Source organism: Cygnus atratus, chromosome 6, assembly GCF_013377495.2.
Source record: "Cygnus atratus isolate AKBS03 ecotype Queensland, Australia chromosome 6, CAtr_DNAZoo_HiC_assembly, whole genome shotgun sequence".
In the NCBI taxonomy this organism is placed as follows: Eukaryota; Metazoa; Chordata; class Aves; order Anseriformes; family Anatidae; genus Cygnus; species Cygnus atratus.
In genome coordinates, this window is record NC_066367.1 from 38,712,370 (window position 1) to 38,776,402 (window position 64,033).

The 64,033-nt window shown below is 48.0% G+C and overlaps 1 protein-coding gene across 2 annotated transcripts; it reads right to left on the reverse strand.

Moving 5' to 3' along the window:
- Positions 1-291: 291 nt before the first annotated feature.
- CACNB4 (calcium voltage-gated channel auxiliary subunit beta 4) lies at positions 292-29,883 on the reverse strand. 2 transcript variants are annotated; one of them, XM_035566109.2, is made up of 11 exons: positions 29,874-29,883; positions 27,820-27,950; positions 25,810-25,886; positions 25,228-25,308; positions 23,343-23,401; positions 19,396-19,505; positions 17,986-18,137; positions 14,067-14,162; positions 7,621-7,806; positions 6,202-6,254; positions 3,465-3,602 (listed from the first exon to the last, which is right to left on the reverse strand). In XM_035566109.2, the coding sequence occupies exons 2-10, from the start codon at positions 27,824-27,826 to the stop codon at positions 6,204-6,206; spliced, it is 819 nt and encodes a 272-aa protein (XP_035422002.1). In that variant the 5' UTR covers positions 27,827-27,950; positions 29,874-29,883; the 3' UTR covers positions 3,465-3,602; positions 6,202-6,203. The 2 variants fall into 2 exon arrangements, with proteins under 2 accessions (XP_035422001.1, XP_035422002.1); XM_035566108.2 differs by lacking the exon at positions 6,202-6,254 and having other exon boundaries at positions 292-3,602.
- Between the last annotated feature and the right edge of the window lie 34,150 nt (positions 29,884-64,033).

Consider the following 64,033-nt stretch of genomic DNA (forward strand, 5'->3'; position numbering starts at 1 on the left):
TTCAAGATTTTTAAAATACTTTGCTAATTCATTCACAAGCACATGAATGCACTGACATATATTGTCTTTAGATCTTAATACTGCCGTATCACTTTTATTGGGTAAACTATCATTAATCCAAAAGTGTCCTAATGAAAAAAACAGGTAACCAAAAAAAAAAAAGTATAAACATTTCTAAAACTCTCTGTATAAGCCAGAGCTTAGGACCAGAACTCTGATCTTTACTGTAATAATATTTTAATAGCAAGAGAAATGGTATGAGGACTGGAAAATTAGTCGTACTCGTATTCATTGAGGAATACATGAACTTCACAATTTTATATAGCGCCATTGCATAATAAATCACAATACAGCTGGCTAGCATTGCTGAAGTTCTAATACAAATACTATGAGTTAACATGTCCTGATCAACATTGCAGCTGTTACTGATTACTGTGTTTCCTAAAAATAATTTATTTTTAAAAATGAAAGAGTTCCAGTAGCTCGTATCTAGAATAAATTAATAATCTATTAGCATGTTCAGTATATTTGTACTTAGAGATATATCTATCTTCAAAGAATAAAAAAACCACCAAGCAATGAGATCTGCTGGATCTTTTATAATTGAATTCTTATATTAAAATGGAATGGACAGTGGGAGAGAAGAGGGTAAACTAATTACATACAATAGTAAAGTAAACTTAAACCCATATAATAAAGGAACTCGATAGGTTCCTTCAAGACAACACATGAGTTCCCTCACAAGATTGATTTATTAGAACAAAGAAAGTAGTTTTGGCACTTCAGATGCTGCAGGTGATGGAATTTATGCATATGTGTTGTGTAGATCTTTCCCTTTACTAGCGTGACATGGAAGACTTAAAAACAAGGCTCCAAAAGGCTCTAGAAATAAATGCCATTTTTGTCTAGGAAATGATAAAGCAGTAACCTTGTTTACTAAAAAATATATGTAGGTACTCCGCAGCTACCTGCCATTAAAATGCAAATATCTTCAAGCAATTAAATGATCTGATCCCTAATGCTACTACAGAATAAAGATAAACAGCTGTCTAATCTAGCTTTATACATCTCAGTGCATCCTTTGCAATTAATACTTCAATGCACACAAACAAGAAACTTATTAAAGCTTATAGAAAAAATGTTTTGCCTAATGCCTTCTTTCTCATGCAGGTATGTGTGCTGTACATGTAATAAAGATTTGTAAAAATTACTGGAGAATGCTCCACTGTGCTATAGCAGAAAATATTAGAGAAGGCAGCTGAAGCTACCATTCCCAGACCAGATCTCATGGTACTTTCTCAACCTAAATGCGCTTTTGGAATCTGCAGGCATTCAGCTGGAGAAAATCAAACGGGATCAGGTCTGTCGTGTCCATTCTTAACTCTATTACTCCAATGGATGCAGGTATTCTAATTTTCTTCTTGGTAACTGGCCCATTTGAATCATCTAGTAATGTTTAAGGATGCCTTTTAGGCAGAAGAATTGTTTAAAAAACTAATCATGCATCCACGATTTTTTAATGCTGCTAGAGATGTACATCATTTTTGGCTATACCAGATATGAGATGAATTACTTTTCTTGTTGTTAACAACAAGAAGATAACCAGACTCAATGGTGGTGGAAAATACCAGTGATCTTTGTTAACTGGTCCAGAAAGTAGAGTAAACTGTAGTATCCAGGAAGTTCAGTTAGTGCTACATGCTTTTAAAGCCCGCTTTTGGGAAGAAAATAAGCGGATACAAAAGTCAATGACCCTCATTTTTTGCAAAAATAGTTTTGACATGAACCTGCATAAAAAATGCATGTTCAGCATAGTTCTGTCAATTTTAGAAAATGCATGCAGTGTGGAGCTTTAGGAGTCTCTGCTTAAAGACATTAGTGTGTTGTACAAAATTGTCAGTTACGGTAACTTTTTCCATCATATTGGATCTAAGGCTTCACTGATAATGTAAGACATAAGGTCTAATCACATAAGTTTATCTATTTAAAAAGAAATGAAGACTCAGTAGGTGAGAAGAAGTGATCATTAAGAAGTAAGGCAGCAGTATCTCGAAAGATTTATCACGGTTCTTTGAATTAAAAACATCAGCTCTACAACTTTATGTGAGCAGATTTTTTTTCTGATACTCCATTTTTATTGCAAGCTAATTCTGACCAATATCCTATTTTAACTTTTGATAATTTATAAGTGTTTAACCCCGCCCCCTTCCCTCAGATTTCACTACTGAAATTTAAACTGATGTTCTTCTGGAGAATTCTTGTGCAATGCTGGAATTTTCAGACATTCAAAGATGGATTTTGAAAGATGTAATAAACAGGTACTCAAATGTACTGGAATGTGGGTAGTCTACATACTGGGGTAAGAAAAGTGTATTGTTTTCCATTTAAAAAGGCAGAATACTAAAAATGGGAGAAAAAATATTACTTATCTATCCACTGATGTTCCATTTTGGGACTACTAGCTGTATTCAGGTAAGCTAGAGAAAAAAAACAAACTATTCTCAACCTCTAACCATACAAACCATTCCTAAGTTTGCTCTTTTTCCTATTTCCCTTTATCCTGTCATAGTTCATCTTTGCTGACCGCAACACAAATGCCAGTACTGGCTAAACTAAAGAAATCATTTTGCTGCAACACTCATGCCAGGTCAAAAAATAATTTAAAACTGGAAAGTATTTTGTAACTGCTGCAATAATTTGTGATATTTGGCACTCTCAATAGTTTACGTTTGGTTTGTCTGAAAAAGCCATTCTGGAAGTAAGTAGTTAGAATAAAATACTTTTATTCTAGAATAAAATACTTTTATTCTAACTCTATATGTAAATTGAGCTTCCAGCAAACAAATACTGTAGCTGACTTTCCAGCTCCTAGTGGTTTGTAATTTTCAGATTTTTCATGTTTATTTTTTTCAATTGATTGCAACATGCTCAAGTCGACTTTCCAGTCAATTCACCCGAATTCCAACAGGAATTGGCTTATAAATTGGTTCCAACTGGAACTGGTCATTTGGAATTTCCAGCACAGGAAATTATTTTATAAGTGCCTTGATAAGTATCCTAAATTACAAACTGATGTGCCTAATATCTAATGACAAGAAAAGGTATGGCTATAAATGTAAATGCTGTACTAAAAAAACAAAACCCAAATACAACCTATATGATCGGGCATAAACGTAAGGGCATGGTAACTTTTTTTGTCCCCTACTTAACATCAAATGTCAGCAGATTGTAACCTCAGTATGACCGCATTACATCTGCCAAATTAAGATGAATTGTTTTTCCTAGCTACGTTATGGCAAGTTATCAACTGATGAATACTATTTTTCCCCGGGTTCTTGAACTCAAAGCCTATGTCGTGAATCATGGCTATATCCTCCAGGGGATCCTCGGTTCCTATGGGGTTTGTAAGTGTCCTGGTATGAGTCAGAGTACTCTTCTTCCACTAGAGGATAGTGATCTCGGCTGTGTTGGGAACTGGAAGACAAGCGGTTCCTGCTCTTCCGAGCCCTTTCATTGTGATAATTTTCATCTGAGGTCATTAGACTTCGTCGCTCAATGGGAGAGTTCTCTGCAGAATGGCTGCTGTGCCTCATACGCTGGCTCTACAAGTGTCAAAGAATCCAAGGATTAGTACAAATAAAGAGTATTTTGTATTTTTAAGCTAGTTTTGAAACTTATTCTGAGGTCTTTCAGAATCCATCCACTTTTGAGTAATTCATTTTATATTAAAACCTGTATGCTTACAGGAATGGGTCACAACAACAGTCTGGTTCCTAGAGCTGAAAGCAGACTGATTATTATATGTATACATATGCATATATATATATATAATGTAGCTATATATATATAGTATTATAATGCTTTTTTTTTCTTATGGTATTCACCTTGTTAAATATTACAGGCCATTTAGCATGAAAAGTGAGCTGATGTATTCAGCATTTATCACTTTTCTCTGATCACGAACATAGTTACATTCATGCTTCTATTCTGCTTAGAAATAGTTCATCATTGACCTATGTATTTCTAGAAAACATCTGGAGAGGGTTTTTTTTTTCCTGTTGCTTTTAAAGGTGCAGCTCTCTGAGCCCTACTTAAAAACCTTCCCATGACCAAACAAAGGATGGGCAGCTATCTAAGTAGCTGAGGGATGGTTAAAATATTAACAAGTTCTTCCAACTAAAACATAATAAATATTTTAAATAAGGAGACAGAAAATCTTTTACTGAGATAATTAAAAGATTTAGCCTCTGCTATCCTCACATTCCCATAATGATAACGCATTACATTTGCCACACAGACAAAATTAGTTGATTAGTTTGCATTTTTTTTGCCAGTAAACTGGCACAACGAAAAGTAGCCTATGCAGAAAAAAACATTTTGTTTACTGTCACCACATTAAACCTCTCAGCAGTATAGCCGTCCATACTCTCAGAACAAACTCAGTCACTGCTTCTCCTTCTCTAGATTATAGTCCCAAAGTCACTCTGCTGATCCCGTACTTTAGCAGGATGTGCCGCAACGGCCGCCCCCTTGGTGCCTCCTGCTCACAGGCACAGACAGCATCGTCTGCTCCTCTTGCTTCTGAAATTTCGGACGATGCTCTCTGTGCTACAAAATCTTCCTCCTATTGCTACATCCTCTCTATGGCAATTGTTTAACTGCATAATTTATAATAAAGGCTTGTCTGCATGGGGAAGTAACCGTGCGGAAGGGTGTACATTTACAGCAGAGCAGATAGGATGTCCCATCCCTTTATGTGGATCGATGTTACCAAGGTTACTCCGAGACACCAACCCCTTGGTGAGCTGACACAGAGGAGGTGCCGTTCTGCAAATTCACACGCTCCATTACTGGGCAGCAACTTCTACCATGCTATCCCCAAGTTTCCCTTCTAGCACCACGTTTTAGTAGTGATTGTATGCCAAAGTTCACATATTTTCTTCAATGGCAACTTTAACTTCCTACGCCCATGCCCTCTATCTTCCGTGTAGTAATTTCCTCTCTGGATGCAGCCTGCTCTTTCGTTGAACCCTTTCTGTTTCCCTGCTGTGACTGTGTAGTTATTCTGATCCCTCCCAAGACTGTGCAACTGTGGCACAAACGTGTTGTGGCTGCATGCTGGTGTCATGCCCCACGTAACTTTTGATCGTGCAGCACCATCTGCACCATAAGCTGTATTACATTTACTTCAGTTGTGGACTTAAAATGCAAGTCCTGGGGGGCCTAAGAAACACATTTCCCCAAGAAGTGAACTACAGGTTTAAGGCTATTCACTGGAATTAGCCCAAACTATGTAGATTTAGGCCTAACCAGAGATTAGCCACAAGGGCTAACCACTGGCCCCTCACAACTGGCGATGACAAAACCTACTCTTCCTACCACAACACACCTACCTTCCTACCTGCAAACACACGCAGCTGGACATCAACATCTTTCCCTGTTAGGCAAGGTCACAACCAAGGGCCAAGTGGCCACTGGCTCTGGCAGATGCACCACACACAGCACCTGTGGTGGGGCACAGCTGGAGCATGCTGTTGTGCAAACTCTCCTCCCTTTTGCTCTTTGCTGTACATATGCCAGTTAACTTCACCCTCGTGTCCTTCGTGAAAGATTTAAGTTAAATCAGAAGTTTCAGTTCTCAGTAAACTGAACTCCAGATCGCAATCAAGTTAAAAGAGAAACACTCCCAAGCCCTGATTAGGTAAAATACCATCAGATTGTCCCAGTGGATCTGCACCATTCTCAGGTGTGGCTGTTATAAAAAGCTCTGGGCTTCTGATATTCAGTTTCCCAAGATATCAGGCAAGAAGGAGTCACAAGGTCATAAGTAAAAATTCTTAATTTATCATAACCACCTAAGCTAGTTTAATTCCTAGGATTCCTGTGATGCTTTAATCACCGCCATCACATCGCTACATTTAAAACTGATACAAATCCTTCCAAAGGTTTGAATTAGTACAAATCTTTTAGGAGGATAAGCACTTCAGATGGTGGAAGTCTCTAAGATAACCATGTACAAACACCAGAACTCCTTAAATGGGCTGGAACACTTGAGTGGCACTGGAAGCCAAAAGCTGCTGTCTTTAGATGGGCACAGCATTCACTCAGGGAGAAATTTACCCCTCTGCAGAGTACTAGCACCAGTCAAGTCCCATCTAAGCCTTCACAATTAGGGTGAAGTGGGGATTAAGTGATGCATACCTTCAGCCAGCCCACTGCACAGGGGTGATTTTCATCTTCAGTGTGAGTTTTCCCTAAGTAAATGGAGCAACATTTCACAGTCACTGCTGGTGTCCATTGATCAGAGAGAAATAAATGCCTGAAAAAAATTCTGTGGATACACCCAGTTTTCAAAATGAAACTGAAGAGGTGAAAATTCTACAGATGGGATTTTATTGTCATGAAGGGATGGAAAACTGAAATTTTAAGGCAAGTGAAAATGGAAACAACATTTTACATGTGCACTTTATTAGTAACAGAACAGTGTTTGTGCATTCAGCCAGTCAGGAAACAGTGACTTACTGATCCTAATAAAATCAAGCACATCATTAGAAATCTGAGTATCAAATACCATGCACCTTCTGTGAAGTGCAGTTCACCCACAGAAAAAAAAAAAAAAAAAAAAGCTTTATATTAATTGAAGACACTGAACAATGAATTGTTTCCTTCAAAATTGTTACCTGCTTCCAGATATTCTACAAGCAGAACAGAGGTTAAATTTGTCAGGTGAATTATTCATTATAGGTAGCTTGTTCAGCTCTGCTTTTGACATACATTAGGAAGTGCACATTCCTAAAAGCCACACGCACACAAAACACCCTCTGAAATTTTCAGACTTAAAGGTTCACTGCAATCCTGATCTTCTCAAGCATTCAGAACTATTACTTCAAAAACAGTTTCTGTTTTCAAACTTAGTAAAGCACGTACTTCTCATTAAGGACTATTTACATGCCACGTTTGAAGTTTCAAAGTTCAGCCGTTTTTGAGCTATGCCTGTGAAAAAAAATGGTCAGAATTTTTTTCAATGGGTAAAAGATGTATATTATTCACACTCAAAGAACTCAAAAAGGTGAAGGCATTTTGCTGATACAAGAGACAAACATGGAAGTTTTTCACCCAACAGTGAATGTTTTGTGAAGTTATGAGGGTAACAAAACGGGACCATTACAGCAACTGGTCTACATTCTTAACTGTAATAGCTGTTAGCTCAACTGCTGTGACAAATCATAGCTGCTTATTCTCAATCTGAGAGGATCTCATTTTCACTGGCATTTTTTCCAGGTTCAAAACGCCATTTTTTAATATGGCTAGAATACTACTCGACAGAGTGTCATTTATCCCCTCCTCAGGAACTAGCTCCTCGCCAGAAAATTTATGGCCATTTTAGTTCCCATTAAGGCAAGAACAGTCCCAGCACTTCAGCACACAGCTGTGTCTCCACTGCTTATGGGCCTCTGTTTTGAGGGCCTCTACTCTTACTGCTGGCTGCGGCCAACCAATGAACAATAATCAATGAAACAAATAAAAATGATGCTATACGTTACACCATTTTCCCAAAGATAACAAAAAAAAAGAATACCTGATCTGCACTGCTGTTGGGGCTGAAATGTGTTTTCATACCTGTAGTCCAGAGATTGCAGCAGGATATGGTGAAAGTGCAGTGGATCCTAAATTTCGCCCAAGAAGAGGAGTCATGGGTGTGCTACTGGTGGTGTGAGTAGCACGCCAGTATGCCTCAAGATATTCTGCCAAGTGTTCGCAAGCGTCTTCGAGCTGATTTTCATCCAAAATTACATCAAACATCTCCTGATCACAACAACAAAGTTTGGTTCATTACAATGTTATGGAAGAAATGAGAGATGTTAAACAATTCTCATCATGCTAATCCTTTAGAATTAAATAAATAGCAATGAGAGCATGGCAATTGCAAAGGAAAACAATGCGAGTGGGCTTATACGGTGATCAAAAGCCAAAGCTCTCAGAAGTGACCGAATCCTTTCAGTGTGAGTCGCCAGATGTCGAAGGGGGCCTACCACGCTCAAAGGCACGGGACTGTGTGAATGAAATTCGTTTTGTACAAAACCCACTACAGTGGAAGACAGGACCTAAAGCTACTTGCCAGAGTAACACAGGGATGCTTTACGTTGGTTTTGAACCCAAGACTCACGCACACTTCTCGTATCCCAGCTGTGAATGCACTTCCAGAGCGAATCATGCCCCTAGCAGAGGTTTTCAGATCAGTGATGCAGCACGCCGCTCTGTCAGCAGTCCTGCTGCTCAAAGCCGTGACAGCACAGCCAGCTGTTGGCGACAGGACAGCCAGCTGTTTGGGGGTGTACAGCCAGGAATCTGTCTCCACGCACTGTGTGTGCAACTACCTGCTTATGCCTAGCTAGACAGACAGCCTTGTACCTGCTCTCGGATCTGCCAGGCCAGGTAAGATCTTTTCCGCTACTAATCCCTTCACCTGGGGACGGCACTCAAGCATTAGTGCAAATCCTGGCATTCTGCCTTGGACCTCTTCACTGTGAGACCCCCAGAGAGGCTATTTAGCAGTGAGCATGGAAGGAATTCAAAGCCACACATCTTCTGTGCTGTCCAAAGGACACTCTGCAGATTGCAAGTGCTGGCGATTAACTGCTGATAGCAAGCCATCAGAAACAGAGTTCCTCAAGACAACTATAAATGTATTTTCAGCAGTGAATTGCTGTACCTCGTCTTTAATCTTGACTCTCACCCTAGTGGAAAAAACCTATTATGAAATTCTCACAGGAAATGACAAGTGCAGGTGGTGCAGGTGCTAAGAGTAACTGATACAAACCACAGTCTGCTTTTCCTCCCTGCATATTCACAGGTCTACCCAATGGACACAGAGCTGACGTCTCGAGCATAACATATAAGCCGCATGAGGAGGTTATTAGAAATCTCGCTCTTGCACCTACCTTCTCCCCAAAAGCCTGCTCCAGAACTTACTTCAATACTAAAACCATTTTATTGATTCATCCTTTCTTATCAGCATGGTAGAGAAATGTCTCCTCCCCTGCTGGCAAGTATGGGATACTCGTTCACTTGCAGTGCTATGAATACTCCTAACACTACATCCTTTCATTGAATTCAGTGTTTATTGCTCCTTCTTCTGCTCCTCTATTTATGTACACACCTGACACACTCCTTTGCTATTTTGACATTTGAAACTGCATAATTCATTATATAGCCACCCCACTCACACCATCACTTGTTGAAGAAATTAGTAATTCAAGCATAGTGGAGCTTGGAAACGTTAGAATGGGAACTGTTTAAATATACTCTGGAAAATATTGAAAATAAACGCTACACTTGAAACATAACGTGGGTTTTCTTGTAATACAGAGCCAATATTGTTATTTCCTGTGCTGCTCACTCTTTGCATAGCTGGCTGCTGATTTGAGGGCACTCTAGCTGTGCATACACCACCCCTTTTTGCAGGTCATCAGGTAACTGTACCTCTAGGCGTATTTTCAGCTGCAGGGGGCTTAGCAGCAAGCAGGTCACTCAGTACTCTTCCATCACCCTCCAACTTCCTCCCGCTAAACAAGGGAACTGTTTCTCACGTTTCTCTTCACCCTGGTTCGGGTGATCCCAGGGGCTCACAACGTGCTGTCCTGGCACAGCTAAGCCTGCTGCACGGTGCGGGTAAGACAAAGTGAGCAGCGATGGGAACTCCACTGCTGCTACCTACGGCCTCCTTTGCAATGGGGTAGCAGCTTCACACACTTCCAAAACAGCACCAGCCAATACTCTAGCTAAAGTGCTTAAACCACACGGTTCTGTGGCGGTACACAGCTTCATCTGGTATTTTGACAGTGATCTCAATTAAACTGAAATTAGGGAACGAGAACTTCTAACAGCAGCAAAGTGTCACCTTTTCAACAATTAACTCTGAAATAACGTAGGAACGGTAATGGCAAGCCTCTCAGGCTGTCACTTCAAGGTCACCTGGAAAAGCTGCAAAACTTGCAGGATCTTGATTCCAGGGCTCTACAGTGTTTTACAGAGAAAAACTGTAGAGAAAGCACTTTTTCTCTACAAAGAGAAAAGTTTTTTTCCTGAATTTAACAGTTCTGCTCATAGCTAAACTGCATTTGTTCTATGTGTATGTATCTGGGAGGAGTTAAAAGAGAGTTAGAAGAATCATTTTAAAAGATCCTTGTTTGTAAGGCTCATGGAGCAAAGCAATTTCTTCCCAGCTCTCCTTGAAATGCAATTTATTGACTGCAGTGTTTTTTACTACATGCATAAAACATTTATCATATAAGCTTTTCAATATATTAGTATTTCTTAAGTGATATGGATTAATACAGTGATATTTCCTGTATTTTTTCAGTAGCCACTGTCCTCTGCTATTTCTTTTGGTTTACTCTAGTGCCATTGTAAAATATTCTAAGTGCGTTACCCCGTCAGCAACACAAACTAAAACTGCAGTGACTACAGAGGTGTCCTCCTCACCCACCGGTGAGACAGGGAGCGGAACAGGGGCTGAGCCTCGGGCCCGGCCCGCAGGTGGTACTGCTAAGGGCTAACAGTAAGATCCAAGTGTGTATGACCAGAATATTTAAAGCTGCACGATCAGCACAGTTCCTGTTTCTTTGAGCCATATAATGTCCCTGCTGAACAGAGCCATGCAGCGAGAGGCATGCTTAGCCCTGGCTTGAGCAGCATCAGTGAAAGACTAGCAAGGAATTAATAATGAAAGCAGTTCCTGAGCTTAAATATGCCAAAAAAGAGAGCTATTTTTGTAATGTCTAGACGTACAGCACCATCTGATTACTTAAGACTGACTTGCAGCGAATGAAAAAAAGTTTGGCTTTTATGGTTTTCAAGTATCTTCACTTTAAACAAATAATCCTCTTGCAGGAATTTGAGCTGCAACACAGATGAAGCAGGTCACAGTGCAGAAGACAGTGATGTCTTTGGTCTTAGCAGTGTACCTATAGTTAATTAAATCATGAATCAACTCAGTCCTTTAATTTAAACGCAAACAAATCTAAACACTCATCAGCAAAAATGAACACTTACTGACAGTAGTGAAATTTGGTTAGGAAAGTCCTGTTGGCTTCACCATGGACTCTGACTAATACATTAATACAGTGCAAGCCTTCGGTTTGATTTCATAGCAATTTCATTGCCAGAAGATTTTACCAGATGATTTGAACACTGGTTTAAAAAGCTCAATTAAGGAAAACACAAATTCTGAATGATACAAAAGATTTTGTGTCCTACTTGTTCACAAGTGCCAGCCCTCAGGGCTCTTGCTAGGGGCTGTCTGTAAGGCTACAAGGTGTAACAGGCCAGGCAGAGACAGCAGGTCTGGCTCTGAAATGTGACCTGGTATAGCGAGGGCACTTCACCTGGATTTATATCTGTATCATGTGGGTATTGTCTTGACAATCTTGTATTTTGCTCGTGACAGACTAGGTTCTACCCTCACAAACCCAAACATCCCAGTAACCGGGGCTGGAGGTGTGAAGCCATCTCCCCTCGAGTGCTCTAAGCCAGGAATAACTTCCTTGAAACAAACCCGTGCAAGGCTGATCTGATGATGTCCGCAGCAGGCTGTTGTGCAAGTCCAAGTGGAAAGCAGCCTCGGCGGCAGCACAGCCACAGGTCTGAAATCAGGACGCTCTGAAATTCGGGAACACTTCTTATCCGGGTGGGGTCCCTTTGTTGTCTTGGGCAAAAAACTAGAACCGCAGGACTGGGTACTGAGGCAGACTTTACTACATCCTGGGTTGAACAATGTTAAGCGCTGTGGTGCAAGAAACAAGCTACAACACGCACCCCGTGCTGCACGCTGCTCGTTTCAAGCAACGCAGCTCTTGCATCACTTCAACTGCTGTGAGCAAATCCCAGGGGAATAAGAGGAAATGACTGTACAGAAGAGCAACTGAGGCTGTGAAACACACGCAGGTTCCTCTGTGCAGGTGGAAAAATAAATAAACCCTTCAAAATGCGAAGAATGAAAAATGTGTGGCAGCTTGTTGTGCATGCAAGCTCCCGGTGACGGCGCAGTGCAAACAGCACCAGCCGGATTCAAACAGGTGCAGGTGCAGTTCCCTTGGCTCACAGCCCTTAGGAGCTGGGAAGGTAGACACACACACACTTCTACAGGAATTGTTTTGTACGACAGAAAAGTGTACAGCATTGGTTTAGCTAACTGGACCTGAGTGGCTCACAGGAATTCTCTGCCATCATTTTAAGACATAACAATTCAGTAGAAAATTACACATGAAGAGCACAACAAAGCTAACTGCTCCAGAAGAAACAGGGTGGTTTGAGCAGCTTTCAGTGCTGCTCGAAGAGGGAAACGAGGATGAGACAGGAAACAATCTCCAGTTACTGTAACCAGAAGCTCCCAGTGGCGCCGCCCTTGGCAGAGAGGGCAGAAACGAGGCTTTTCAAAACCACGGCGTCTCCTGCCTGCGCCGCCTTGCCCACGCTGGGATGTGCCGGGCTGCGGTATGAACACAGCAAGGGAACATGAGCCTGTGCAATGCACAGCCCGACTCTCATCCGCCGTGTGACATCCCCTTCAGAAAGCCCTGGGGGCTAGGGGGAATATGCACAACACCCATAAGCTGTCCGATGCCTCCAGGCTGCATTCAGCTGCTGGTGACAAGTTCGGGCTGGCTCTGCAATGCAAGCAGCTGTGTGTAATTGCTGTCACCATCCAGCGTTTCTGACAGGGGCCATCTGCAAGTGGTGCTGCTAGGGCAAGAGAGCCAGCAGGAGGATGGCTGCTAAAACCACACCTGTTGGCAAATGGCAAGCTGCCTGGGGCAGAGAGCACTGCAAAAAGTGCATTCAGCTGGAGGATCGAGCTACACCCCTCAGACACACCACCACCACTTCTCTTCGTGATGGAAGTTTTTGTTCTGCATCGGGGAAAGGAGTTCTCTCATTCTGGACACGTTCTTAAAGCATTCAGCTTTCAGATAAAGACAAAAATTTCATTCAAGCCTCTTTCTTTCTCTGTTTTCTAACACCTCAGCATAGATCTAGCCTGAACATACACCCAAACATTGTGCAAAACTCCCAAGATTAAGTGTTTTGATAGATCTACATCAACTATTCCTCAGTTGGTATCTGGGACGTGTTGGACATGAGAGCACTGGAGTAAAGGAGATGTGCCTCGGCCTGAATCCCTACTAAGGGGAACAGTTAGAAAGCAACATCTTTGCTCATCTTTGCTATACACAGGAGGAGTGTCCAGAAATACCTGAATTATCTTTTTATGGCCAGTGGGGACAAGAGAGGAGGAGGCTGTGAAGTTTGGTATCACAAGAAGCATACAAAACCAAAGTTTAATGGAAATAAATCCTTGTGGATCATTACTCCAGAACAAAAGCTGTTTGAACTTGTTTTATCTGAAATTTTAAGTCGGAGGGTATGATCACAGAGTCCTTCCTGGTGTCTAATCTGAATTTCTCTGACTCTCCTCACAGTGCTTTGGTGTGAGAAAGACGGTCAGCCACAGGCTGGATTTTCTGATCATTTCTGTGCTATGAACAGCAGCCTCTGCACTACTACAATGTTGCTCACAGCTATTACACTGTAAAAGCAAGCCCTCAGCCAAGCCTGTTTCCACTGCATGGCTTTCTCTGTCATAGAAAACAAGCCCGGCTTTCAAAAATAAACTACGCAGCTGAGGCAACCTCCTCTGCGGCTTCCCCTCAAACCAGGCCTCGGAGACTTTGGCCCTTCAGCACCTTAAGCCAGCGCTGCTCCTCAACTGATGTAACTCGCTAACGCGCTGCTGGAAGTTCAGTTTTACCATACACGTCATTTTTGACCTGTCATCTTGCCAAAGATAAAAGTAAACCCGGCTTTGGAGATAATCGAGAAGAAAGTAGCAAACATTTTTCTTTCTTAGCAATAAAAGCTGCTCTAGGGTTGCAATTGCAGAGCTGTCTGAATCACTACGAAGCGAAGTGATAACACGTGAACTCAGCTACAACAAAGGACCAACACAGCAGAAATCTTTAAAACTCCACGTATGACAAGTTCTTTAGCCTTTCTTCTGTACTTACTGGTGGGCATTGTGCAAGTTTATCAGCTGCCACCAACTGAACATTCAAGTGTTTACTTTGTGACTTTCCTCTAGATTTAATCAGTCGCTGCAAAACCTGATAGGGGAAAAGAGGAAAATGTGAGTTTAAGAACCACGTATCTCCATAAAGCTCAGATTGACATCCCACTGGAGGACTAACAAGTTCAGAAGCTCTCCATTACGTTTAACAAAATTGATAAAATATTGTCCTAGAATATAAGCATAAACCTTGCTGATAACCTCTCTGAGAGCTGTGCGCGTTTCCTTCTGCATCATATTTGATCCCTTGCAAGTATTTCAAAAGCAGTGGAAATGGTGATTTTGATTTATTCTACTCTAAGTAATAGGTCATTTACGACAAATGTAATCTGGAAGACCACAAAAAATATAAATGAAAACAAGCATGTTGTGCTGTGTAGCAATAATGCTGCGACTTTGTCTGTTCCAAGGTACGTTCTGGGTCCAAAAGGTATTTTACACAGTTTGTATTCCTCTTTCTTTTCTTTTCTTTTTATTTTTTTTTACTTCCACTATGTTCATTGCTAGATTTTCAGGGGCAAAGTAGTTAGAAAAATCTAAATTATTTCTCTGTAAAGTCTCAAGGAAAATGACAGGAACATAGAGGAGAGTATTTTTTAAGTTGGAAGGACCTCTAGAGGTCTCTGTGCCAACCCCTTACTGAAAGGAAGCCCAGATGATCAGATTGCTTCAGTCTGCCAGCTGAGTTTTGAACCCACCCTAGGCAATCCCCAGCCTCCCAGGGCCAGGACTGAGCTGTTTGCTCACGCAGAGCAGCACGTGGCTGCTGGCCGTGTTGCAAGGCTCGCTGCTCGCTGCCGACAGGTTGCCACCAGGACCCCCGGCTGCAGAGCTGCTCCCCAGCCAGTCGGCCCCGGGCTGGCCAAGGGCAGAGATTTAACTCCAGCCCCGCGGCAGGACTCAGCTTTTGTCTCTGATGAACTTTGGGAGGTGGCTGACAGCTCATTCCGCCAGCCTGCAAGGTGCCCCCAAATGACAGCCCTGCCAGCAGCACGTCGACCTGCCCCAGCCTTTGGTATTTCCCACGAACCTGTACTCTATCTCATCACCAGGCTGTTAACGAAGATGCTGAACTGTGCTGGCCCCAGACGCCGGCTGGACTTTGCACCCTGACCAGCGCCCTGGATGCAGCAGCCCCTTCAGTCTTAAACACCTTCCATAGTCCGCGTTCACCCAGTGCACGTCTCGGCAATTTGCCTGTCGGGGTGCTACAGGAGAACACGTCACAGCCTCGCTGACTAAAAGCTAGCAACGGCCTACAGCTCATCCTTTGTCCACTGGGGTCATAATCTCTGACGAAAGGCAGCGAGGTGGGTCAGGCATAATTTGCCCCTGGTAAATCGCTGCAGGCTGCTCCCTGTCACCTCCGTGTCCTCCGTGTGGCTGGAAATGGCTTCCCGGAGATTTTCTCCGTAACCTTCCCAGGGACTGAGGTGAGGCTGGCTGGCCTGTGGTCCCCCAGCTCCTCCTTCCTGAGGACGGACGCGAGATCTGCCTTCTCACGGTTCTCAGCAAACTCCCTGGATCACTCTGAGTTTTAAACTACAATAGGGAGCAGCCCTGCAATAGCACGAGACATCTCCTTCAGCACCTCCAGATGGATCCCATCTGGTCCCTCGGCCTCGCAGATGTCCGGTTAGTCCGGTGGGCACCAGATCAAGCTTCTGCTGTGGGTGCCTGCCACAAGCAGCAGTGGGCCCACATTTTTCTTAGCCCTTCTTCTGCTTGCCATGTCCTTACAGAAGCCCTTTTTGTTACCCTTAGCGTCTCTTGCTACTTCTAGCTCCACCTGAACTCTGGCTTTCTCAATTCCCCACCCAAACTGTGCTCCTCATGGGACGCCTCTGCCTGCGTCCTCCTTCTGCGTGCCTCCTTTTTGTGTCTGAGCTCAGGCAGCCATTCCCTCTTCATCTACACTGCTCAAAGGGCTGGGTGCCTTGTCTGAAGCTCAGCTGAGGGTTAGGGCTCGCAGAGAGACAACCCAGAGCTACGGCTGTGGTGGGGTCGGATGGCTGCAAAGGGGAACTGGGAGCTACACAGAGAATTTGCTCCTGAGGAATACTTTAATACGATGCACAACAGATCTCTAGCAACAGGTAATAGCATGGATGCAATTCTGTAATATTCACTGTTGTAATTTGTTGTTAGGCAACAGGGACCTCCCTCTGCTTCCTACTTACCTGGAAATACAGTGAAGGATCTGAGACAGATTATTTGGTGTAAAAATAACCGTTATTACAAAAAGAAAGTTTACACCAATGTTCAAAAAAAGGCATGTCCTAAAGGAACACATGAAATATAAGATGAAGACAGCTGTTTTCTTTCTATCCACTTACACTTATAAGAAAAATTGTTTAGTCTCCCCTCCTCCCCAGCCTTAACTGCAAGTGGTTGCTCTTTTGGTCCCAGCTGGAAGCTGTGCCTCCTTCAGATGTGCCAGCTGAGCTGCTCATCTGTAACGTGTTAAACAAGCCAGGTTAGGAATGACTCGATTTAAAGTTACCCCGGCTCAGTGTGGGCTAGGACAGATGTTGCAAGGAGCTCAACATGGAGATCTGAGAAATCGTGCAGCACGTCGGTGGCAAGGGCTGGATTTAGAGAGAACGTGTTCTACGTGTTAGCAATTAAAAAGGATTTGCTAAGCCAGCAAAGTCTTTGTTGGATATGAACTCTGTGGGATTTTCATTGAAATCGCTTTTTCAAACAAGTGCTGTTACACCTGGTAGATATTTCTGAAACTTCTTAGACCTAATGGATTTCCTTTGGACAGTAACCCAAGCGAATTCAGTCAATACAAACTAAGCTTCAAAAACAATTTTAAATGCATCTTCCCTAGCAGCACGGGCATGCAGACAGGGCTGGGGTCTACCTACTCATCACAGTGCAAAGCCCTGTCTATATACCCAAGCCCAAATACAAGCAAGGTATCTGCTCTCGTGTCTTCATTTTTTTTGGCTTCTGTTGCCCAGCCAGCAGGTCAAGCGGACTGTTACACCGGGGCTACAGGGGACAAATGAAGCCAGGAGGAGCTAGCCTGCAGGACAGCTGAAAAAGTCAAAGCCAGTAGGGAACAGGGCTGTGACCCAGAGCGTCACCACAGAGGGTACCCGCTCACCCAGTCCTCACTACAGCCCTAGCAAGCTAAATATTATTGCTGCTGCCTTAGGCAGCTTGGCTTCGGGAGGGTAAGTCAGGTCAAGTAACGTGCTGTGCTAACCTAACTAGTTTGTGCTCAATTCCATCCTGTGTAGACCAGGATGACTGTCTTAAGGAAATACAAATTACTTAATTCGTTTCCACGTCTTCTGTGAAATAACTGTATTTTCTCCCTTAAAGAATTACAAGACATCCTGAAAGCTTTCACCACTGCGGGCAGCCACGTGAATTGCTCTGTGATGCCAGGAACTGAACCCATCTTTCTTTTTCAGTGGCATCTCCAAATGAGCAAGAGAGTTCAGGAGAGGATAAAATAGGGAGAATCAACACCTGCTTCAGGGGAAAATGACGACTGTAAAGTGTTGATTAGCATCTTCATGAACAATATGCCAAACGCAGTATTAGCTAAAAAGTAAATGGCAACTTTAAAGAAAAATAGTTACATGACCAACTCCTTCCTCTCCAGGGAGAGAATAGGAGAAAAGAAGTGAATACATGACAGATGTTAGTCATCTTTTGACGCACTTCTGGAGGCAAGAAGTGGCAGCGATAGAGCTCTAGAAGGATCTTTGAGCCTCAAGCGGTTTGTCTGTAACGCTGTTACTGCTGGAAGGGTAAAGAAAAAAATCCTCTCCTGCCTCCAGGAATGCCATACAGCTGTTTCAAAACGCAAATGCAGATAATGTAAGAGTCAGATGCATTACCTTTGGAGAAGACACTTTAACATGGACAATAATTGGTGCTAAAGATGTCTTGATAAGTTGTGCAGGGTGATTGATAGTGTCTGCATCTAGGACAACCAGCTGTAAAGACCTTGCCAGCTCAAAGATTCTTTCAATTTCACTCTGTACTTCAGCTAGAAAAGGAAAACAAAATGGGAAAAGGCCATTCAACCACGACATTGCTTAGGCAAACACCATCACCCATTTAGCTTCATGGACTGTAAACACTCAATACATGAACTCTGTATGTGAATTAATGTAATTTCCAGAAAATAACCTTTAATTAATGTTACCTTGGAGACAATTCGGTTGCCTGAAAATACATACCTACTACAATTAAATGCATGTTTCAATTAACACAAAATAAACTCAGGCTTATTTTCCAAACTGCTAAATATCTTAGGAGTCTTAAGATTTTTATTTTTTTTTTGACAGCAAGTGATACAGTGATATTCTTACAAGAAATCTCTTCTTGCTTGAGAACTGCTCCACAGAGCAACGTACGTTCACAGGCCCAAGAAGATGTAGTACTCTCCCTTGCAGTTCATTTTGGGGGTGCTTACTCCTGGACTAGAATGCAAACTAGAGGTGAAGAGCCCTGCCTCCGATACCTCAAGTTCAAACAGTCACTCAAAATATCAGAGAACTAGGTTTAGATGTCTTTTCTTCCTAAAAAGATTAAAAAATAACTCATCCTACTTCATGGGATGGCGTCCCAGAGAACAGGTTATTGGTTTGTGTATACTACGCGCAAATTTCCATGCCTGGTTAAAGAAATAAAGATTTATCAGGACAGCGTAACCCAGAAGTCATGGTACTGTAAGGGGAGAGTGGGAGGACCTATACCCTCATCTCTGCTCTCAAATCTCGGGAAATTTAAGCTGTAGCTGTTCAACATTAAAAATAATAATAATAATAATTAAAAAAAACAGCCTGAGGGTCAGAAACAAGAACCTGCTTCCTTCCTGACTGGACAAGGTGAAAGCTCTCTGGCACCTTGTGATGTGGAATTAAAAGCCCAGGCCTGAGAGGAGGGAGCTGTGAGGCCAACTCCACCCTGGGAGGAAACAGCCCTAAACCCACCTTCTGGCTGCAGGCCTCTAACTCACCTTTGGCTAATGTCAGTATAATCGTTATAACAGCTGTAATAGTGCTTGCTCCAGCCCAGGCATTGCCCAACGTGAGGCTAACAGAGTACACTCTGCTCTGTTGTCACTCCTCAGCTGGGCAAATCTTGTCTCCCATCAGAGTACGTGAAATTCAGAATTCTACCTTGAAATGCTGTAGGCACATTCAGAATTGCAGAACTGGTGACATCTTCAAGGCTGAAATCCTGTCACTTTCCTGCAGTAAGCAACCGTGTTCAGAATCAGATCTGTGTCAATGTCTCACCTAAACTGGATCTCGTGTTTGACCGCTCAATTATTGCCCTCTTGCTCGGATTGTTTAGAACAGACCTCTTAGCAAGAGAAATGTCGGCCGTCACTCTCGTTATTGATATCCTACGGGTAAGAACACAGGACAGAACAAAACCACACAGCAGTTACATTCTCATTGTGCCGCGCGTGGTTTACAGCTGCATTTCATTCCAAAGTGCAAATACAATAAAACATCAGGCAGACACTGATATCATTAAAAAACAACTAAAGAGAAACACTGGCTAACTGAACAATGTTTTCTGTTGCCTACACTACTGTACACCCTTGCATACAGCTTCTGCTCTTCTACTTAATACATGAGCTCACCTCTCCCCATCCCAACCCTCACCCATCTCCTAGATGATTTTACACAATACCAGAAATAACACAAGTTAAAGCAAGTCTTAGGGCATACAGAACAGCCGAGTCATAGCAGCAACAGTACTTCTCCTCCCAGATGGTTAAACTAAAGCTGACGTTGCTAGCAGGTGAGGCAGGGCCATATTTAGACATCTGAGGAGCAGACTTTGTCACGTCTGAGTCACTGAGCAGCACTGCCTGCTCCGGGAGCTTGGCCCTCCAGCACACACCCTCCTTTTCCAGACAGAGCTGTGCCGACGGGCTAAATGAATCAGCCCAGAGTCAAACAGGAGAAAAGTTGAGCCTGTGAAGCCTTCTCTTTAACTCAAGGAAGGCGATCCTTTCCACTTTTCACTGATCTGTCAGTGAGCTGGCGAGAGACAAAGAGCGAGTACCCTCCTATATCCTACGCACGGGGATTCGGGATGCGGAACAAGCCAGTTTTATACCTGTATCTGAGAATTTGCCTTTAAATTAGATTATAAAACAAAGAACACGCAGTCATTTCACGTGAAATCCAGTTAGGAGGACTGTGATGAGTCAAAGAGCCGTGAATAATGAAAAGAAAACAAGCTGGAAGCGACTCGCAGCCATTCCACTCAACTTAAGATGGATTCTTAAAAACAAGTCCCAAGTATTTTTCCACATAATACATAAATAAAATTACTGCCAGAAAATGCAGTAGAAACAAAACGTATAAATGAGTTTAAAATGAATGCAATAAATTAATGGATCATGGAGCTAAAGGTGCTAAAACACAGCGGGGTCTGGGCCCCGCCTCTGGCTCAGGAGGCTCCCACATCTCTGCTGGTATCTGAGCAGTGTAACGGACGGACCGTAAATGCTCACCTACTGCACCTGGTCGAGTGCAGCCAGCCACAGGAAGCGTTTGATTCTCCTGAGGGAGAAGTAATCCTAGGTGTCACTGCTGCTGAAAGATGTTAAGAAAAAAATGTGCCTTTGCTGCCTTTTGTTTATGCTGTGTGTAGTCAGGCTTGGTCTTTGCAACAGCAACTAAATACAAGGCGGTTAGAAAAGGATGCTGCTAAAGCCTCTGCAGCAGCCAGTCCCTGAACGCCTCGTAGCAGCCAAGCTCCAGCAGGCTCCTTTCAGCAGGGCTGCACAAGGCAGCCCTCGCGCCATTCGTTTCCTTCCCTGGCCAGAAGAGGCTGTCACAGGTACAAAAGAAGGGGCTGACAGAAGCCGAGCATACGAAGGGGCAGGGAAGGAGCGCTGCTAGTTCAGGTCGTACTGAAGCCTTTTTCCCTTGTTGGTATCATGGACCTGCCGCAAAACTGCAGCACAGACGGAAAAAATAAAAAGCAAACCAGAAGGCTGGAGGGGGAAGACCTCAAAGCCAGAAAAGCTGGCAGAAGGACCAACAAGCAGCTGAGGTTCCGGAAAAGGAACTCAATTGTTTTACCTGAAGGTTTATATTTCACACTTCTGCCTGATCTGGTTGCCAACATAGCTAACAGCAGTAAGCTTTACAAAAAATAGCCCACTCCAGGCAGGATGTCTCCCTTCGCCTCTCGGTGCAGACCAAGGGCACAGTGGGGCCAAACAGAGCAGAGCAAGGCAAGGCGCGACCCCACCTGCCATCAGCTCGGGCAGCCTGAACGGGCGTTCAGAGGGCGTTACACGTGTCCTTCTGCTGATCTTTGGGGCTCAGGCCTCTGCTGAGTACATTCTCTTATCGGGTACACAAATACACCTCATAAAGGGTATATTCCCAGCAATCCCGTCCTGGCAACTCGAGATGACTTACCGCCTCAGCTGCCATGGCTTCCTACCACAAACAATGACTTCCAGTTCCCGTGGGACATGCAGAGCTGGCAGACACGTGCCAACAGCTGGAAGGCAGCATACGCCACGGTTCCCTACCCGCCCCTAACACAAACGTGCACCACGGCTCCCGCAGTGAACTGCAGTGAAGCCAGCTCGGCCGTCCCGCTCCGGAGCGGGGAGAGGATGTGCCGACAGGGTGCAGGAACAGCTCAGAACCACAAGTTTATCTGCAGGCTGCCACGCCCAGTGCTTCATCTGTCACATTTCCAATCAGTCACTACGTTTGTAGGATCTGCTAAAATCACTTGAGTCAAGCGATTAATAAAGCGGGGGAGATGCGTTATTTTGCACAGAGGTTGATCACCAAATGTTTTGTTGAAGCTGGTCACGGGTTAGTTCAGCATCGCCACCTCCCTGCACCCCAAATCTACCTTGACCACAAATCCTACTCCCCCTTTTCTGAACAACAGACACTTACTCTCATCATCTTAGTGCCAATGTTTTAGTTATTTACAAACCTGACTTGCTGTCATACACCAGCTAGCACAGAAGCTCCTCATTACGTGGTTAGCATATGGTGAACAAACTGGGAGGAAGGAAGGGTAGAACACCCCGAAGATGCAGCGGGTATCTACGACTACTGATGGTTTCCTTCCAGGGGCAAGAAGAGATGCCAATGACCAAGCCTCCCTTCCTAACAAGGAAATCCAAATTTTTACATTCCTCATCACAGCTCTTCAGGAAATTCTTGCTCCAGCTGAACAAGATGAACCCTCCTCGCAATTTCTAAGTTCTAACACTTTTTTTCCTGTATTTTAACTCTTAGCATTTCCTTCCTCAAACTTCTTAGTAATTTCTGACTACTAAGGGTATTCAAGAGTTGATTTTTCTTAGGTGCTGGTCTGCGGCACCATTACTGCACCCTGTTGAAACGGGCTGTTTCTGATACTTATTACAGGGCTTGGGTGCGAGGAGTTTTATTTAGAGATCATCCTGCTGTACGGGAACCTGGAACTTTACAGAAGGTGCTGGAATGAACTTAGCCCATATGGAGCAACTTCAAAATAAACCAAGAGGAACTTGTATTTGGTGTTTGCACATTCCAGCACCTGGCTGGGCTGATCCAGTAGCTGTATCCAGTGGTTAAGAAATTTTCACATGTCCAAAGAACTGTGAATAAAACTGTACTTTTATGTGCAGTCGGGTGGGCTTTCTCAACTGCTCCACGACATCCATGAAACGTACTGGACAGCTCTCTGAAACAGAACCAATCCACGGGGCTCAGCACAGCAATGACCTGAGAGCTGTGGGGGGAAGATGGCCAGGAGCTGGGCTCTGCTGAAAGGGTTTTTAACTGGGTAGCACCTTTCTCTCCCACTCCTGGCTGTACAAGGGGCACAGCCTGCTTCCCAGGGCAGCTCTGAAAACCCAAGCCTGGTAATGCCATCTTTAAAGTGATTTTGGCACTCTTTCCACGTCCCCCAGTCACCTTTCATCTAGGTTTCTCCTGTGACTTCCGTCTGACAAGATACAGAGGCAAAACTATTCACTTAAACCCGAGAAATCCTACTACAGACAGCAGATTTGCAGACACATGCACTTCTGGTAATACACTAGCTGCTCTCCACCCCAAAGCTGGCTGCATTTCAGTGTTGATACAAAGGTGGTAAATCAGTTCTGGACATGCATCAGGCTTCTTACATTAAAAAAAATAATCACTAAAACATTAGCAACACACGGGGAACAAAGCAAGGGAAGGACAGTGTTTCTCACCTCCCATCAAACCTGTGCTTCAGGAAGTCAAAGAGAGCTTTCTGCATCATGTCAGTCACCTTTGCAGAGGTGAGGAAAATTGAACAGGGAGGATTGACAGGGAGAAAAAGAAGTCAAAAGCAAGAAGAGAAGTAAGTAAAAGGTAAGGATACTGCCAACAATCAATACCTTTTATAGGTAGCAATCATTTAATCATCATGCCCTTGGCAGCAAGCGTTGTAATAAATACCTGCAGGTTTCCTGACTCCCTCTCCAAAACGCAGCCTGGAGGATGTGAGAACTGTCACCCTGCTCCTGCCTTTGTTTGCAGGGAGGCATTAGGAGACACCTCACCACCTTGCAGAGCAGTACCCTTCCCAACAGGCTTCAGCGTACGTCAGAAGCTTATGGGACTTTTCGGGTCCAACAGAACATTTTTTTCCCTCCAGTAATGTTATTAGAACTGGCTTAAGACTCCAGATACAAGATCTATCGTGTTGGATGACTGTTCTAAGAGAAGAGCACAACTGTTCTCAGAGAGGCCTACAAGCAGGAAAAACAGATGTTTCCATTCCTGTACGTGGGAAGCATCTGAGATGCTCAGCCCCGACAGCAGATGTCACCTCCTTTCCTGCCTGGGCTCCCTGTCCCTTCCAGTACAACTGTGACTGATGATTAGCTGCCAGCCTAGGTAAAGCCCCCAGACCTCTGGCAGTTCAATTCTCCTCCCAGGTTATCTTTCAAAGAGGTTCTTACAGAATTTAGTCAGAAGGAAAAAATAGTGAAGAGGACTTCCCCATATAGGTTGCAAAGGAAACTCAATGTGTTTCTGCTATGTGGCACAAAATTTGAAACAAATTAATACCCTAACTGCGTTACCCCTTATACACCTTTAGATGTTCAAGATGTCACGTTTAGTATTGTTTAGGACTATTTTCTTACACAAAGACGGGAAACACATTTGTAGAGAGGTATGTTTTTAACAAATGGCCTCTCTCCCCTCCAAACACGAGAGTGCCTAAGCAAATTAGCCTGTGGTGCAGCACCATAAAAATCAATGCATGACAGTTATTCCTGTCAAGAAACATCGCTGCATAATTAAAAGGCAGATAGTAGAAAATGAAGTACCTAATTCCCGCTTTGCTAATCTACACTCTAAATCATTCTTACAAAAAAAAATGTAAGAACACTGCATTATGCTAACAATAGTGCCATGCTGCAATCTTCATAAAAGAACCATTCCAATGGTTAATAATATCCTATAAAGTACTAACAACATTAATTAAACTAAATGAAGTGTAGCTTTGATTTTATGTTCATGTTCATTTAGATCCTAATTCAGCAAAACGCTTAACAGATGGATAAGTTCACCAAAATGCCCTGCTAAAAGCCTATGTTCATTTAGCAAGTGTTAAATGCTCCTTTGAATCTGCAGCTACCTTGAAAAATGGGTCTCCTGCTTATCTGTACCTGTTAGCTATCGTGCCTCTCTTCCACTTGGGAGTAGGCAGGTAATTTAGAAGGGCTAAAGGTTTCCTTATGTATATATTTCAATATACTAATAATCTTGAAAAAATAAACGTCAAGAAAACATGCTGAAATGACAGTCAGTTTCAGGTGCTGGAGAGCAAGTATGGGTATGCTACAGCAGTCCACCTGTTTCATTTGCCAACGCCGTGTTTCATGGGAAGACAAAGTTTTCATAAATGAAAAAAGGAGAACAATAACCTTACAGGGGAACTTTCTTTAAAATTTTGGCTAACTAAATTCAGAGCATCTGCTAGTTTGACTAACATTTTATATGTATATGGAAGTCTAGTTAGTTAATTGGACAATACAGCAAATGTATTAAGGCAAACGATGGACAAGAAAATATAAACTAATTGCAAACACGTGGAATACATACCTCGTAACCTTTCAGTGACGGACCTACTAAGACGACAGGCCTCATTGATGGGACTACGTCATACGGGGGAACATGTTCTGTCTAGAAGAAGAAAACGTCCCTTTAGATCATTAACCAAACCAGATGAAAATTCTGGGAATTATGTATTAGGAATAAATAAAACAAAATGAAAACAGAAGTATTACTTACCACTTTTTGTTTCTGTTTTGCTAAAAGACCAAATAAAGAACTTGGTTAAACAAACGCTGTGCATAACAACTTGCAGACAAAAATCCCTTTCTCAATGCACTTCTCATTTCCCTCAATGTACCTTGCTGCTCTTCATCAGCTCTATTTAAGTTGGTCACTCATTGCATTCTGGGGGGAGCTGCCCCTTTTCCTGAGATTTCTTTTTTTCCAGTCCCTTAGCAACTACTGCATGTCTAGAAATAGATGTCCTTCTCCACCTCCGCATGCAAGCACTTTTCGGTAGAACATCTTAATAAGTCAGCAAAGAGGGAAAACATGCACTTTTCATATATGATTTTTAAAATAGAAGTATTAGAAATAGCAAGAGTTTCCTTAAATAAAATTCTGCCTTACCCGTGGAAGTGGGCGTGGCTCGAAATGTGCCAGAAACCATTTCTCCAAGACTTGAGGAAGAATTTCCACTCGATTTCCTATGGTAGCAGATAGAGCCCCATTAGCACTAAGTATCCAGAGACGTGAACTCGTGAGGTTTGAGGCAGCAGCTAAGAAAACTGTCCCATGAGAAACTACACAGTAAATGAGAGCGTCTTCACCCCTATTCACACAGTGAGAAATCTTCCTCTGCAGGGAGAGGTGAAGGCAGGGGCATGGGGAAAGTGAAGAACCTGGAATTAAGCAGACCTCTGTGTCCAGGAGAGCTGCATGCAGGCTGCGAGGGGACAGCAGGTCCCACTGCTGACCGAGCAAAGCTCTCAGGAAAGCTCAAGGCAGCCACAGGAGGGCTGCTGAAGCAACCTGATGACTGCACATGGCACCACGGCTCAGTACAACCAGCAAGTCCTCAGTGCAGTAGTTAGTATTTTGTGTTACGTGCACCCTGAGCAGCAAGGGGACGCTGTCCAAACCAGGGTTTTGCCCTTGCTTTCCTGCGATGTGCTCTCCGAAGTAGGGATTGTTTACCCCTGTAAGCTTGGCAAATCTTCTGCACACTTATCCTAGACGCTGCTGCAAAAGTCATGATATTGCAAATAATCACTAGCGATAGTTACTGTGCTTCAAGACTCTAGAAACCCTCTTTAACAGGTAACTTTTTACTGCCTTGTTCAGGCAAAACCAGAATTCTTCATCACAGAGAGCCTTAATTAGCACAGGTACTCACAGCTTTTAAAGAGATCTGAAGGTACAGAAACTGTATGGCCATATCTAAGGAAGGCGCTCGAAAATAAATGATCTCACCATCTTTCATTACAATCCTCTTTTATAATGTTTCGCATTCTTATATTTGATTTTATTCCCAATATTCTCCATAGATGAGATTAGCCAAAATATTTGCAGGAATTGGTGATTTGGTGGAGTCATGCCCGTTCACACAAGCAGAGCATCCTTCTGCTAATACATCATATAAAAACAGGATGCTAAACACTCTCGATTTGATAGCCCTCTTTCCCTGAGACACACTGCCTTTCTCTGAAGCTATTCCAGAAATTGTAAAAGCGACTTGAAAAAAAGCACAGTTAATGCTGCTCGATCATTCTAAAAATATTTCCCCAGATGGTTTATACTTGAAATGATTTCTGACCTTGATTAAGTGTATTAACTCTCAGACAGTACTATACAGGCTAAATTGTGCTCCTCTTAGTGCTCTCTACTAGGTCTAGATTCAAATGGCTCACCTTTCTTTACTCTGCAGTACTAAAGTTTCTGTCCTCCTTGTTATCTGCGTGAACGTTTAAATTCCGTTTTCAATTAGTGGGAATAATATGCTGGTAGTAAATTAGTAATTTTTAAAAAAGCATTTTGTGTATTCAGCCAATAGAAGAGAGAGACTTCAATGACCAAACTGAGACTAAGAGAAATCATTTTACTTCCTAGATCTGTGAACAAGTTTGTATTTTTCCAGGGGTTTGCTATCTCCAGCTTTAGCAGTGTGGAGACACAGAAGGGTCAGGCTGGAAGATGAAGAGAAGGGAAGCTGAAGGCCAGAATCATCTCTATGATGTTTGAAAAGTCTGGGTCTGGCCAAAATGGAGGGGAAAAAAGAAAAAAGAAAAAACCCACAACCTTGAGAATATGAGAGCTGGGATAAAAAGCCGGCAGCCTTTGAGCACCAAAGGCTTGACTTAAACTCTCGGGAACATCAAACTCTAGCCCTTCAGAAATTTCTGTTGTTACCACTCCTACAGTATAATTTATCTTTTCTAAAGCCAAAACGATTTTTTCCTTGTTTTTCATAGTCAACTTCTAACATGCCTGTTCTCTGCAAATAGGTATTTTCATTTGGAATCCCAAATCAAACACTCATTCAGATACACTGCAATAAAAAAGAATCAAGTGACCTTTGAAAAATATTGTCCCGTGTCAGAAACGATTTTAAATTATTTTAAAAGGTTACAGCATTCTTACCCTCCATGGAAACGTCCTCTTTTCTGCTCCTGCTGAATGCGGATATTCTCCAGTCTAAGCGGGCTTGGAATAAAGCCAATCTCACAGCCCTCCTTAACCAGCCTTCCTATCCACCAGTCATTATTATATTTCTGGAACACAGAAAGGTTACTGGCTTCAGTTCAAATGCTTCATGTCCAAAACTCCCTCGTTTTGTTATCCACAATTCTTAACTCCACATTGAAATCAGAATACTGGACAATCTGCACAGTTTAAATGAAGTTAAAAGGTGCTGGGCAGTGCCCGGAAGGCTGATATCTACAGCTAGAGAGTGGAAAGCCGCGTTATCGGTGACAGCACTTGCTTATCTTTTAACTGCCCTAACACATTCTGCTCTGACTTTTCCTCTGTTGCCACCAACTGAGGTGCTGAGTGTGATGGAGGTTTAATGAGCGTGTGACATTTCTGGTGAACAGATTCAAACCAGGCTGGATGGGGTTTTGGGCAACTTTTTGGGCAACCCTTCTTCTATTAGCAGGCCATGGACTTCAGAGCGATTCCTCTAGAGATGAGATTGGAATCGGGGTTATGCTGAGAGCACCTGCACAACAGAAACGATACGGATGCAGTAAGGAAAGCAGGGCTGTGTGCAGCAGGTCATTACCTCCCATACGCTATTCTCTGCCTCCAGCGTGTGGGAGGACTACAGTTCCCTCCTATCGGTTGCCATGCCCATGATTTCTTCTGCATTGTCAGTAATTGTTGCACTTCGTCTTTTCAGTAAGCACATAACGTATAGTCTTGTAGGAGACAGATGAGACATACAGGACATATTCTCAACATAGCAACTCATCAGTTACCGCTGATGTTTCATCTTGGCAGCACGGCGACCTTACTTCTACCTAGTTTAGTGTTGTTCTAAAATCTGGAACCGTGTTTATTCTAGTCCAAGTGATCTCTGCTGAAACGAGAACAGCTGTTTGCTTGCAGCTCTGAGTGCTAGCAAAGGACATTTCCCTGATGGGAAGCAGCTTTAGAAGGTGGGCAGCTCAGGTGTGGTGCTAGATGGGACAGAGCACGTCCCTGGGGAACACGGAGGAGGGGGAAAACCAATTCTACACACAGAGAGAGAGAGATTCAGATTTCACAGTGCCCCGCTTCCTCAACAGGGGGTTAAGCATCACTCCACACAAATATATACATAAAAAAACCCAGCCCACAACTAAACTAAACAAAAAATAAAATAAAAAATCTAAAAAAAAAATCAAACTTCCATCTGTTTCCAGCAAATTGAGAAAGTGGAACATGCAAATCAACTGCCTCTCCTGTGTCCTTCTCAGGGAGAAAGAATTTAAAGCAAACCCCTCTGTTCTAGCACCAATCTCTGTCTCTAGAGATGAAGAAGCAGGTGCTTTCCTCTTAAATAGGCTCAGTCTCGGGGAGATCAGTGCTTTGAAGTAATGATGGACTAACGTTCAAAGAAAGAGACAAATTAGTACTGAACACCCCCAAATAAACCCAGAACGCAGAGATAAAGAAATGTTTCTGCAAGCTGCAAGCCTATGTGCAGATCTACAAAACAACAGGGGGTTATGCAAATTTCGAGGGCTCACTTCAGATTAATAATTGCAGAAAATATGCCCGACATGCAATAAAATGTATTCTTCTCTACTAAAGGGCCTGTTTATTCCTGTTCCTTTTTCCTTATTTTAGTATATTTTTGTCCTACAGCCTCTTCGATATTTTCCTTTCTTCTTCTATTATTCTAAGCCTCATCTCTCTTGCAAGCCTCTCTGGTGCTTTATGAAGACCGGATGCAAACTGCTGCTACTGCCCTTCTTGATGGGCAGACTCCCTTTTTATTACTTAATCTCAGATCCATCACAAACTGGATTTGATTGACAAGAGTCTGAATCTACCACGTTGAAGGGGATTTCAAATACAGCAAGATTCTGTTGCCTTCCTGTGGCACGAAAATGCAACTAGCAGTCAGCGACATCAAGCTTCAAAAAGTGCAAGATAAGCACCCCAGGGTGCTGGGACTCTGAAAAGGATGAACTACTCCTTGTTTTTACCTCTTTAATGTGTAGGAAGTCCTTGGCATCAAAAGAGATGGCAGTGCTTGGGACAGGAACATCTTCGTCCAGAGCACCGCAGTAACTCACATTAGTCTTAACAGCAAATGCTACTGGTTTGGACTACAAACAGAAACAGACATCACAAACAGCGGAAACTTTTCTGAATCAAGCATTCATTTGTTGTATCCAATTACCAGAAGTCTAGTAGAGGGTATTTGCCAAACACATCAAAATTCAGGCCTCATAATTTCACACGAGCCAACGGAGTTCAGCTCACTAAAGAAGATCCCCTTTACACAAGAGCATTTACAGAATATTCCCCCCAAACCTTGCTTGCAGGTAACGTCACTTGGTTGACAAACTACTGCCAAAGATACCATCGTCACTATAAAACAGCAGTGTGAATTTTAACACCAGGCAAAGGATAAGCGCCACATAACTCAGCTATTATGAAAGTTTACAAGATTGCACCTTCGCCCTTTCAAGTTGTATAGCTGCTTGCTGTTCTCTTTCCTGGCGGATTGCTTCCCTATCTTCTTCCAAAGACACATCAGAGTCTGAGGGTCTGCTTGTGTACGAGTCAGCTGAGCCCTGAAAAGAAAAACACACCACTAAGAAAACATACGTAAGAAATCGGAACACCTTCCCCAGCCAGGCACATGAAATACTTTTAAAATAATTGTTTCCTAATTCTGCTGCGTGGGTTTTACTTACTGTTTCTGCAGAATTTAGCAGAGAAGTAACACGGCTTCATCTTAGCCAAAGACAAACCCCCAAGAAAAGCCTCTCCCCACTTTCAGAGAATCCCTTCACTCCCTCACTGGGTCACATCCAGCTCAGCTGCAGGCACGGTACAAAAATCGTTGCAACACTTAAATCCTGTTAGCCAACCTGAGACTCCAGACTGTCAGGGGCTAGGTCACATCGAACGCAATTCAGGTGTTACAAAGCTTGCTCGGAGCCACCCCTCCCTGTACACACAGCACCGCTGTGCCAGCACCTCCCTCCTGCTGCGTGCGGCACTCACACGAAGCTCTGCTCTCTGCTTCAGGAGCAAAAAAAGGCAAAATTAGGTTATTAAAAGCTACTCGACGGGGCAACACAAAGCTAAGCGATGATGTGAACAAACCCGGCACATACGAGCAGCAGCAGCGTGTAACCGCTCGCAGGGGGGAACAAGGCATGGCCACGGCTACACCTCTTCCCTGGACAGCCCTCGGCGTGCGTGGCAGCAGGGCAAGTTTGCAGAGCAAACTCTCTTCCTATTACAAAGCAACCCGACCCGTGTCCTACGCGTCTGGCCAGGCTTGCACGGAGCCAACTGAAAGACAGGGCTTTCCTCCTGCAAAACAGATCCCTCTGAAATCCCAGTCCCCTCGCTCCAAAACCTCACACACACGCTCGACCCAGAAGCTTGCCAAGACGAGGGCTTGGACCCAGACTTCACAGAGCACCGCCGATGGAGGGGCGTGGGATGGCTTTTGTACGAAAGGTGAGCTTTTGCTATAGGAGCACACTCCTACAAATACCTCGAAATCCTAAAGCCCAGGTCTCACTCACAAGAGCCACTGTACAGCATCGCGTCCTTCGAATGTGCTTTTTTCTTCTTAAATCGCTTTATATCCTGCAGCACAGGGACACATACCCTCTGTAACCTACCACAGAAGTCAATACCCCTCCTCTCCCTGTACACCAACACTTTTCCCCCTTATTGGAGAGAGTGCGAAGCGAGCCAGGCCCCACGGCCGGGCAGCAGGACACCCCGACTCGCCTCCCTGCTGAGCTACCAAAGGGGATCCCAATATACCAGGGGGAGGCTAAATCCGCCTGGTCAAATACTCCAGACCTAAAATTACAGCTGCCCTCCGTGCGGGGGCCTGCATTGTTCAAAGCAATTAGAGCAAAAGGAACACCAGACCAGGAGTGGCGACGGGAGAGCATCGCTGCACGACACGCGAGCAGCCCACCATTTTCTGCCAAGTGAACGCTGCGAGGATGCACAGTGCTGCGTGGCTGCTGTCACCGCTTCTCTTACTTCAGACAAGGCTTCAGCAGCAGCAGAAAGAAGGAAAAGCAACGGCGGTGTCCAAATAATAAATGAAAAGGCGCACCAGGAGCTCAGCGCACACAGACGTGTCCGTGGCCCGAGGCCAAGCCACCAGCGCTGCCGTCGCGAGCGGCAGGCACTGCTCCTCTGCCACGTGTCCCTGCCCGAGTCCCTCCCCTGTTACCCCGCCATGTGCCGAAAGGAGCAGGGCCCAGGCAGGAGAGATACCAGTGCCAGGAGCGCAGGCGGGCCGCAGGAGGTGCCTGCGAGCGGGGACACGGCGACCAGACGTGCACGGGCACACGCCTGTGGACCTGCTCGGTCCTCTGGCCGGGCTAAGTGCAGGGCCGCAGAGGCAGTCAGCGGAAACAACACCGCTGCATGATGCACAGCTTCCCACGCTGCTTTTCAGAGGTTTCTGTCTGAGCGCTGACCTACTTCACGCTGTCAGAAGCAAGGAGCCTTATCCCAAGCGGCTGACGCCGCGAGGCTTCCCCGGGCTGCTCCCCAGCGCCGCTGGCTGCCGGCACGGCAGCTGAGCCGGGGCGGCAGGACCGCTGCTCCTGCGGGTCACGCCGAGCGCCAAGGGGCTTGTCTGCAAGGCACGGCCCCGGGACCGCGCCTCCCGGGACGGGGAGCCGCAGGACGCTGCGGAAACAAGGCGCGGATTTGCAAACGGTGGCGAGGTGGACGAAAAAGCAGCCCGAGGCGAGCACCGAAGCACAGGCCCAGGAACGCGAGTGCCACGGGCGGTTAGAGCAGGGGACCGAGAGCACGGTTCTCTCCACGGCTCCTTCGCCCTTGCAAGTGCCCCCTGACTCTGCGGGCACCCCGTGCCCCTGCAGCCGGCACCCCCGAGCGCCGTGCTCTGCTCCAGCCCCACGGGGCTCCTGCCAGGAGCGACCTTGACTCGCAAGATGGGGCTCGGAATCGGTCTAAGGGGAACGGTCCAGCTTCTGGCTGCTTTTAAGACGCTGCATAGAAAAAAAGCAGTGCTTCTGATATTTAACTTCTGGTTCTTACATCTTTTGATTGAGGATTGCAATATCGCCAGATTCTCTTGTGCAAGAAGCCGACATGAAGACTCACGGCTGTAGAGCACCGAGAGCGGTGAAGCTCTGGGCCGACAGCTCGGACGCGCAGCCACAGGCACTTTGAAGGACACAGCCTGTGCTAGGTAGCGGTATTATCCAAGGCAATGCGAGGCTTGTTTCGTATCTCGCAGCCATTTTACTCTGGGCTGCTGTGAGTTCATTTCTCCTGCGATTTATTATTTATTTGCTCCCTCATTCATTTCCCTCTCTCACCAATTAGCATAATTCAGCTTTGATACAAACACCGAGGCTTGAAGCAATCCCCAAAATGGGAGGGAAAACGCGTACTTCGGCCAAAGCAGGAAGAACAGCGGGTCTACTTATTCGGCAACTACAAAATACCGGCAGATGAGCGGTCCTCCTGCCCGCTGCCGGGTCTGCTGCAGGACACGGGCCGAGCTGGCTGCGGGGCTGGGAAGGGCAAACCCACGGTGGTTTCAGGCCCCAGGCTGCCTGGGAGGAAAACGCACCCTGCTCCTGGACAACAGCTGCCAGCCAGGTCCTCTCCCTGAAGGAAAGGATGGAAGAAAATGCCAACTTTTAGCTGGTACGGTCTCAGAAGGTAAAAGAGAAGACTTCAGCGGGGCTGCAAATAATTTTTTCCAACTGCCAGAAATCTACAGACCCGGATTGCTCTCTAAGCAGCCATAACGTGCGATGCGCTGTCATATAGCTCGTGCAATTAAAGCGGCAATCCATTAGAGGCTCCACTAAGCCAGATGACAGGCAGTCTCTTTTGAAAAGATTTAGGGTGCTCCAGGAACCCCGATCAGAGAGAGAGCTTCTGCCTTCCCCGTGAACACGAGGGCAGCGTTCGCCGCCTGCAGGCACCGGGCACGTCTCTGCCCGGGAGCACTCGTGGCAGTCCCCGTGCTCGAGGCCCTGCGCTCCCCGACCGGGAGGTCGGAACTGCTCAGGAACAAAAAGGGATTTCTCCCGAAGCCTGTCGGACTGCAGAGCACAGCTCTGCCCTGCCCTGGGACGGGGCTCTGCACACACTGATGCTGCCAGACGGCAGCGACCGGACACCTACAGTCACCCGGGGACCGAAGACATTTTTTTTCTAAACACATTTATGGCTGCAAGTTTTTGGAAGCCACGCATTGTTAGCTCTTGATTCTGTTCATGCAATAGATAAAACAAACCAAAAAATCTGCTCTCTGCTGCACTTCCTATCCGCAGAGTGCAGACGAATGCGACGCACAGGGCAGCTTCTCCCACCTGCCAGGAACTCCTCGGCTGGGAACGTTACTCCTTTTTCATTCCAACAGGCTAAGCAGAAGCTGGGTAACCGAGAAAACAAAATAGTCCAAGGCAAGAAATGGTACAAACCGAAACTGCGACCTTTTAAATAACGTCGGGTACTACCGCTGCCTGCAGTTGGTGCTCACCTGGTCCTGGCGCTCAGAGCAGGCGGCCGAATGTAATTACCGGCAGGTGATGTAATTAAGAGGCGAAAGCAAAGCCGTGGGTATCTGTTCCTTTGGCAGAACGCCGTGCACGGCAGCAAGCCTGGGGCCAGGCAATCTGCGGGCTGCAGGACTCTCCCGGCACGGCACAGCACGGCCGAGGCCCCATCCTCAGCACCGGGGCGTGGGATGGGCACCGGGAAGCACCGACGGCTGCTGCACCCTGCAGATGCTTTGGAGCCCTGTGACAGGTCCCGGGGAGCCACCGCAACCCCAGGGACTGCACCTGGATGGGGAGAGGGGTGGCTGATTGCACACGCCTTGGGCTTTTGGGCTTTTGCTCCCTTGGCACAAAAGCTCCTGTGCGACTTGGGACCCTGCAAGCCGTCACAGCAACAAAACCCAAGGGGCTATTCCCAGGAGCGAGGCTCTGCAGAGCTGACACGGGCAGGGCAGCCCTTAGCTTGATTTTACTCTCCTCCAGAATTATTTAATCTCTTACAGCTGCCGTAACGTTAAAAGCAGGGTCGAGCGGAGCTGTAGGCAGGGATTTCAGCAGCGCTTTGTCACAGCTCCATGCCCTGCAGACAATGTGGATGTGCCGCGGAAGGTCCAGACAGGACAAGGTTCAGCTCCCAACCAAACCGTTTTCTCGCTGAACAACCACCACACACGAGCCAGCTGCATAGCCATTCCGCGTTGGGTTGGGATTTCAGAATGAAATGCTCGGTAATTAGTTCCTTCTATATGTTTGGTAAATTTATTTAAGACAACTCATTAGGTGTCTCAGCAATTTGGAAATTACTAGGTAGTTAGAACATGTTGCTTCTTCGTGAATACTAATTATTAGAAAATAGGGCAACTGTTCTGCTATTTCTTTTCGTGATCTCTTTTCCTGAGTTTGAGATCTTGCAGCCACGTCTCCTTTTTCGAGCAGCCCTCAGCTCAGCACAGATTGTGTTTTTACATCTGAAAACACTGGTAAAAAAATAAAAAAGAAGCACTAGTAATAAATACGCTTACTGCCAAAGTGCTGGGCTCTTCAAATGAGCATTCACGGCACACCCGGCTGCCTCACGTGTACGACGGCACACGTTCACCTGCTGTTATGTGCGCAAGTCCGCAGCTTCACGACCCACGGGGACCACGGGGAAGCGCAGGCTGAGGCTGCCCCGGGTTGCTGGAAGGAGCCCCCGTGCTGCGGGCCTTCAGCTCCACGTCCCTGCCTGGCACGGAGCCCCGAGGAGAGGAGCTCCGCGTGCCCTGCGGCACTGCCAGCACCACCTTCTTGCGACGGGAGGCTGCCAGGATTGAAACATCTGCCTACAGCGTCCACAGAAGTGCAAAATGGCAGACGTGAACATCCCCATATTCTTTTTCCATTCCTCCAAAGTAACCCTTTTTATTATTCTTTGACCTAAAAGACTACAAATCCAAGCGCCCTGAACGATGAGGATTAAAGCCAGAGAGATGGCGGAAGGCTCGGATCACTCTTCTCTAAAACTGCACCCGCACCACCAAGTTCGAGCAGTACACCAACTTTTCAAATGCCTTTTTTCTTTTTGTTCGAGCCATGAAAGAGCTCGTGGCTGTCTGGGAAGGCTCTGATCTGCATTTGTTCCCACTGCCTGTGGTTAGAGGGACGACTGAATGGAGAGCTGAACACCTCCGCTCGGGAGTTCGCTTTAATCTCTGCAGCTGGGCCCTCTTTTCCGTGAAAGCTATTCAGGAGGCCCACAGGAGGAAAAAAAGGTGTTTTTCCAGTGATAAAAGGCACCACGCGAAAGCTGCAACATTTAAAAAATGGTGCTTTATTTGTTTTTAATTACTGTGGCTCCTGAAAGCATCGAGTGGTCTTTGCAAGGCTCTGGGGAAGCTGCTCCTCGTGGGTTTTCCGACACCTGGTGAGAACACGGCCGCCAGTGAAAACGCACCTGTCATCCTAGCCGAACTCCGCTGGAAGGGTGCCCTGTGCCTGTCCCCAGCACCACGCTGCCAAGTCACAAATGTTTCTCAGTCTCGGGAACAGAAGAGACAAATATTGCCCCCAAACACTGCCAGGTTTTTAAAGAAAACCCCTGCATCTAGCTCATTTCTACGGCGGGGACGCTGAGCTTAGAGCACGTTCATAAAGCACCGTTTATAAAACCAGGAGCGATGTTGCTGTCATCGTCACACTCAAGGGTGTATGACAGGCATAGGAGACTTCAGTTCCCCATAGCAGGAATGTTCAACACCATCAAAAAATTAAAAATATGACAAATGCGAGACAAGAAGGGGAATTTTCCCCGAGATCCCACTGTCAGGAAGATCCCGCCTGCCTTCACCGCGTGCTTTCCCTGGTGCCGCCCGCTCAGTGGGAGAGCACGCATCTTTTTAAGGAGTTCTGTGATTACAGCGTCCCAATTTCCTTCTGGCGTGGTGTCACCACTTCCCACACCGTCAGGCTTCAAACAACCAAAATAGCCCCGAATATTCCTTTCTGCTTTCCAAACAGGAGCCGTTTAGAACAGGCTGAGCTGCCTGGGGACGTCACCAGGCTGATTTAGCAAGAGCACGCGCTCACCGGCGCTGCTCGAGCCGATGCTGGCTCTGCCGCTTGCCCACGGGCTCGTAGGACACGAAGCAGGACCCAAACCGTCCCCGCAGCGCTGGGGGCACCCCGGCTTCCCAGAAGCTGTCTTTTCGCCTCCACAAGCCTCCAAACTCGGAGGCCTAGAAACAGCTTTAAGCACTAATAAATTAGGCTTACGACCAGAGCACGTTACTTTTTGTTTCCTTTTCTGTTTTCCGCTCTTTCTTCTCCCAGGACCCTTCCCCCAGCTGCTATGATCTTGTTTCTCCTGCAGCAAGGACCGCGTTCTGCAATCACCCGACTGCAGGATTCACAGCTATTACACGCCGCTGGAAATACCTTCGTACAAAGCCCTAATTTTCTAAGTACTACGCGCTCCGTAAATAGCAACGCCTTTCCCAAAAAGCTTGCGGTCTGAAAACTGAACACGCTGAGAGCAAAGTAGAAGTGAAAGGGCATCCTGCTCTCACCTACCGAGGTAATGTTCCAGCGGCACTTTATGGGACTTAATTGCTGTAATCAACGCAGGGCTCCACGGCCTCGCCAGGACCTCGGGGTTATCACAGCCTGCCCCTGGCTGCCCACTGCCTGCCCGGCACTTCGCAGGACAGGGCTGGGAATTCGGCACGCCCACCGCAGCACCTCGGGGCCGTGCCTGCCCCTCCGAGCGGCCAGGAGCACGCAGGTAGCCCAGGTACACTTTGCAACCACTGCTGCATGGAACGCGGGGAAAAAGCCACAGAGATTTGCTGAGGGTTACTCTACCTGTTCTGGTTTGAACATTACTTCTTTTGTTCGAAACGCACACGGGTTTTGAGAGGTATCTGTGTATCCCAGAAGACCTGCAGGAAGGACCAGTGCGACACGGGACGAGCAGCCAGGGCTTGACACGGGGAGATTAGAAGTAGGAACAACCAAACCCCACAGACGCAGAGGAGTCCCGGGATGCTGCTGGCTAAACAGGTCTCAGCAGGTCTCTCCATGTATTCGCTGTTGGGATAATCTAGGAATCTACCAAGTTACCTTAGGTAGAAATGCAAATCCAGGAAGAGGAACAGCAAAAGCCTGACGTCTATACCTAAACACCGCGATATTTTTTCTGCACACAGCATGGGCTGAATGTCTGTTCCCAGAGCCTTACGACTGCCGTGAGTGTACGACAAACGGTTTAAGCCGTACCTAGCACACCAGCACGTGACAGTCATTGGGAGACCTAAACAAAGAGAGGCTGGAAACTCAAAGACAAACCCCACTCTTTTTAATACGCATCTCTAGCATTACCTCAAAATGGGTTCTTAATTAAACGGCTTGGAAGAAACAACGGTTTAGTATTTCTTATTACTTGCCTCCAGCGGGCATGCCAGCAACAAGAACAAAGCTTCTTTACGAGTCACTACCATTCCTGCAACCTCCAGGATCCGGCAAAAGCAAGGCGAGAGACAGACCCGGAGGTCCCGCTCTGTGCCAAAAGCCCCTTCTCTATCAAAGTTCTCGCCTGCGATCGGTAACACGATTCTACAGGAGCAGCAAACAGGACAACTTTAAGCACCTGGATATTGTTCTGTGCTGAAAGAGGGGGAAAAATGCCTTGTCAGGAGGGAAGTCTGTCAAAAACTTGACAAGATTTAAACCCCTTATTTTGGCCTAAAGCTTTCGCCGTTATTTTGGGATATTCTGCAAGAGGTACATCTGTTCAAAAAATGCCACTGCTGTCAGAGGTTCTGCTAACGCCCTACAAATCTGAGTACTGAAATGTGCCCAAAAAGGCAGGGAATGAGTATGATGCTACAGAGAAGTCAAAGCCTGGTCAAAGGTCTAAAAAGGTTCGCTCGCAAGGAATTCACAAGGCTGCGCTGGCTGTTAGGTGTCTTCTACATCAGACGGGTGATCGTATTTACCTCCGAGGGCAGGAGAGATTGGGGATGAACATACAGACATAGCCTCTATTAACGTTAACGCACATGTTAACGTTTACTCCATCTGGAGCCTTACACTGCAGAATGCTGCTGGTCACATCTGCACCCAGCCTTTGGCAGCACCCCAGAGCTCTTCCTACACTGCCGGGGCTCCGCGGCAGGCAGGGTGACGGCGGCCAGCCCTCCGGCCTTGCTTCTGATACCCTAGAGCTGGGTTAAGGAGGATCGAGGATAAACGTTTAGGTACGCTTGCAATGGGGTCTGGAGGGGGAAAAAATTACAACAAGTTTTCAAACGCTTTTTCTCTTTGCTGCTCAGTGAACGCACTTGACCGAGAGCCATCGCTGGAGGCTGTGCGAGACCTGCCAGGGCCAGCGCTGCTCCCGCCACAGGCTCTCGGCCCGGCGCTGGTGCTGGTGCCACGCGGTGCTGGAGACCTCACCGAGAGACCTCCGTGCTCCGCCGCTCCCTGCGAGTCCAGGTGCCCCGCGCTGCTGCCATCAAGGGGAGGCTCCTGCAGCAGGGTCTGTACCCAGCTCCACCAGCAGCGCACAGCAACAAGCGCAGAATGCCAGACTCCCCTCGGAGGGACGTTTCCCCTAACCCCTGCCCAGAAACGGGGCCGGGATCCGGGGCTGCTCAGCCCCTACACGCCGTGTGCCTTCCCAGGGCCGCGGGCAGGGGCCTGCAGAAGCAGCGGGCTGCCAGCGCAGACACAGCCAGGACGCGAGCTGCTCCTTGCTGACGTTTGTTTCTGCACCGCTCGAGCCGCAGCCCCGTGGCCCTGCCCCAGTCCCTTCAGCACCGCCGTCCTGCAGCCCCCGCGGCGCTCTCCAAGCCGGAAAGGAGCCGCGCGAGGCACGCTGCTGACACACAGAGAAATTACCGAATTAGCAAGAGGTGCCAGATAAAGGAGAAAACCCTGCTGAGCCTTAGGAAGAGCAGCTCCCCTTCCTCCTGAAGCAGCGCCCAGCGGGGTGCTGCTCGGGCAGCTCGGCCAAATCCCTCCGGCCGGAGCAGAGGGAAGAGAGCGGCCGCTGAAGCGAGAGAGACGGAAGGAGCAGGCTCTGCCTCGTCCTCCTGGCAGCCTCAGCGCCGCTCGCTACGGCAGAGCGGGACTCGCTCTAGGAGAGAAGAGGAAAATAAAAAGGAAGAAAAAATAAAAGAGCGTCCTGTAGGATCCCCCGAGACTGCAGCACGGATCCAGGCAGGCAGGCAGCCGCTCAGGAAACCACTGCTGATCTTCTTCCTGAAGAGGTTTGATGGGGAAGGACGGTTAGCCTCCTTCCAGCTGCTGGGAACCAGCATTTTCCGAAACAACGCAGCAACTGCAGTTGGGTTGGGAGGATGCAACTGAAGGCAGGAATTATTTAATAGCAGAAGAAATCAGGACTTTGGGGCCGCGCTTCCCTGAAATGCACGAGTCGAGCTCCGCTGAAAGCTTGGCTCTCTTTTTTATCCCTTAGCTCAGCTCTGGCCCCAGATTCCAGAGTTAATGGGCGTATGTAATTCCTGTTGAGGCCAGGAAGGTTTGGAAACGCTGGGGTTCAGCAAATCAGCCTGAGAAGCAGGCTGGAAGGACCCCAGCCATACCTCTCCAGGGATCGGCTTTCAGCAGAACAACTCTGCAGTGTTTTCCTTTATTTACTTTGCTGCTGTTGCTATTCCGAGGATACAGCCTGAGCTTTCCCTTTCTGTAGGAGATCAGAGCAGCCAAAGGAAGGGGAGCCTAGCTTTATTAATAGCTTCGTAAAATATCGAGTTCTGATGCCAAATAGATCTCACCAGTCGTTTATAAACAAAATTTTTGTCTGTGAAGGAAGACACAAAATACCTGGGCCAATTCCCCTCCCTCTGAATGCATGCTCCCACCTCGCAGCTATCACTTGCACGCACAGAAAGCGAGTACCAGATCTCGCAACCAGAGAGCTTCCTCCTGCAGACAACAGAACGTGGGGGAGTATGTTTCTGTGTGTCGCACCGTGCGTCTCGGAAACGGATTTTAGTGCTGAGCACATTGCGTGTCATAGCGACATCATAGCCACCCCTTAGGTACCACGACTGTAACTGTAAATTGGGGCAACACCAGGACACGCTCGGCCTGATACAGTCAATATGGTTTTGGCCTGAAACGTATAAAACCACGGGCTAGGGATCAACCAAAGGGTTTTGAGCCTGGGGCCATACACACAGGGAGCTATTTGATGTAGGGATCTTGGTGCAGACTGCCCTCGGCTACCACCAATGGTGTCAGCACAGCCCTCAGCCTGCAGGTTTTGTTTCAGTACGATGCAAACGCTTTTTTTTTTTTCCGTCTTCCAACTGTCCATACTCCGGTTACTGGGAGGCCAAACACATTTTTCCACGAAGCACAGAGCTTTACACACGACATCCACGGGACCAGATGCAACTCCGAAGCTGTCGGTAGAACACTTCTGCCATGCTGAAGCAGCTTCATCCGGAGAGTACACACAGCGCCAGGCTCTCCTCCCCCTTCTCAAAAAACAATAGTGCAAAATGAGAGGCTCGGAGAGAACACGAATAATAGCCAAAAACCTCGAGAAAATGTCTGGGCAGAGAGAGACCAAAGTGCCAGGGAAAGAGCTTTCTCTACATCGTCCCAAACCCTTTCCGCTCCGCCTGCCCAGCACAAGCCGAAAGAGCAACGGGACGAGCCAGGCGGGCCGGATCAACACCTGTACCCAAACACAGGGAGGTTTTGCTACAGAGAGGCGCAGGCTGGACTCGCAGCCAAGAAGCAAGCAACCTGAGATGTTCAGAAGGGAGTCGCGGAGCTAAACATTTAACAGCGTCCTTAAACACTGTCAGAGATGAAGCACTTCCGGCATAGCTGTGGCTATCGGCAGCACCAGCACCAGAAGGGACATCCAATGCCAACTTTCAGAGCCGAAGTCAACTTCTTAATTCAATTCGGCAAAACAACCTCTGCGAACGCGCCGCCATCCACCCAGTCTGTGTCTAACAGGAGGGATTCCAGCCTGCGGCTCTCCCTCGCTTCCCCTCCCACTCGCTGCACGTTTGGATGCAGCAGGCCCAACAGAATAAAGGCAAGGATCGCTTAATGCCCTACTAAACCGGACCCGTTCTGGAGGGCAACACTAGGTACCGGCCACTTCCTGCAGCTCTGCTCCTGAGCACAGCAAGTGACAAATACCTGATAACGGAAATCAGCACAGCAAAATGCAGGGAAGAAAAGTAAAATCGATTTTTTTTTTTTGCATCAGTCTGTATACTGTTCATTTTCTAATAAGATGTTGATAAAAAGTGCTGAGTTCCAACAGTTCTGTTTTAAGGTGTGAATACCATAGGGTGAAGTCTTGAGAACATTTTAACCAGGATAAGTACTGCACGGCAATAAAGCTCCTTCTCATATCTTGTCAGAAGCGTTGAGAACAAGTATGCTGAGCAATAACTCTGCTCACTTTTTTCTCCTTTTTTCACGCAGACAGCTCAGCGGGCACACTGGATGACAAGGACGTACCCGTAAGGTTACTTTGCGTGACGAACAAGAGCTCCTGCAAAACGAGCGCCTGCCACCAGCCCCGGCTCAGCACCAGCTGTACAGGTGCGAGGCGACCTCGGGTCCCTGCTGCCCGGTGTGCTTGTCGCACGGACATCTCCGCCTAGCAGGGGAAGCCGCGCTGCCTCCAGACGTGGCTGGTGCCGAGGCATAAAACAGCGATGGAGGCGGCTCTCCCAGGGCTGGAGCCTTCCTCCTGCCCAGTCCCGGCACCGGGTGCCACAACCGCAACTTCACCGCCGAAGGACGCCGCCGGGCTTGTTCTGCCAGCAGGAGATGAGGGCACCGCGGATTGTTCTGGAGGATGAAATCTTACCGCGGTATCTCACGACACAGGTAGCTTAGCAGGGAATACCTGGCGATCTGTCAGCAGGCACAGTTTCCCAAGCTAAACTGAGAGATGCATTCTTCAGGGGATACACTGACCACAGAAGGAACAAGGTTTAAAAATATGCCGTGGAATCCTGCACTGGAAGAAGTTTGTAAGGAAATACCATAGGACGTAGCCACTAAAAAGAGGATTTTATTCACTGGGTGCTAATAATAGCAGATTAAAGGATGAAAGGTTCTGGAAAAACTGTTGGAGCTACCAGGTGAGAGGCCTTCAGGTTGCACCTGTCTCCACGGGCGGCAGGGCACGGAGCCCTTCGACTCTTCCCAGGGGAGCAGAGGGGCCCAGCGCTCGTTCACGGCCACACTGGACACAGCCGTTCAAAAAATAATCCTCCAGCCTCGTAACACCAGACTCAAGAGCATCTACAGCAACACACGTTAAAAGAAAATCGGACATTTACGGTAAATAACCCCTAATTGTGACGCCGTTGTATGAAGGGCAAACAGCCTGCGGGAGGAAGCTGAAGGAGCGAGCGAGCCGAGCAGCGCCAGAGCCCGTTTGCGGGGAAATGGCCTGGCATGGAAAAAAACAGGAAAGGACTCGCAGGGAAAATACATTTGGTTTAAGCAGAATTGTCTCAAAATAGAAAGGCTTGGGGAGTTTTATTTGAAGCGTTAGCAGCTTGTTCAAACATGCGCTCCACCACTTCAGCACGGAGCAGGATGATACGGAGTATTTTTTCCCCGTGACTTCTTCCATGTTGCTGCAATAAATCACATCACTGCCAGGCTGGTGGAAAAGCACAACCAAAGAGCTCCAGATCTGTAATTTATACAGCCTTTGTACTACTCGATGTTTTTAGGAGAAAAAACAGAACAGCCCTTCTCATCCCCTTTGTCCTCCTCCACCGTTTTCTTGCATTTCTGTGCTGTCGTGAAAGCAAAAATCCTCACAGCCCTGACGACCAAAGCAGAACCCGCGGTCCGCTTTTCCAATAGGAAAAACACAAACTGGGATCTGACGGAAGTTGGTGAGCAAATCCCCACAGCACTTGCAAACTCAGCATTCAGGCAGCTAAATGGCACTTTGAAATTAATTACTGGGTTCAGAACGACCACGAGTGCCTGGCAGGCTTGTCCTGCTGGTAAAGCCATCTGCATACGCGCGAGTCGCTGGTTTTAAAACCAGGCCCCACTATCTCTGTAGCTGCATCTTCAAGGGAACAACCATCTAACAGCTCCGGATCTCACAGGCAGACCGTGTTTCAGGGAGATAGGAAGCAGGCCATGACACCACCAAATCCCAGGCTAAGCTCGTCCCCTCGCTGCGTGTCCTCTCTGCGACGTGGTCCTTCAGCACCAAGGGCCCCACTCCTCCCTCAGGCGCCCTTGAGCTCAGAGCGCTGTTTGCGCTTCCCAGCAGCGGCATTTTCTTAACACCGGGACGTTTCTGAAGCAATCCACGGTCCAGGATCAGCCCTTGTCATTTCAGTTGGACCCGAGATCACTCAAGAGCTGCCCAGAGGAGCCCCAGCGCTGGGGTAAGGCCGTGGAAGGACGCGCCTTGCTGCTCAACACGCTGTCCCTGTCAGGTGGGCTCTTGCACGCCGCTGAAGTTGAGCGCACAACGCCAGCTATTCCCCCTTACGTCCTTCCAGTTAGCTGCCTTGAAGGGTTTTTGTTTGGTTTGGGTTAGATTTTAATGCATTTTTGCTGAAAACAACGCTTCTACGGAAAGAGCAGGCGGTGACTTCTAAAAAATCTTCTTCTTCCTGCAGGTTTTCTTTGCCTGCCACGCTATCAGATCACAACACTGCACTTAGCGCACACAAGATCTGAGTCAGGCAGAAAATCACTCTAAAAGTGAGCGCAAACATCAGACACTGTAACAATAGCTGATGCTGTAGCGGCGCTAGGAAATTTTAGCAGGAAAAAATAAGCAAAACCACCCAAGCAAACCCCCAAGGAGAAAACAAGCTGGCTTTCCAGTCCCTGTCAGCCAGCCCCTCATACAAAAGGGAAGCGTCGGGCAGATGATGCTTCAGTAGTCGAGGCGAGCTATTAGGAACTAACGGAAACACATTTGGAACAGTCAAAAAAAATGCAAATGCTCTGCCCGTGTAAAAGCCAAATCTCAACGAGAATTCAGCAGACTTCACGGACAGAGGATAATCTCGTGCTAACAAAACTACCTGACGAATTCCCACTCGAGACAGACTTCGGTGTGCACTTGAAACTGAAAACCCCACGTGAACAAACAGCAAGTGGGGAACGGGCAGCACTCTGGCAAACGACTCCGCAGTGGCTAGGTCCTAACGTTACTCAGCTTTTTTGGATTAACCATCAGAAAACTAGTTCAGATGGAGAAACAGAACAGCCATGCTCGAAGAGAAACCGAGCGTCATCAGCCAACGACTGGCACTGCAAACGCTGCTCTCGCAGCTCAGGAGGGCCTTACGGGACCGCCCGCCCGCTGCTCCACGCGGTCAGACCTCACAAAGCGGGACAGCTTCAGCAGCCTTCACCTCTTTTCTCTTGATTTCGGTGACAAGGAAAGGAAAAGGGAAGCTCAACGACTCCCAGATGGCCCGCACGGCTGGAACGCAGCACGGTCCCTGTGCGGTCCTACTCTACAACTAATTGTACCCACAAACCACGCGGGGCTTTGCAGGTGGGAAAGCTGCCCCGTGCGCTGTCAAGGCAGCGTGTGGCACCGGGCTTTCCGCTGCCACAGAACCCTGCTGGCAAACCTGCTGGGGAAGCAAAACGCACTGACCCAGGAGCAGCCTTCATCCCTGCCCGCAACGTCTGTCAGGGCACTTCAGATGACAGCCAGACCTAGGCAGCTACCTTCCAGCCCTCAGCTTGACGATTTCAGAAGGGACCCGTGGAAACGGTGCTCCAACAGACACCGGAACCCTTGCAACCCCCCTGGAAATCCCACAGCTCACCTGACAGCCGTATGAAGCCTTCTGCTTGGTCTCAGCCGCGTGTTGTACCGAGATGTTCTGTGAAACAGATCTGGTGTCACAAAACCCGTGACATTAACAGGCTCTGGGATGGAAAGAGACACACTTCGCAGGCACAAAGAATGGATTTCATACGAGAACGCAAGTGAGTGCTTTTGACCACAGGCCGGGGCACACACACTCTGTGGCCGTGGCCTGTCATACCTCTCCGTTGGAGGGCCAGAAAGCAGAGCACGAGGCTTCCAGCGTGCCCACTGCATACTGGTGTCTGCCCCTTTGGAAGAGCTTTGTGCTATAATCACCAAAGTTACAGGGAGTAAAACGTTCCCACATCCACGTTTTAGTTCTTACACTCAACCTACTACCACAGAAAAGACACACGGGGCAAGAAAAGGCTTCCTGCCCTCCCTCAGAGATCAGAGGCACCCACAGAAACCCAACCAGTACTGGAACACAAACTTCCCTAGCCAGGCTTGGGTTTCTATAACCACGTTTGTCTGCATAAGCAGCACTCAGAAACCTCGTCCCCGCTGAGAGAAGGCGCACGCTAGCAGAGGTGACTGACTGGCGCGAGCAGCAGCGCCCCTGAACTCGGGAACGGGAGCGCAACGCACCGGCCTCAAAATACGGGCGCTGACGGCGAGCGTGGTGAGCAAAGTGTCGCCCTGCTCTTCCTCTCACCTCTCTCCCAGAGACTCTCAGCAGCACCCTCTCAAAAACGGCATTTGCCGATTGCAGACAAACGCACGGATCAGCGCGGTTTCCACACGGATGCCGCACAGAAGTCCTGTGCAGAGGGACGAAAGCCCAGCGCTATCGCCCGGCGTCACAGCAGCCTCCGTCCTGCCTCCTGCAGCTTGCAGGCGACGCCCTCGAGGTGCGCCAGTACCTCTTCCTTCCCAAATCTGCAGGCAGTTTGTACCACTGGTGTACCAATGCACCAGAAAGACGCCAAGCACAGCTTTCTAACGTGACGCGTGACATGACGGGACGAACAGCGCAGGTGAAACGCACACACGGCACGGCACACCTCTGAAGATCATCACCAGGGTCAGCCCCACAGGTGGCCGCTCCCTGCAACCACCAAAGGACTTTGATATCTAGAACGCTGCTGTGGATCTGGGCACGGATCCCACTGACAAGCGTTTGCCTAATCCTCTGTGGTAAGGAGCGTGAACTGGCAGGTACCCCTGAGTGGAGGGAGCACATCTCCCCCGCTCGCACAGCGGCGAGCAAGGCGTCCTGCTCCTCCGGCGCACGGAGAGCCCCCCCCAGCACCGGCAGCAGGAGGCAGGCTGCAGGTGCAGGGATAAAGAGGAGATGGAGGGAAGCCAGAACAGGGCTGGACGCAGGCCAAAAGACTACGAGGAGTGAAGAAAATACCACACCAGGTGCATGGGAGGCTTAGAAGCAGGAGACTATGCTGGAGAAAAAGCAAATCGGTAAAGGCAGGGAACAAAAGGACCAGCAGAAGACGAAGCCTCACGCTCTTTGCCATCCCAAGTGACGGCGCACGGAGGACGAAGGTGGCCTGGATGGAAACGCTGACGTGACTGAGCGGGGAGGCACGCGGAGCGCTACCGCAGCTGTCAGCGCCCGCTGCCGAGCTGGGACACCACGCAGCGCCCTGCCTCCACGTGCCGGCTTCTGCCCCGCGGCCGCTCCCTGCTCTCTCCTTGTCCCTCTTAAGTCGGGCTCTGTCCTGCACGCTCCTTCTGCCCAGCAATTCCTCCCGCTGGCCGGGCTGCAGCACCTGAGGGCTGTCCTTCCCCACCAGCTGCGCTTCTGGGCGGACCCACCCAAGGGCAGCGGGTGCCAGCAGCCCCGACAGCCACCTCGGGCACACGAGCCCCCAGAATCCCCCGGATTAGACAGGACAGGGCAACAAACAAGGCAAAAACTCACTCGGATGATGCTACACGCTATAAAAGCCTGAACTTTGTGTTCATTACAAGGGTATGTGTGTCCACAAAAGTTGTTTACGTCTCTCTCTGCACCTCTATCCCTCAACGTGACAACTACTTTCTGCCTACAACCACTGGTAGTTTTTTTCGGCTTCAGCAGTGTAATTTTCCTCCCCCAAAAAGCCTCGCAGTAGCTAGCTAGTGCATCATTTACTTGGCATTAATCATCACAGCTGGTAATACATTGTAGTGCCCATGCACACGCACAACCCATTCCTTCTTTTATACGTGTAAACACGTAGTTTTGCATACATTTGGTATACACACACGAACACACTGTAATAATAACCTCAGTTAAAGAAAATCATCTATGCCTCAATTCACTCTCAGAAAAACGTCATCTTTCTTCCTGGTTTTAGTAGGAAAACTTCACCTGCACAATTCCGGAGTGCTCTCTAAGCAGTTATATCCTGTATATCCTCTCCCAGAAGAACCTAGGGATAAATTGAGCGCAAAACCCCAGCTTCCTATCTTTAAACGCTGCGTAGCTTTCCCAAGTGAGGATGTTTACCCCGTTTAAGTGCCACACACTCACTGTTCACCTTTTCTTCCAAGGTAAATGAAAAATTGCTACGAGCACGTAGGACTTTTAGTGGGTGCAGCTTTACTGTCAAAGAAGCTCGCGGTGGCTGAGCGAGGTCACTGCCGTTCTGCTGGTCTCTGCCTGTAACAGCGCGAGGTTAGCCTGAAGCAGGGACTGGAGTCAGCCAGCAGCACACATCTAATTCAGCCCTGTGAAAACCTACAGCGGTTAACCCTTGATCACGAGTGCTCTTCCAGATGCTCCTTTCCCTAATTTATATTGAGAAGGAACAGGTCCGCTGCGATAAGCCCAACGCAGCAGCTCACCTCTCCGTGCTACGAGAGGAACCTCAGGAAAGGGAGGTGAGCAATTTTTGGTTTTGGAGCATCTACAGCAGCACCCAACAGCTACAGCACAGCTGCAGCTCCTACCCCAGCTCCACGCTCATTCCTGTGGAGCTGCCTTCCAGGTCTGAGGTCAAACCAGATCTGAGCAAGCACTGCCAGCCCAGCAGGCTGCCACAGCTGGACATGCCCTGGGACTTCCTTCAGAGAAAATGCAGTGTGAACACGTACCACATGCCAAACAATACAACTGGAGGGGGGGAAAGGCAGGATTGGTTTGTCAGCTTGTGTCTTGCTATGAACACGAGCTCGTTCTCTGCTAGTTTCTTACATTAGGCCACCCTATAGGAAGCTGCTGTACGTGTTTTGTAAGGGCAAATGCCTGCTTGAGGAAGATGTGAGCCGCACCAGTGACTCATCTCGGTACGGTTTATTTTGTGCTAGAAGTATTTCAAGTAGCACAAGTACTCGATCACACCTCCCCGTGCTTCAGGGAGCGCAAGTGCAGCGTGCACGCTCGTCCTGCCCCGGGTTCCCCCGGCACACCACACCTGGGCCGTGCCTCCCAACCCCTAACGCCCAGAACAGCACCGAGTCCTCCTCAATCCTCGCAGCTATTTTCTCTTAACCGCAGGGAACCGGTCCTCCACCCTCGGTTTGCTCTTCGCTATATTAATTCCATTACATCTGCTCGCTCTCTGGCTGGAAAGGAATACCCCCGTGCCCCATCAGGCTACCTGTTTGCCAGAATATTGTCTCAGCGGGCGTTCTCGGCTCATGAGTCAGAATCCCCGACAATAATAAGGTACGGCGCTTCGAGCAAGTGGCGTGGCAGCATGAAGCAAACAAGCGCTCGGGGAATTTTATCTGCTTTGCGTCTGAGCCTCTGAGGCTTAGGCTCTGTATGAGATGTGTGTTGCTTTTAGGGCTCGGTCTGCCTTTTTGCTTTTTAAATGGGAGATGAGGTGCTCACCCAGCCCCCCAGTCCCACAAGTTGAGCATCCCGGAGTACTGGCAGGGTTACAGAGCCGCCGCCACCCCTCCGCCGAGCAGTCAGGAGCGCCCTGAGGAACCCAGCCACCCGATCCTTGCTCCAGCCCCCCCGAGCGGGCACCCCGAGCCCCCTTCCCCCCTGCCGGCGCCACGGCGCCTGCCACGGCCGGCTGTGCAACCTCCCCGGCCTCCTGCTGGCACAAAACGGCCGTTTGCCGGCAGCAGAAGGGGATCAGCGCGTCCCTTGGGGCGCCTCACAGGCACCCCGGGGCGCCGCCAGCACGGCCCCGGACCCCCGGAGCCCCCAACCCCGGGCGCTGTACGGAAGGCAGCCGTCCCGCAGCCCTCCTCGCGGCGGGGGAGCGCGGGCCGCCGGGCTCCGTGCCCTGCCGCCGGCCCCGGGACCAGAGACCCGGGACCAGAGACCCGGCCCCGGGCTCCGGGCTCCGGGCCCGGCCGTTACGCAACGCCGCAGCCCCCGGCCCCAGCCCGCCGCCACGGCACCCACCGCCTCCGAGTCCTCGAAGCCGTGCAGGTACAAGTTGTCGTACATGGGGCCCCGCGGGCGCCGGGGGCGCGGAGCGGTGCGGCTCGGAGCGGAGCGGAGCGGGCGGTGCGGGGCCGGGCTGCCCTCAGGGCGCTGCGGACGCCCCCAGCCGCGCGGCGCCGCCTCCCGCCGCCCACCGCCGGCACCGGGCCCGCAGCCCCCCCCCTCCCGGCCTCCCGCTCCCCGCGCCGCCGCGCCGCCATTGGCTGAGCCGCGCCGCCGCCGCCCTGCCATTGGCTGCGACGCGCCGCCGCCGCGCTGCTATTGGCTACGACGCGCCGCCGAGCAACGGCTGCCGCTCGGCGCCTCAGCGGCGTCCGTCCGCGCAGTGCCCCGGCGGCTGCCCGCCCTGTCACGGCGGGCTCGGCGCGGAGCCGTTGCCCGGCCCGGCCCGGTACCGCCGCACGGGCACGGCAGGCCCGGTGCCCTGGCACCGCTAACCCCGCTGGGAGCAGCGAGAGCCCCGCCAGGCCTGGTGGGCCCAAAACGGCCGCAGCACCTGCCGCTGCGGTGATGGAGGATGGCTGCTGGCTGCGGGTCCTAATCTAGAAGTCGTAATGTGGAGGCTTTTCTCACAAGTGATTTCTGTTCCACTCTAGAAAATAAATTTTCTCCTGATGGCACATGGTGATGCTGCAAACAAACAAACCCCAAACACTATGAATTAAAAAAAATAATAATAATTTTGGCCAAATGAGGAAACAAATCTCTAAAAGTGACCCTACCCAAGCTTCAGTCTTTAACTTTCTGGTTGTGCCTGAGGAAAGCACTCAGGCGGTCACACGAGGAGCAAACAGCACCGCCAGCCCTTCACTCGCACACCCCCTGACCTCCCATCTCATACCTCAGCACACGTTCCTCCCTCCCCACACTTGCAGCGGGTACGTATAGCACCAAGGAATAGCCCTACGTGAGCCAATACAAGACAGCAAATCCAGGGAAATAATTTTCAATTTACTTCCTGTTGCTAATTATACTAATTATCTGAAATTTCATCTTTAGTGTAATCTAATCAAACATCTCTGCGTTCATAAACACTTGCTATCTTTTCCATTTGTTTCATCTACTATTCCTTCCAAAGGCTTAATTTAGCGCTGCAAAGTTACCACTAATCACTTGGGAGGTGGCCAACAGACATCTGAGGCAAAGCCAGAGGCATTCCTCTCCCCATGTTCACAATCTCTTATCAATTTCTTCAAAAATTCCTCCCAATTACAATAAATCTTATTTCCAATTTGCTGCTTCCCCTGTGCTACCAGTGCATTCTTTGCTTCCGTCCATACAAGCTCCTGGTTTGCCAAAAGCCCTTTGTGTCTGCGTGTAGAAGCACCACAGTCCCACCGACTGCCGAGAGAAGAATCTCACTGTGAACGTTTACTTCTCCTAAGTGTTTGTCAGGGTTAAGCCCTCAGACTATGAGATCTTCCAAGGAACAGCAACATCCTCAGCCCATGAAGGAGCTCATTGCCAATGTCAACCCAACAGACAAACTGCGAGCTGGTCAACGATGAATGTCTGATGGCTTTCAGTGGTCCGTCTGAAACAAGGGAGCACTTTTTATCAGGAGACAAAAACCACTTCGTACAACTGACACTACCTGGGTCCTTTTCCCGGCCATCACCACCAAGTGTGGGACAGCACCAGACACCGAACCGGCCCTCGTCCCGCTCGGCGTTATCCTCCCAGTGAGGCCACGGCCGGAGAGCACAGCCAGCATGGCTGGGGCACTTCCCAAGTCTTGACCAAGGCTGTTCAGCTGGAGGAGGACTTCAGTTCCTGAGATTGTCTTTAAAATTCTCTTTGAACTCCCATAGAGGAGTTAATGGATGAATGTTTAGGGCCTGCACTACGCCGCATTTTGCCCCCCCCACACCCTGAAGATCAGTGATGTCACAAACTTAAGGAAATAAATACATCGGTGGTAGGTGGCTATTAAAATTTAAAATGGGAAGGAATTTCTAAGTGCAACATCAAAATCATTTGTCAGCGCAAAATAGAAGAAGGACATGAAATCACAAGAAAAAAAAATTGTGTCTGAGCTTCGCATAAATTTGTAATGAAATAACTTAACTCAGAAGTCAGGGGAATAGCTGTTTGATTTCCAGTACTTGCATTGCACACTGTCCTTTTAAGATACAGAGGTTATTTAAAATATATATTTAATGACTCAACTTGAAAGGCTCCTAAAAGACGCTATAAAAAACACACAGCTCATTAAATAGGGATTGTACTGGAAAGATGTAAACATAAGGGACGCCCGCACAACCCGCTTCCAGCATTTACCTTGGGTGCCTCCAGCACGGCGTGAGGGCCTCCCCGGCTCCTGAGAGAGGGGCTCCGAGTCCCCCTGAGGAGCCTGGAGCTGCACCCAGCCCTCACCACCCACTGGGCACAGTGCTGGGATGCGGGGACAGCTGAGCTTCACCACGACAGTCCCAAAAGCTGGGAGCAAGGGTTGCAGAAGTGGGGGGTATAAGGCTAAGGAAAATAATTTGAAATAATTCATTTCACTGATAAGCCATCACTAGCCCTCTGTAGTATGTACTGCAGGTATCTATCTATACATGACTGCTGGAGCACAGGGCATTAGCTCAATAAAAGCACGTTATGTTTTTACAGACTGTGATACCGTGTCCCACAAAGTCAGATCTCACCGGTTCCAACTCAGAGCAGGCAAAATGGTATGGGTACAGAGGGAAAAACCTTTTCTAGGTGAGCTTCCCCAAAAACAGGTCAAACAAACAAACAAAAAAACCACTATAATAACAGATGAGGGTCACACATTAACTGAAGGTTTTGAGAGATGAAAATCATGCCTGGCCTCTTTCTGGAAGAGCATACAGATGCTCTGATATTATTAGGCACGGGAATTTCACTGCCTCAGGCCAAAGAGAAAGACTCTGGTACCTGTCATCCTCAGCCTGCACTTGGCTGGCACCAAGGCAACGAGCATCCAAGAACCCATCACTCTGCGTGCGTGCGCGTTGGTAGCTGTGAGAGACCCGATGAAAACATGTCACGGATGGGTAAATGAGCTGAATTAAGTCTTTTTAAGGTCTAATCCTTTAAAGATACTTTAAATGGTGTCAGCTGCTGCATTATCCATTTTGTATCATTCAATGTGTTTATGATATTAATTTTCAAAGACTGGTAAATAGGTATTTTCAAGCAGTCTGGTCTCTACTTTTAAAGGGATTTAATCACGGTGCAGTGCAATCTCTACAAGCATGTGGGTTATTCCTCGCTGAGGATTGCTGTCCTCTGGTGATCTCAGCAGGACTGCTGTGAATTAGGTTTCCTGCGGATTTACTGCAATGCCGTATGCAGGGAGCGTACCTCATCCTTTGATCTCGGGCCACAGCTCCGCATGTTCCCAGGGGCACAGGAGATTGTGAAAAAAACGCGAACAAAAGACCACAAAATAATCCAGTTCCTATAGGACCTACCCAACGTGTCTGTCTGCCCCACTGATGAGGAGCGTAACGAGTCCGTATGGCGTAGCCACGGAGGTATCCTTTGGAATCACCGAATGGTCCATGCGGTGGTGCTGGCGGTTAATTAAAAGCCTCTTCCTTCTAAGGACTTATTACAGCCTTGTGTGTAGGTAAAAGGACAGGCCCAATGCTAATTAGGCTGTTTGTGGCATTTTGAAGCAGCGTTAACATTGAAGTCAATGCTCTATTGTACCCTGCTAGGTGATGGAGAGGAAGGGACTGAAGTCGGAATACTCCGAGCATCCCACAGACCTCTGAAATTTGTGGCTCCCTCCAAACCCGCTGATCACACCAGAGTTTATCCCCATTCTGGTTTTTGATTGGAACCAACCCTTCCAGGAGTACAAAGGAAAAAAAAAAAAAAAAGATAAATCCTCTTTGAGGCATGCATCCATGTATTCCTGAATATCAATTATTTAGTCATTTCTGAGCTATCCAAACGTGGGAATACGCTTTTTCCCAGAACACGAATTTTGTACAGAACCACGGGAAATTTTGTTTAAAGCCCAACCTAATGATTACACAACCAAATGACAGCACTCGTGTGGTTCTTTTAGGAGACGTAGCAACGAACTACTTGCATAAACACACTAAAGGGCCATTTGAATAAATGCACAGTAACTAGATTGCCAAGTCAAGTAAATACCTCAGCACCGCAGTGCGCAAAGCCAGAATGTAAGTCAGCAACTTCTGCCTTTTTCCTGCTTTAACAGACTTTGCCTCCACCTGGGGTTTCGCTGCGACTGACGGACTGCGACTCGGGCAGCAGCACCCCGTGCACCCTGCTGCTGCGGAGAGGGGTTGGATCGACACAAATATTCACCCCAGGGCAACGAAACCCAAATATTGCCTCAGCGAAGATGGACAGAAGTTCCTTACAGCCTCTTCCTCCTCCAACAGACAGGTTACGACCCTGGGCTCACGACATCACTTAGGACTAATGAGACAGCATCCCTGCGGAGGGCGAGGGCATGTTAACAAGAGGCATGAGCGGTTACAGTAATAGCGCGTCTGGATATGAACCCTCTCCCTTAGCAGCTTTCAGCACACAACAACTGCAGTATTTATCAGCATACTTTACCCAAAGCATAAGCATTGGTTCTGATCTTTCTTAACTTGCATTTCGGGACCTGTTGAAACACATCGCGCTCCCCCACGTAACGTTGCTCCTGCTGAAATCAGCAGCACAGCCCAAGTGTGTATTTCATTAATATCAAGGAAAAGGGCTGTCAGCATTCTCCAGCAATCCACCTAAGGCAGAACTTGCTTCCACCAGTTGGAGGGAGTCCAGCTGCTCACTCTTCTAAGTTATTTGGCACAGCCCACTTGCTCGCCCTTCTCCCTCTAAAGCAATTTATTTCTCTGTCTCTCTCCCTCTTCCCTCTGTTTTATAATACAGATTAGGTAAGCATCTGGTTTTAGCAGCAACAGCTTCTGCCTCGGGGTGGAGGTACGAATGAGATAACCTCCTGAGATCCCCACTAACCCTGTTTTCTAACATCTCAGGAGCCGTGAGAACTGGCTGTCAGTTGTGGTATTTGGCTGTCCTAGAAGTTATTAGATGAGTAAGTATTTATACTTCAAAAGGGAGAAGTATTGTGGTGTTTAGGAGATGTCTTGGCACGGAGGATTCTGTGCATTTAGAGGTTTAATTCAAAGGGAGAACTGGATGGTATGCTTTAATTCTTTGAATTTCAAGTAATAAATTAGTCTGGTAGGGTCTAATTTGACAGTTCTTCTGGAGGCAGTGAGGTGCCACCTATTCTAAAACACATTTATCTGACACTGTTATATAAAGGCTGCTATAATTAAAGAGAGTGTGAAGACTTCATTGTCACTTTCTCTCGATTTAAAGCACCTACATCGAGTGAGGTAACTGGGCTCCATTTGCAGGTATCCTCTATATTTAACTAGTTGTGAGATTTCTCTTTCCTGCAGGCTCTATGGAGATTTGCAAAAAGCTGAGCTGTGGGAAACTCGGAACCATAGCTACAGCCTTCCAGAGCAGTTTTGATACAGAAGAGTAGATTACCTCCACCTCCTGAGGCAGATATGAATGTGCTCTCAGGTTCTTATAACTCCAGCCAGCCCTGCTCTAATTATGGCATCTGCTGGTGCACGGTACTGAGCACAGCAAATCCGAAATTACCTGCAGAACATGGCAAGACACAGCCCACGGCCATAGCACCGTATTAACGTGGGTGTCCCTTTCAAAACCCGGACATTTGAAAGGAAGGACCTATAGAGCAGTCCCGGTGGTTCCCACAGGCACCGCACGCAGCCATCGCCCTCCAGCACAACTCCAGCCCACCAGCTACCGACCGGACGTCCAAAACACGGTCACATCACAAAAGGACAGCGTGTTTTTAGGGCTGGAGTTGGGTCATGGCTCTTTGCTGGAAGGAGGATATGGGGCTCTCTTTTCAGGGAAGACAGACATTTTATCTCCCGTGCCTGAAAACATCTGGGCCCGAGGATTAAGCGCTTGTTTTATTTCTTATTTTAAGCTCCTCTTCTCTTCTGATGAATGTTAATCAATCTCCTTAACTGCCATAAGTGCTGATGCCGAGTGTTGCTGTACACCACTTCAGACTGCAACTGATGAAATTATGGGAAACTATCAATAAAAGCCAATTACTAACTTTATGGGAAGCCGCTGCTTCTTCACCCCAGCAGCTGAAGTCGCTTCTGCCTCCTGGAAACCTCAGCAGCACTGAAGCACGTGCGCACGGGCACAGAAGGGCGACAACTACACACCTGGGGCTGGCGGAGGGAAGCTGCAGGGAGCCTGTGATGGGGAAGGAGCAGCGCAGGAGCACGGCGCCGAGCCCCGCAGCGCCCCGGAGCTCGCCTCCAGCACCGCTCTCTGCTTCATGCCGCGTGCCCCGTGCCTGGCTCACACCCACACCTTCAGCATCGCCCAGTACACCCGGTAACGAGGGTATTCTTTATTTTTGGGAATTTAGAAGAAGTAGTAAACCTACAGCTTCTATTGTGTGACGCAAACTGATCTGCACTTTGCTGCTTCTCCCTGGGGTTTTACAGGGACGGCTTGATTAGCCTGTCATGTTGGGTTTTTTTGCTTGTTTTATTTTATTTTCTCATGCTTTATAACCCAATTACCATATACTGCAACACAGCATTTGAATTCCATGGCAAGGGCCTACAGGAAACTTCAGCTCATTTCAGCAGATTTCCGTGACGCCCATCCAAGTGGAGAAACGGATCCAGAAACAACCGATCAATGAAGGAGCAGCCACTTAGCCCGCTCAAGTCCTTTAAATATTTAGACAGGGTACTTGAGAACCGAGTGGGGGGGAAAAAACCACAAAGATTCAAGAATTTTACTGCATATTTAAGTAAGAGACTTTACCGGCAAGAACTTCTCTGGGAGACCTTTTCTCACCTGCCAGACGAGACCGTCCATTTAGGATATTCTCACCATCCAGGAGTACACCATAAAATCTGTGCGCAAAGTCCTGAAAACAATGACTGCTCGTCGTTGTTATGGGGCTCTCCTGGAAGATGTAAGGCAGTAAAAGAACCCTAAAACGTATTTCTATGTGCCTCGGTTTGGGAGGGCCTGTTGGTACCCCTGACTTTGGGGCGCCTCCTTGCCGGAAGAGCGGGCACCCTTCGTGGGAGGACAAACGGCCATGGCCGAGCGTGCCAACGTGTGCAGCGGGTGGCCCAGGACACACAGAGCAGCAGAGCCTCATCCTCTTCCTTCCAGCTGTCCTTATAGGCAGGGTAGGGCTGCAGGGCAGCTCCGGGTACGGCAGTGACAGCAATCCAGGGGCCCCAGCACCGCCGGCCAGGTGGGAGGTCAGGATGGATCGGGTCGTCTGCGCTGGGGGTGACAAACACCTGCAGGTCTCTCCTAATTCCTTCAGCATCTCAACGTACTCCACACGCCAGCAGCGCCGTGTGAGTCCTTTTACAAATCTGAGGCAGTCAGAATGGCTAAAAATACCTTCTGCCTTTCCCTTACAAAAGAGAACAATCATAATTACAAAAATCCTTGCAGCAGAGCCCATCTCCCTGTTACGGGTACGAAAAGCCCTGTGTGTAAAGAGGGGTCGGTGCACGAGCAGTTATTAAAATAGGATGGAACAGAATCTGTTCCTCTGCTTTTGGGCAAAGATGTTTGAATCAATCCGTAAATCTTTACAATTCCCAGTCTGAAGCAATACATCAATGCACATGCTGTCAGTGCCAGTCTGTGAAAGCTGGGGGTAGTTCTGAAGCTTGATCAGATCAAGTTATTTCTAACATAATGCTCTGAACATTTATACAGATACTAATATTTTTTCCCTTGCCACTTTCATGCAGTTTTTAGATATCTATTTTCCCTAATCTCTCAAATCCTATAGTCACGCACAAAAAAAAGAACAGAATGGTTAGTTTATTCTGGCCTTTAACACGATCCTTACGGAGGCTACTCTAAAAAAATATATTAAAAAAATCCCTAAATAGACTGCTGAGGGGAAAGTGGTGTGCTAGATCTGAAACTGCCTATGAGACAGGAAACAAAAGAGCACGAATGAATGGAGAAGCAGCAATATTTAGGGTCTCGTATTTGCTACAGTCCAAAAAAAGAGTATGAAACACGTGCAAGCAAGTCATTTGGGAGCGAGCATGGAAAAATTCAGGTCGAATAGCTAGGCTTGACAGAGATACAAGCAGAAAACAGAATATTATAATGGGAGCTGCTGAGAATAATAAATAATGGCAGTTCTGCCATCTCTGCCCATAATCACTGCGAGCAATACAGATGAAGAAGCAGATCAGAAGCATGTGTTCTCAGAGCTTAATTCAATATCCAGAAGAGGGAGCACAGAATTAAATGGCTACAAAAGTCAAAACTGATAAGAGGAAATATTTATCCAAATTGTAGAAGAAATCCAGAGTATTAAAATAAACGATAGAGCCAAAAGCTTGTAACACTTATCCTTAGAAAGGAAAGGATTAGACATTTATTTGAATGCTACAGGCACTGCAGCTCGGCACAATCTGCTAAGCAAAATCGGAAGAGATGTAGGCAAACTCTGCTTTCGGCCGTGATCCCTCGGCAGGGACAGGCTTAGGAAGAGACCTAGCGTTGCCGGCAGCCTATTCTCTACCTGTTTGCTAATTCACTTTATTCTCCCAGAATACCTGCCACTGGCTGCTGTGACAGACTTGCCGCTGGAGGAGACTCATATTCAGGCTCTTCAAAACCGGTAGCTGTTGCTTCCCACAGCACTCCTACAGCACAGCCAGAGGTAACCATACTTTGGGCCTGACGCCTGTCAGCATTGCTTTCAGACCTGGTGCAGGGAGGGGAAACTGGTTTTGTTCCAGTTCAGACCAGAAGTGAAATTATGACTTGAACCCTCATTACTGCTACTAAACGTTATCCTCCAGTGACATATCAAACGTCTTAGGAGGGAATATTGCTGCCACCTCTTGGTTCAGCAGAATAAAAATAGCAGAGTAAGATTACTGACCGGTGCTCTGCACATGGGGCACCCGAGCAGCTTCCATTCCTCTCCCCCACGCCCTCGGAAACTTCTGGTTTTAGGACGGCTTTCAAAAACGAGCTGGTACTAGGGCAATCTGGTGTTACTTCTGTTGACCTTGACTGTCAAGCCGTAGGCCAAAGAATTTCACCCGTGCCCAACAGCCCTGTACCAAGATCTGCAATTTTGTGTTAGAAAAAATTAGACTGGGGTAACAGGAGTTGTTGCCAGGAAGGCATTTGGTTTTAACTTGAAGACAGCAGGGAAAAGGTGAGCTCACTCCTGAGACTGTCATCCAGCCTCTGCTTTGGGGAGGAGCTGCCTGCAGTTGTGTTAAAGCACCCTGAGCAAGGCTTGCTGAAGGTAGTTATCCCCTTAACATAACACGGGCAGCTCACTGGGAAAAACGCCACTGACGCTTGCTCTATCTTTCTAATTCTTGGGATGAAGAGACAAGATTCAGGGCATTCCACTGGCACATCCACGCTTCTCGCTGCCGTGACTGCAGGAAGGAAAGAAGACGCAGTTGCTTTCCAGGTGTACAGCAAGCAGCGAAGTTAAAAACACTTTATAAATTAAATTCTGTGCAGGCATATTTTATACCAGCAATACAGCCAGCCAGCAGCAACCCCAGAGCTGGGAAGGGCCCCTCCAGCAGGTGACAGACACTACGCAGCGTCGTCTAGCTGGGGCACTTTGCACAAGCTCAGTGCAGCAGCCTTACCGACTCAGTCATGAAAAAATAAAAATAAAAGACTATTTACTAAATATGCTCAGTGTATTTCATAGTAGCAGGAAACAAGCATTAAAGATTAAATAGCTTCTTTTGTCAGTGGACTCACTCCTTCCCACACATGTACGCTCCGCTCTCCCCAGTGAGTTTGAAAGCCCTGAATTCTTCTTCATGGAGCTGATTCAGTTTTATTCATCTTTTGAAGAACCCACCTAAAATTTGGGGGTGGGAAAGTAGGTGGTAAGGGCATAGGTGACAAAGGAAGAGCAGCGAGCTGAATTACGCTCTGATCTTGTGAACATCTAGTGCAATAGGTGAAGCCTGATGGGCATGATACATTCATAAGAACATTTCCTTAAAATGCCAAATGTCTTTGGTTCTATGCAGATTGTAAACCAGGCGTCTGAATGCCTTTATCTTAACTGAGCAATGACGCAGGAGTAATGAAAATATTCTTTCTACCTGCAGCTAATTTCCCTCTTCCCCCGAGCATTAACAGCCAGTAGCTCCCAGAAGTTCCCCCCATCTTGCCAACATCCATGAGACAGACTAAAACGTCAATTTTCAGAAACGGAGAAGCTATTTCCAGAAAAACCTTTTGTTGTATCCAGAGTCATAGGCATGGTTTGCCAACCACAATCAGCAAACAGCCTGAAAGTACCCCCAGATGCCAGCCTTACCTTCCCAGGAACTCACCCTACAGCCAGCCTGCTCGTTAGCCCCTTAAATGCAATGAATGCCCCTAGCTCCCCGCGAGGTGCCCCCCGGCCTCCCCCTGAGCCCCCAAAAGTCAAGATCACCGCTGGGCAGCGACATGTAGGGGCAAAGGCCTTTTCACACCTTTAGAAAAACCTTTACAGGATGAGGAAGTCGTTTTGGCTTTGCTGGGAGTGCTGTGACACCTAATGCTGTGCTTAACGCTTCTATCTCTGGAGGAAGGACAATACAAGGAACATAAAACCAGCTTTAAATCAAAATTCCTGGCCAACACAGCTGGGGGAATCTGCCTACAAAAATCAGAGCGGCAAACCCCCTCAAAACAAACATACGCTATATGCACTGGCACAAAGTGACACCAAACCAGCCGTTCTGGTGACAAGTGCAGTCAGCTTTCTTTTCTGGAGTCGATACCCGACTCCTAAATTCTTGGAGTCGTCAAAACCCCAGAGGTTACGCCGGCGTGAGATCCCTTTAGTGCATCGACCGCACAGCTCAGGTCTCGCCGAGCCCGGAGACGCAAGGCGGAGGTACAGGAAGCAGCGCTTCCAGAGCCCAAAACAGGCCGCCTGGCTAACCCGGGAGTTCTGCTGCCGCAGCCCCTGTCCTCCCCTCCTCGTTGCTGCTGGTCAGGACAGGCAGGAACATCCAGCAATGCGAAGCAGACAGCCGGCTCTTCCGACAGACACCGCCTGCACGAGCGCGTTTTTGGAGCAGGACTCGTCGTTACAACACGACGGCAATCAGAAAGGGAACTGCCTCCATTTTAAGGGCTTCTCTATCGAAACCTATAGCGTGCATCAGTTAATAAGGGACAAAAACCTGGTTTTCTTCTGCTACGTGGCCTTCTACTGCTATTTTGAATGTGGGTTACCATGGCAATCGGCAGAAACCGGCACGGATTTGTTTCGTCATAATTGCTGCACAATTTGGGGCACCCAGCTAAATACTATCCTACTATTTCCTCCAGCTAGACTCGGGAGCAGAGTTTCGACGAAGCTCATGGTTTAATGAACAAGCCGTCACAAAATATGACAAATTAAAGCAATTATAATTATTTAGAACGACCGAGTTTAATTCCGCGAGCACGTAGGAGTGTTTATTGGTGTTTTCATGACTCCAAACAATTCCAGCTTCAGAGAACCTTCAACATTTCCTCTGTGCTCCCCACGCCTGCGGAGGAAACAGGGAATCCCATACCTGCACTCGGTGCCCAGGGCTTCGAGAACAGCCAGTGTGGGACCCGCAGGGGTCCCACAACCCTGCCCCTTACCCGGGGGATGCTGCAAATGCTGCGGGCTGCCCCAAAAACGCGCACAGCTGGAAAGCACGAAGCAACAGGGCTCACAAATGCCCAGGCACACAGCCTTTACTGAAGGGACGTGATGGTGCTCAAGTGCCCTCAGGCAAAGCCGCGCTCTCCCACGTTGGCCTCCAGGGTGAACACCAGGCAGGGGGGCCCCCAGGAGTGCTCAGCAGGGGCTGAACAAGCTCCCCTTTCCCTGGAGAAAAGCTTTCGGTGCAGCACAGCAAGGGATGGGGCAGCTGCCTGCTGGAAAGTTACCCTTCCAGGACTGTTTTGTGTTTTAATATTAGGTTTCTCACAACTTTGTATTGCCAAAACAGCAGAACCAGGCCAATTTGCATTAGTGAATCTGGGTTTCTTGGCCTTTTTTTTTTTTTTTTTTTTGATAATTGAACCTGGAAGAAAAGCCAAGAGTTTATACTCTTAAAAAAATCTGGTTTAAGTTTACATAACTCCAGATCTCAGCAACGCCACCGTGCACTGCAGATCCCTACCACATCGCCCGGCAGATATTTATATACCCGAGCACACCAGCAGATCACAGCGCCGGGAGCAACACAGACGAGGCAAAACAAGTCCTGCATTTGAGTTCCTTGCTTTTCTGCGCTCCATATTCAGAGGTTTAGTGGTAAACTACACGTGTGTTTGCGGTCTGATAGCATGTAATTTTCTTCTTCTGAAAGTGCGAGCTGTAATTCCAACCCTCTGTGCTCAGGACAAACATTCCTTGCGGCGCTGTGTCAGCACAGCGCCAAGGTGCTCAGCGCAGCGCAAGGGAACCAACCGGCCCCACCTCTCCCCTTGGCCTTGACGGGGTGCTGAGGCTGGTGGCCACATCGAGGTGTCCCGCTGCACCGGGGAGCCGTACTGCCACAATAAGCAAGCGGCTCCAGGTAAAACACAAAACGAGGGCGTGGGTTTTACGGTGTAAATAGAAAAACTGAAAGACAAATGCATGGACATGCACGCAGAGGAGCACAAACCAAAACGTTTAACTCCCTGTTTCCATTCATCAGCAGAACGTAAAGTTCTGGGCTGCGAGCGCTTCAGGTGGCTGTTGGTACACGGCTAAAGCACAGCGCCAGCGGGAGCTAAGCCGGGGAGTGCGACAACATGGGCAGTACCTTGAATCCTGCCCAGAACTTATGAACCATCTGCATCCTCATTCCGTGGCTCGACAGGACGGGAAATATTTAATTTAAGAAGTTAACAAGTGCTTTGTAATTTTTGATTTGTCTCGTGCATTCCACAGATGTAAATTCAAAGCAAGAGCCAGGGCTTGTGCCCTCAGCTACGGAGACCAGAAAGCAAATTCCAGGAAGCATCGTGTGATTGCTCGAGAGCAACTTGAGCTAACTCCTGCCTCCTGAGCTAATGCGGGCATCCGATCAGACATCCAATACTGCAAATTACGCCCCGAAACAAATCAGCACGAGCAACTCCTCGGAATTTAATTGTACCGGGCCGGTGATGTCCGACTCTGAGCCAAGTGCTTTGCTGAGGAACGTGAAGACTGTAAAGATGGCATTTAATTTACCGCAAGGACGCAGGGGCTCCAGGGCTCCGACTTCGTGCTCGGTGAGGAGGGGACTGCAGCAAGGCGAGGCGCCAGCCCCACCGTGTGGCTTCGGCCAGAACCGCACGCTTGTAGCACCCAGCGGCACGGTGCGCGCCGTCCCACAGCCTGTACTTCCCCCGAGGCTACGAAGGACTAGGCATCGCGCTCGGTAAGCGCCGAAACACCTTGCACTAACTCCAGGGGAGCTCCGTCCTCCTGCCTCTTAGCACAGCTGCAGGAACACGGCACAAAACCCGCTCACCTGTCTTCTGTGACGGTGGCCCACACATTTACCCTCAGCAGCTACGCTCACATCCACCTGTCAGGGAAGATGCTCAGCAGATGAACGAGGACCTGCCAGGTTCATCTTGCCTGGAACGCTAAGGAAGAAATTTGGGAAAAGATTCCCGAGGACTACACCACAACTCGAGATTTAGAGCACAGCCCCTGCATCAGCCGTGAACAACAAGCGGCTGCGGGTGAGAACAAGGCCACGGCAGGACCGCCGTGTGACCTGCGAGCTGGCAACGGCCCCCACGGCCAAACAGGAATAACGCAAGCTTGTTTGACCCCAGAGAGGTAGAGAGGAGGAC

Excerpts from the sequence above, each read along its gene's own strand:
- CACNB4 (XM_035566108.2), bottom strand. Across the intron at positions 25,309-25,809 it reads AGCCACGCCCACTTCCACGG|ACAGAACATGTTCCCCCGTA; the intron begins GTAAGGCAGAAT and ends TTCTTCTTCTAG. Across the intron at positions 19,506-23,342 it reads AAGCACAGGTTTGATGGGAG|GATATCAATAACGAGAGTGA; the intron begins GTGAGAAACACT and ends TCTTACCCGTAG.